At 42.5% G+C, this 65,714-nt stretch overlaps 3 protein-coding genes across 3 annotated transcripts; 2 read left to right on the top strand and 1 right to left on the bottom strand.

The window, feature by feature from the left end:
- The first annotated feature begins 4,022 nt into the window (after nucleotides 1-4,022).
- On the top strand, nucleotides 4,023-8,891 carry dpt (dermatopontin). The gene is made up of 4 exons (XM_073475698.1): nucleotides 4,023-4,297; nucleotides 7,425-7,550; nucleotides 8,488-8,595; nucleotides 8,825-8,891. The coding sequence occupies exons 1-4, from the start codon at nucleotides 4,023-4,025 to the stop codon at nucleotides 8,889-8,891; spliced, it is 576 nt and encodes a 191-aa protein (XP_073331799.1).
- A 19,367-nt stretch (nucleotides 8,892-28,258) lies between these two features.
- On the top strand, nucleotides 28,259-33,826 carry zbtb11 (zinc finger and BTB domain containing 11). Its single transcript, XM_073477158.1, has 10 exons — nucleotides 28,259-28,820; nucleotides 29,632-29,882; nucleotides 29,986-30,217; nucleotides 30,293-31,272; nucleotides 31,352-31,666; nucleotides 31,747-32,161; nucleotides 32,308-32,425; nucleotides 32,511-32,669; nucleotides 32,761-32,936; nucleotides 33,025-33,826. Exons 1-10 carry the CDS (start codon nucleotides 28,508-28,510, stop codon nucleotides 33,567-33,569), a joined length of 3,504 nt encoding a protein of 1,167 aa, XP_073333259.1. The 5' UTR covers nucleotides 28,259-28,507; the 3' UTR covers nucleotides 33,570-33,826.
- Nucleotides 33,827-34,501: 675 nt separating this feature from the next.
- tp63 (tumor protein p63) lies at nucleotides 34,502-54,816 on the bottom strand. Its single transcript, XM_073476313.1, has 12 exons — nucleotides 54,775-54,816; nucleotides 49,327-49,584; nucleotides 42,045-42,231; nucleotides 41,846-41,961; nucleotides 40,810-40,919; nucleotides 40,585-40,709; nucleotides 40,334-40,416; nucleotides 40,111-40,235; nucleotides 37,471-37,616; nucleotides 37,002-37,149; nucleotides 36,087-36,180; nucleotides 34,502-35,998 (listed from the first exon to the last, which is right to left on the bottom strand). Exons 1-12 carry the CDS (start codon nucleotides 54,814-54,816, stop codon nucleotides 35,702-35,704), a joined length of 1,731 nt encoding a protein of 576 aa, XP_073332414.1. The 3' UTR covers nucleotides 34,502-35,701.
- Nucleotides 54,817-65,714: the final 10,898 nt, after the last annotated feature.

The raw sequence follows: 65,714 nt of genomic DNA, 5'->3' as shown, positions 1-65,714 counted from the left end.
TTAAAACATCTAAAATTCATTATTATGCTCGTACACCCTTTTAACATCTTGTCCTTGGATGTAATGTGGTCAAACTACATATTTTATGAGGACATGAAATATGTAAGAATGACCAAAAACAACACTTACACAAACTACTCTAACACCACACTTCATTAAAAACATGAGCTCATTTTCTAACAAGAGGCCTAATTTGTTTGCCATTCAGCGTTAACAAGAGCTCCGTTTCACAGGAACTGGAGAGGCAGTGGAAAATAACATCTTGTGGTAAAGTGAAGAAAATGGATTCTGAAAAAGTGATTCTGCTCTGATCCAACTGTATGTGGTTTCTACTGAATGTGAGGGTCATACAGCACAGAAGTGATCTGTGTCTGTAATCACAAGCCATATGTTGTTGCTGGTAAGAGCAAAGTATGATGACCTCGATGACCCTTTTATGAAGGGAAATGACAGATGAAGTCCTGATGTGACAGAAGATTAAAAATTGTCTTGGACCTTTGACTTATTCCCTATTTTAGCGATCTGTCTCACAGCACTTTCAGATAGTTTCTGGAGTGGACTGGCTGCATGTCAGGCTTTCCAATTCCACACAGTACGTATGTAATTTACAATTATGACGGATTAACCTCTGGAAACTATATATAATTTTCAAAACAATGCATCCTTGATTTCAGAGGCGGACAAATGAAGGTTTATCATTTCTATCTGTGGCTGTTGGCATTGTTTTTGTTTGTTTTTTAACTGAGCTCCATAACTTGGTTGAAAACAACATCTCCAGTTTTTAATGTTTCCAGCTGAATTGTTTTAAAATGAAAACTTCGAAAATATGCACTTGATGGCGACGTACACGAAATGTTGCTAAAAGACTAAGGGGTGAATTCACAGGAGGATGGTATGTCTTTTGCGGCTGCTACGCCTGAATAAACACGACAAAAAGAACCAAGAGTGTCTCGTTGCTGGAGGTGGAGGTGGAGGTGGTCGGGACCGCGGCGTTTCAACATCCAGCTGTGTTTGTGGTGACCAAAACATGTAGCCATTTGAAGCTGAAACACTATGTTTTCCTCGCATTAACCAACTGGTTGTTGTGCTTAAACCTAACCAGAGTGTAAGAACAGCTTTATTTTATTATGTTTTCAATGATATGATTATTGAAGGGGACAGATTTCTGTTTTCCCCTGGAAGACAGGGTCTGGACTCCCCCGTCCCCCCCCCGTGATCTCAGAGAGTAAAGGTCAGAGAGAAAATTGTATTGTAGGCTACTGGACTTGTTTCAGTTTCTTGAAGACGTTTCACCTCTATCCAAGAGGCTTCTTCAGTTTCTTACTAACTGGATGGGAGTTTCAGGCTTGCAAACTCTGTGTTGGAGTGTCCTCACAGAGTCGTTAAGGACACGTGTGAGCTCTGAGTTTCAGAGTCGTTAGGGCCACTTGTGAGTCGTTGACCCAGTCGGCCTTCATGTGGGTTTCTAATGCTAGGTGAGCCCAGGTGTGAATGGTTGTTAAGCTGTCTGGGGAGGGAACTCAGCACTGCATTGTAGGTGGGTGATAAGTCATGTCGTCGGCCACCTCCTCTATTCAAAGACGGTTGTTCCAGTTTGACATAGATGGATTCCTTTACTCCTCTTTCAAACCATCTGTCTTCTCTGGCCAAGATGTTTACATTGTTGTCCTCAAAGGAATGAGTTTTCTCCTTTTTCTTTGTGGTAACTGAAGTGCATTTATAACGGATGTTCACTCTTCTTCAAGTTTCACCTGATTTAAATTCCTTAACATAGGCTCAAACAGAAAGACACGCCTTATGTGACTCATTCATTCAGTCTCCCTCTCTCTCTCTTTTCCTCGTCTCCTGTTTGCTCATATCAGCGGATAAGTGCTGTTTACTGTTTTGCCACGATCTCTATCAGCCTGACTTATCTTTGCTGTTTCTCCTCTCTGTCGCTGTCAGCTGTCATTTCAGCGTGTGTGCGTGTTACATTTTGTCGCACGGATGATTGCGATCAGACAAGAAACAGAGGCAAACTGTACAACTTTATGGGCATGTTTGCACAGAAATGTCATCAGCGGCTGTAACTAATGTGCATTTAATGGTGCTATCAGCAGCCGTGATCCATTCAGTGTGAACCTGCAGTGTAGAGCCTGTTTGTTCTAGTATAACCAGTATGATAAGGAAAACTGTGAGATTAAATGTAAGATTTGGCTGCCGGAGTGTGAACGTCTCCAAACCCTGACGTTAGCTTAAACAAATAGTAGCATCCGAGCCGGTCTGGACACAATGGAGAAACTCTACACAGTGGATGTGCTACATGTGAGCTAGCCCTTTATGTGGGTAACCTGTAGGTCCAAAATATTACACTGTAAAATCTGACAGTGACTTTATTTTTTAAAACTCGAGGAAGCCAATTACCTCAAAATAACCACGTAAAGCAAAACTTTTTAGCTCGTACAACCTAAATTTAACAGTCTACTTTACTCGGTAATTATTAGGTCGTTTGTTTACCGACTTTTTTAATGTTAAGTCAACTTGCAAAATGTACAGTCGTCTTTTTTGGGATTGCCCCATCCCCCTCTTAAAACTGAATGAGGCGGCTGTGTGGTGGCTCTGTAACGGAGGAGAGGCGGTTAACCAGACGTACGAGACCGACCAGTTAGTCCTCCTCGTTAAAGTCTTTTCTCTGGCAAAACTGAAAAGTCCTAAAATTTATTTGCATTGAAGTATTTTTGAATGCTTACGGCAAATATCTGTATGTCTGATTAATTTCCATTAAGCAGGTAAGCCTGTAATTAATTAGATAAGGTTTAGATAAGTATCACTTGTTCTGCAGTCCAATGCACGGTGTCTTAACATGCAGAGAGAGCTAGACAGGCCCGCTGTGTTGAGTTACTGTTGCTAAGCTATAAGTGGACAATCGCTGTTGAGAGGAAGGATTTAGAGAACTGTCACATTATTGTTGGTTTTGCTGAAGTTGGGAAAACTATTGAATATCACTCGCCTTATTATTTAAGCTGACAAGCTTTTCAGAACTAATTACAAACTTTATAAAAGTATTTTTGTTCTTGGCCGTAGCTTATCCACATTACTTATACATATTTTTTCATATCGCTTACTATCACCTGAATGAACAAATATTGCTCCGCCTACATTATTGATATTAAAGGAGACCTGTTATGCTTTTTTTCCTTTTCTTCAGTGTGTTATAAAGGTTCTTGAAACTTAAAAAGACCACATCAACAGAAACTCCTCTCTCCCACAGAAAACACTGCTCCTGAAACGTGTCATCAGTAGTGCCGTCTTCAATTCTGTGACTTTGTGACATCACACTATGTCACCATGTAACACATTTGCCTGATTTATGCCTGTATTCACAGTAGAAGTGAAGCTACCTGGAAGCTGAAAACAAAACTTAACGAGACCAAGGAGGGGTGCTGGTTCAGGCATGTGTGAACTGACCAATCAGAGGAGACTTGATATTTGGGAGGGGGCTCTTAAAGAGACAGGAGCTAAAACAGAGTTTTTCAGACTGAGGCAGCACTGGAAAATATGAGAAAACTGGTGTGTGTGTTTTTTTTAGCATTAAAGCATGTTGCATGTAATGTGTGTTTGGTGAAATTTTGATGCTCATGATAAAAATTCAACAGTTTCATGGTCCAAAGAGAAAACATTTATGTTGGAAAAGCCATATAAAAGATGATTGTGCTGCAGCGTTAACAACCTGAGCAATTAGATGGTTCCCACATGATCACACCCTCCAGATTCAAATAAAGCGTCACATAAATATCTGAATTGCATGTCATCTTGAAGTGCGGTCTTTTAAGGTAAACCCTCATCTACAGTGGGACTTTGTCAATGCTCTGTCTCGGAGTCCACCTTAAAATGTCAAGTGAGGTCCAGTTTTGGAGTTGTCCCGAGACCAACAAATTACACATCACTCCTGGATACAAAACATCTGGGCAACAAAAGGACTCGGAGGAGTTTAAACTGAGGCAGCTGTGAGGAAGAGCAGCAGACGGACCGATCTCTCCAACATGAATCCTGCTCCCGCGGTGCTGGTGTTGTGTCTGCTGGCGACAGTGGCAGCTCAGTCTCAAGACCATCATGACATGGGCTGGGTCAATGGCTACCGTCAAAGCTTCAACTTCCAGTGTCCCCACGGGGAGGTGATGGTGGCCGCCAGGAGCTACTACAGCGAGGAGGATGGCATGGACCGCTTGTGGTCGTTTGAGTGCCAGCCCACACCTGAGGGTCTGGGGGAGCCCAGCGACTGCTGGTGGGACGACATCAGCCGGGCTGGGTTGGAGTGGTGGGTTCTCTGTGGTCTGTTTTACTTGCTGACCACCTGCTTTTCTACTTTCTTTGAATGTACAGATGTGAACTGAAGTCACATCTGTTCAGGTTTTACAGTAAAAATATGAGTGTTGTTTGCATTCAGAGTATTCAGAGATTGTTAGAAGTTTAAATATCACATCAGTTGGACTAATTTGATTGTAAGGAAGTTTCATTTGAGGAGTGTACAGTAGGATGTGGCACAGAGATGCACAGATGCACTCTGATGAATTGTGGCTGTGGGTTTGTCTCATTGTTATAATCTTATTGCAAACAGCCTTGCACTAATCGTGTCAGTCCACATTGATTTAACCAGCAGTGATATGAATAAATGATGCACAATGATATACGACTCTAGTAATACAGAGATCCACTGAGTAAATCAGTCATTCGGGGACGTCTGACTCAGATTACACGTGTGCAGTAAATGTTGCTGTAAAGCATCTTTCAGCAGTTTTCTACAGCTTCATGTTTACTCCCACACCAGCTGTGAACATGTTTAGATTTGATCATTCTGTTTGTGGGTTCATCTCGGCCCAGAGCTGCATTTCAGAAGGGCATTTATTAGAGACACGTGAAGCCACGTATGAGGCACATCTTTGGTCCATTTGTTGCTTATTGTTCCAATCAACAGGAGGAAGTACAGATCAAAGATAGAAATGCCTTAATTGCTAAGTTATGTCCCTTCACTGTAGGTCAGACGCTGACCGACAACACGGGCTGTTAAAGGTCACTATTGGCAGACAACAAAGGCCCATACGAGGCCTGTGTGGAGGTTGCTGCTGAAAACTGTTGTATGAACAAAACCACCCATGTTGTTGGTGGAAGATCTCCAGGCCTCAAAAAGACAGCTGCAACCAGAGGATGTCTTTGGCACTGAGAGAGCTAACCCAAGTTACACCGCTTCTTCACAAGTTCAAACTCGACCTGGTTGTAGCACAGTAGGTGGAAATTTACACATCAACAGCACCACACCAACTATTCTTATGTAAAGTTAAAGTACTTAAAGTTCACACCCAGAAACTGCCACATAGCTAACTGTGCTAGCTATCTTAACAGGACAAAACTAAAACATCAGCTTGTTAACATATAAATCCAGTTAGACTGAGGAGAGGTCATATGGAAAATGGGCTACACATCGACTTGATAAGATGCTTTTTAAATGTACGTCAAGGAGTTTTTAACTTTAACAAAACGCGACTAATAGCAAGAAAATTGTCTATTTCTTTATCGTTATTCTTAACGCCTGCCACTAGGTCAGATTCAGACAATTAAACTATTTTTAATGGCGACAAAAGATACTTCTTTATTGCCGAATAATAAAGAATAATATGCTGTCGGCCTATTATTATGAGGACGTTTGGAGGGAATGGTAATAACTTTAGCTTTAGCTCAACAAAATTACCGTGCAACAGTTATCAAAGCTGCTGTGAGCGTTGTCGTCGTCTGTCCACAGGGGCCGCCAGAGTCAACATAAAATGAAAGTCACTTGAAGCTGCTTTAATAACGGTGTAAACTCTGGAGATTTGAATGACATTTCACAAAACAACACAACAGACCTCAATGGACAAAATGTAAGCTAGGTTAGCATGATTTAACATTTCCCACATATTCTAAAGTGCAAAAATAATACTCACTTTTAAAGATTTTTTTTCCATGTATGCATAAATAAAACGTGATTCACATTTACAAAAGTCATTTGTAATATGTGGGTGTAATGTTACAGTGACTTCAGTTCTACATAGCTGATAGTCTTTGATTGGAGATGCACCAGATTTACACATCTACACAAGTATTTATTAGCTAAGCCATTTTTTTTGTGCAAGCAGGCCGAGTAAATCATAAATCACTAGTTTGAAACTAGTTACCAAGAATGAAGTCAGGATCCCACACAAACTGAGTGACTGACTCAGTAAGTGGTGCAACATGTTCTGCAAACCTAACTCATTTGTCTTCGCAACAACATAAGAATTTTTACTCAGATTTTCCACTTGTCTATCTTTTTTTTTGTGTTAGTTTTTGTGTCCACTGTTTTCTCATTCAGAGGAACAGAGCCAGAGCCTGTATGAATCACCATCTCACTGCAGAACAGCCATATGCGTCTTCAACTGACTGGGAACACGACTACCTTCAGAGAATTTTAACAAGACACGTCCAACTGGCTGTGTCAGGAGCTCCTCAGAGATATCACATGTTTACAGCCTTTTTCTTTTGCAACAGGCATTTATCAATCACAAAAACTAAAAGAGAATATGCAACAATAATCCACAACAGATTGACTACATTAATCTGTTGTATCCATGGAAGGAGATGAAGAACTAAACGGTCCTTGCCTTTAATATCCATCTTATGACTGGTTTCCGTTACGTGCAGTCAGGTAATCTTTTTATATTACCACACGAACGCCACATAAAACGTGTTTGACTAACCAACTGCAAACAGTTTGGTGTAATTAAAGGCCTTGGATCAACCTTTTGTGGAGTCAGAATTGGAGCCTAACGTATCTGTGTCAACAGCAGCTTGAGTCAAACAACCCAACAGTCTGCCGGCTCAAATCTGCTTCAGATTACTTTTTCTAGGTAGGAGAGCAAAACACAATTTGTGCTCTTCAGATTTCTTTCGAGTTAAGCTCGACTGCACCCAGCCCAATGATTTAAAGACAAACAGTGTGAACGCTCTATCGCTGCCACGCCTGCCTCCCTTTAACATAGCTGCCTGTTTGAAATACAACGGCGAGGACATTACCCTGCAGGGAAACACCCCCACTGGCTGAATGGCTGATGGCTGTGCCCATGTTGCCATGACAAACTTCTACACATTGTGCTACTCCCGCTGCTTGGTCCTGGTATTCTTGGCTGTGTTGTGGTGACAGCAAAGCTCGTGGGTCATAAACAAACTACACCATCAACAAACCAGTGTTTACTTTAAACAATATAGTACAAACTTAGCATCAAACTATGTTTGAGATTTAAGAAGAATGACTTGGAAGTAGTCCTAACAGGAGAGTATGGGGTGTCATGAGAGCTCTTTCTTCACTGTCATAAATTAAAACTGACTCTTCCCCCCCCCCCCCAAAATAACTGAATGACTCTGTGTCTTTGCAGGACTTCTACATGCACTCGCAACGGCCTGGTCGCTGGCGTACAGAGCAAGTACTTTGAATCTGTTCTGGACCGGGAATGGCAGTTCTACTGCTGCTACTACAAACGCCGCTGTCCTTACTCCTGCATGTACGTTCTCACGGGGCTATAGGGTGTGAAAATGTTGACATTTTGGAAAATATGCAAGAAGGTCAATACCACTCATATCTTTCTGCTAAATATGAAGCTGAAGCCAACAGATGTTAGCTTAGCTTAGCACGAAGACTGGGAGCAGTGGGAAAACAGTTGGCCTAGCTTATCCAAAGTTATAAAAATCTGCCCACCAGCACCTCTAAAGCTCAGCATCAACACGTTTTATACCTCCTGGTTAGAACGTAAACAAAGTGTTAAAGTCACAACCTCACGGTTTCACACAGATTTTGTGCCAGGAGGTTTCTTAGCTGTGAGGTTAACAAGCAGATACTCCAGCACAAAAACACACATAAAACACTTAATTTGCTCTGTATTAAATGTACAACAACAAGGTTATTAGCGAGATTTAGAGGTGCTGGTAGGCAGATTGTTTTTAACCCAGAGCCAGGCTAGCTGTCTGCCCCTGTTCAGTTTCTTTGTTAAAGGTAAGCTAACGCAAGTGTCTCTTGGCTGTAGCTTTATATGCAACACATTCTCACGCAAAATACGGCAGCTTGGTCAGTGCCCTTAAGCTTCAAACTATGACGCTTTCCCTATACTCTAGCGTCAGTTTTGCACCTGACGGGCTCCACCATCAACTTAGCAAAAACCTGCCAACATATGCTACGTCCAATTTGACTTTCAAAGAAAGCTTGCTGACATGTCATGACTTTTTCAGTGTTGTCACAACGTTGTCAAATGGTTGTGTTTAGATTTACACACAAAAAAAATACTTGGTTAGGTTTAGGAGAAGATCAAACTTTGGGTTCAGTCTCACGTACCTGAAGAGACGTAACTTACATCGCTTACAAATGGCAAGTTGCATCATTAACATCCAGGTTTCTACCTTAATACACAACTTGCTTACACATTTGTATTTTGTTGCTTTCCACAGGAAGACCAATGACATCCCTGAACAGTACAGAGAAGAGGGAGAGCTGGTGGTCCCTAGTTATGGCTACTTCATCCGAGGTGCCCAGACCACTTTCACTGGAGTGCTAAGGTTTGTTCACAACATCTGTTTTTCCCCACTAATAACTTCTGATCCAACAAAAGTCCATCCAAGAGTTGATGTAATCCCCTCGTGGCTGAGTGGGAAGAAAACATTTTCATAGTAAGGCCTATGGGAACGTAATTTATTGGCAGAAACCAAATAAAGACGGAAGAAAACATGAATTTTGATTATTTATGAGTGTTGAACTGACAGGATTATGTCTTGTACTTTGTTTCAGGGATCGGCAGTGGAAGTACATCCTGTGCAGAATGACAGACTTTGATTGTGATTTTGAAAATCTATAGATTGTAAGCAGCATTTTCAACTAAAAATACATACTCTTACATGTAAACAGAAGCATAATGCTGATATAATACTTAAATGATATGATTCATGTTTTCACTCATGTATTTACTTTTGATGAATGCTTAACCACAGGCATGCCATATACTGTATGTCTGTATAATCACTGTTTTTTAGTCCAGCATGAAAAATGACTCATATAGAGGCAACTTTTAACATAAACATCAACACAGGGCCTACAGGGGGTTTGGGTACCACCACTTTCAACAGCGTTAAGTGTTTTCATTTAGATGCGGGAGGAACTGGAAGTCCTTTGGCAGCATGTTTAAGTGCTTTTACAAAACAAACTCAATTATTTGATCTTGTGGTCTCATCAAGCTCTGCTCCAAGATCTCTTGGCCAAACAAAAATGGCTCACACCATTTTCATGGTCATAAGTGAACAGCAGGGTGTGTCTGATTGGTTTTGTCTTGAATCGCGTGTGTTTGGAAGTAATAAAAAAGCTCTTTGAGAATCACTGGCAAAATGAGCTTTGCATGCAATAAAAAGTGCCCCACCTGCTTTCAATTGACTTGATATCCCTCCTTTATTAAAGTGTCTTGTTCAGTTTGGCAACAGCTCCGCAGTGTACTGTACTGGACTGAAACTCACGTAACTGTAAATGTATTGTGTGAAAATGAGATTGAAATAAAAAATGGGATTTAATGTATAGTTATGGTGTGTTCACTCATTCAACATGATACCAAAAATATCTGTTGTTTTGCATTTTTAAAAAAAAAGAAGATAAAAAACAGAGTATATGATGTTTTAAAACTCAATATAAATATATTGATTGAACTCCTATGGGCATTAAACCAACTGACTACAATGGGCTAAAATTGTTGAGGGAAAGGTTTGTGGGAGGAAGGATAATCTATCTATGTGAGAGTATAGAGAGAGGATGAAGTCAGCCACTCTGCTGGGCTTTATTAGGCTGAAGGTAAACTCAACACTGCTTTATGCTGCCATAAGATGCCTTTTTTTTTACTTTCCTTCAGTGTTTTATATCTGTTCTTGTGCATGTAAAAGATCTTGAAAGTTAAAAAGGTCCAAGTCTGCTCCAACAGAAGCTCCTCTCTCCCACAGAAAACACTGCTCCTGAAACGCCTCGTCAGTAGTCCCGCCTTTATTTCTGTGACTAGCGGCTAATAAGGCAGCTAACAATTGAATTGAGTTGAGCTTAAAGAGACGGGAGCTGCAGCACTGGACAGTATGAGAAACCTGATGAGGATTTTTTTTAGCACTACAGCATGTAAATCTATAAAGATTAATCACAGGTATAAACAGCTTGGCTCTCCAAAGGTGGCAAAATAAAAGCACTTATAAAGAAAAGACGTTGTGGTTTTATTGGGTAATTTTGTGCAGAACTATGTCTGAGCCAGGGCAGACTGTTCTACCTTTGGACAGAGCTAAGTCCTTTAGCCTTTATGCTACACTAAGCTAAGCATCTACCGGCCCAAACTTCAAATTCAATAGACAAATACGAGTGGTGTCTTCCAAAATATTGAACTATTTCTTTTTTAAAAAATGCAATTATTATGGTTAATCAAGGTAACTACAAATATCGAGGCATGTAAGTTGTTTTATGACTTGGGAAACAGTTGGTTGAAAAAACATACCAAGTTCTGCTAACTTGCTTTTTCCGGCTCTGTCGACCATATCAGTATAAACTTTCACACATCACTTTTTAAATCCATTGTAGACGAGAACTCCTTGAAATGCTATGCATGAAGTCTTACCCACGTCTGAGCTTGAAACTTAACAGATCTTTTTTCATTGACTCGCAGAAATGTTTTATCCTTTGTAGTCGGAGGTTGTGGAGCAAAATATTCTCCAACTTTCTCACTTCATCAACCAATTTAATGTTCCTGTGAATTTCAGAGTAAAAATGTATTTTCTTCCCCTCCAGTTCATCCATCAACAGAGCAAATCTGGAAAAAATAAAGTTTCTAGCAGCCACTTCGCCCTCATTCTCATTCCACTTGCTTTGGATGAGACCGGCAGCATTTCTTTACCAACTCTCCACGGTGCAGTTAAAATCTATTCGAACTTAATGGAGTGAGCTGGGCGAAGGTCAGCCGGCACACTGCACCGTCTTGAAAAGAGCTGGGGACCGGGCCAGTAGCTTTCAGCGCTGTTTGTTTATGGCAACTGCTGTCTCGGGGCACAGGGCCAAACGCGGCAGCGCGACACAGCTGTCCCCAGAGCCTGTGGACGGTGGCGAGCCACACGCCTGTGGAGGCTGCCTGCCCTCAGAGACCCGCCGTCCCTGTGGTGAAAGCCTCCTTCCTGAGCTGGAAAAGACGGGGGGATATATCAAACTGCTCCACCGTCTCCTGCCTCCAACACGTTTCATTACAGCTGGATGAAAAACTATCCTTTCAAAACAATATTCACACTGGCTGTAATTAGAGTTTATAAAAGTCTCCTTACTACAATCACTTTTGGATTCTGTAGCCAGCCACCATATAATTAAGAGCTAAGTATACATATTTATGGCAACAAAGCCCCAGACAAAAAAAAAAGGGGTTTAACTTCTGATGAAAAGCTGCTACCGCTTAGAAGAGAATGGAGGAGATTTATGAATGGATTATTAAGATTTCTATAGAGCGTAACTCATACCTGTTTTATGAAACAGACACGTGTGGCTGTGGATGTAGATTCACAGTGGGCACAGACGGGGTTACTTCAAGATATTACACGTAAAGAAAAGGCAATCACCTGTTGGGCGTCTCAGTAACAGCTCACACAAGAACCATTTTATATTAAATAAAAATTAAAATGCACACAAACGAAAATAAATGTGCAACATGTCATTTACAGTGCAAATAAATAAATGCTTCATATTTGATAGGTGTGTTATACGAAGTGGGAATTCAGACCAAGAACGTGCGTTAAGATAATTCGACGGGCCGGGTTAGCGGGGCGTGTTAAGGTTCTGTTGAGAAAATGAAATTTGATCCATTGATCCGTTTCACATATTGATGCCAGAACGCCATACTAACAGTAGGCCTAGTTTACAACTATGGCAAGATATGACAGGCAGCTATTTTAACTTGTATCGCCATAATCGCTAAGTAAACAATTTAAATACAGTGTTCATATTCCAAAGTTATCTACCAGGAATGTTTGTCTGCAACCTATTCGATTTGGCCAACGCAACACTTTGCCAGATGATGTTGTGTTTCGTTGCAGGAAAAGTTGAGCCCGAACAACAGCTGCGTCTTTTTGCTGCATCTGATGGACTGGCTTCATTCGAACTTATGAGAAGGCTACAGTGTTTTCACACATGGGCCAAGTTGGTCTGAATGTGGCCTTTCGTTAAGGGGTCAGCAGTCACGCTAGTTGTTCTGTGAGGCTCAGCAGTGCTTTGAGCAAAATGCTAAAATCATGTCAACACTCTAAGGGTTTGTTCACACAAATGCAAAATCAACAGTTGCGAATATTTACCTCCCGTCCACTTCCATCCTATGTGAGTAAAGGAGCAAGTTAAACATCCGCACCTGGACTGGAAGTAACTTCACCAATTTCAGGTGAAGAGCCAATTCTTCTGGAGGAGTAAACACCCAAAGTCACATCGGATTCTGCTCTGATCCCAAGTCTTTTCAGCGACACGAGGAGAACTCAGAGATTACTTTTAAACCCTTGGGATTAAAACTGGATATCATCTTCACTCCTACTTATCTGCTCCTACTGTGTTCACTGAGGGGGAAATGTACTTAATTTCATGAATGTACAGAGGCGAGGGGAGAGAAAGGGAGTCTCCGGTGAGTACTTAAGTCAATTAGGGGCTTAGTTTAATTAAAACACACAGACACACACAACCTCGGTCTGTGCCATTGCTCGCTAGCTTACAGCTAATGTACAGTAAAGTATCTGGTTGTTTGGGGCGAATGAACACTAACGATGCCATGATTAAAGTCAGCCGAGGAACCCAAGGCGAAAATTTATGTTGCCAGAGGAAGACTTCCTCTTACGTGCAGAGATAACTGGTTACAGTCCGAATAACAACTTGAGACTTGGGAAGAAAGTGGAGCTGAGAGACAACTCTTAAATTATCTGCAGTGAAGATACACTTTTAAAAAGCTCATAAAAAGCTAAATCGTCATCAGATAACAACTGTTGGGTTTGGGATTGCACTTTGGCAAATGTTGTCCATCTACCTGCATGCAACCAAAGCCTGCTTAAAGGTGATTGGTCAATACTACTCGCACTACAAACAGAAAAAAAACACTACACTGTAACAGCCACTGTGAGCAATGAGATAAAGAAAAGCACTTGTATCAATTATACTTGAAAATGAACAACAGGGCTGGAGCTGGTGAAGGTGCCTGGGGACCAACTCCAGATCTTCACCAGTGACTTGGTCAAGGAGAACCAAGGTGACTGGAGATTCAACCTAATCCCCTGTGTTGTTCACACACTGCCCACTGCTCCCTCGGGATGGGTTAAATGCCAAAAATACCAATATCACCTTGTTGTACATTGATTCTTGATCAAACACCATAATGCCTATTCAACCAGGCGCCGATCGTCTCTGAATAAAAAAGGAGCATGTGATGTTTTTCTTGCTCTCAGCCAATCCCCGATCATGTCTTTCCCTCCACTCAGAACCTTGAAACAAGCTGGTGCAGTAAATGCCGGAGTTCTGAGTTCATTAGCTGTGATCCAGTGAGGCTTCTGTGCTGCCAGAGCTAAGAACGAGACAAATAACAGCTTCTCACAATAAGAGGCTACAGCACTCGTGTCCAAAATCCTTTGGAAAATTAATTTTAGCTCTCCAGAACAAGTTTGTTTACTGCTCAAAGTGAAGAGCCCGGAAGCCCCCAAGTTCCCACTGGTACAAGACCGATACATGCGTTTCTGTCCCGACACTTTGTGTTACTGATTATCAAGGTATTGCTCTTTGGTTGAAATGTACCGGACTAAATAAGACACTTGCGTGACACCAAGCATGTATACCTTTCAGCTTGACCTGTCGGAGCAGGTTGAGCAAAGGTGTGATCAATGACACGAAGTTAAAAGCTGAAACCAGAGCCATCGTTTGTCTTATTAATTGCACCTGTGCGTTTCCTGATGACTGACAATCCAGTTGTATTGTCGTCATTGTCCCTTACAATGGAACGAAACACCACGTCCCATAAGTCCATATCCAAGCTAACAGCTCCAGACGTGTGTGTTATAACAGCGGGACAGAGAGGACTGACCAGAGCAGACTTTTGCAGACAGCAGTGGGGAAGAATGATTTTAGAAGAGTGTTATTATAGAAGATGATAGAAGTGCCCACGCTGCTGCATTTCCACTGGAGTTGTTGTCTTTTGTATGCTCACAAAGTAACCCTTATTTTAAAGTTTGGGTTGGTAAAATTGGAAAAACAAACAAACTCCAAGACACATGAACTCTGTGAAAAGCCAAAAAAACAAAACAAGACACGATGAAAATAACCAAATAGCCAGTTTGAAAATGCTACCTGACACAACAGTGACTGCTCACTGCTGAAGGTGAGTGCTTTGTGCTAACTGGGTTAGCGGCTAAACGACAGTCTATCACTGCGGCTGCTGCTCGCTCGTTCTTTGGCTCCGAGGCTTTGTACTTTATGCTACTGAGTTTCACATGTCAGAAAACCCAAATTTTATCACATAACATGGCTATTAGTACTCACCGCTGTCAAGCTAGCATGTTACTACTGGGGAAATTTGGCTCCATTTTCACTTCACTTCTTGTGCAACCAGCTCGCTAATAGCTTTAGCAAGATATCGAGATAATTGGATGGGCTTAATGGAGGCCATTGTTTCGTGCTGATTAGTAAATGTTAGTATGCTAACTTGCTAATCTAGGTTGGTGAACATTATACATCCTGCATGTTAGCATTGTCATTGTGAGCATGCTATTGTTAGCATTAAGCTCAAAGTACTGCAGTGCTTCAGGACATCATGGCTCTAGTTAAATAGTTACTTTTATGCTAAAACATCATGACTGAATCTATATTTACATCTGAAAATGAAGTATTTACCTCCTATTGAGCTAACCCTGAACTGAGATGGAAGGAAACGTAACTCATTTGAAGTTATTTCCAGCCCACGGCGACTCCTTCAAAGTCATTAAATCAGTACAGTGATCATTTTCCTGACTTCACAGCTGGTCAACATACTGTTTTAAGTCAAATAAAAAGCTCTGTTCTCAGCCGGTGAAGAAGTGAGGCTGTGTTTGGATGTGGGCAGGGAGAGCCCGAGTGAGCGAGCACCATGGTGTGTGACCCTGACCCAGCCCCGGGGCTGCACAGATAGCCTGTTTATTTTAGGGAGCCTCTGGCCGCTCTGGCTGCTCTCACTTGAGGACAAAAACAGCTGCCTCGATTCATGTCCGACAACAAGGGGCGCAGTGCAGGGTAGACCCGCCACAATTCAGTTCGGCCAACTCTTTACTACACAGTGGTGACACTTTTCAAAGACGATGGAAGTTATAATAATGTGGATTTATAGTGCACAGAGAACATGAAACTGGAGGAGGCTACGTACAGGGTCAATCCATGTCTGCCTCCACCGAGAACAACTGAGGTGAATGGTTTGTGTGTAGCAGTTATGGAATTAAAATTTGACATCTGAAAAAGGCAACATGTCTTTCCAAAAAATGTCCTTCTCTCACTTTTTCCATAAATTTAATACAAACTATTTCCAGAAATTCCACAGCTAGCGTATCTGCATGACTAGTTACCACTGTGGGTAAGTAAGAACATGTGTTTTTTAAAATTTTTTTGGTTAACCAACCCCTTAAAGGCTAGATTTTGGTTTCTCTTTTCTCTTTTCTTCTTCTTTAATTAGCTTTGTTCACATTACAGAGAGACAATTAAAGTTTTGCTGAAAAACACTGAGTTTCCCTCCATCGGTTGCTTTAAGGCCATCATGAGGGGCTCTGACAGGCATGTTATGCTCTTTTTCAGGTTTATAATTTTATTTTGGATTACTACTACAACAGGTTTACATGCTTTAATGCACAAAAAACATCAGTTTTCTCATACTGTCCAGTGTTTCAGCACTTTATTCCCCCTCTGTCTGAAACGCTCCGTTTTAAATCCTGTCTCTTTAAGGCCCTCCCCCCTAAATACCCAGTCTGCTCTGATTGGTCAGCTCACACACGCCTGAGCCAGCACAGCTAACAACAACAGAGCAGCTTCATTAAATGAATTCTTATGTGGCAAACTAGCTGCTTGGCTTTAAATATGCAAATGTATGACATGGTGATGAAGTGTGATGTCATCAAGTCGCGGAATTGGAGGCGGGATTACTGACGAGGCGTTTCAGGAGCAGTGTTTTCTGTGGGACAGAGGAGCTATTGGTGTGGACTTTGACCTTTTGACATGTTTATCTGTAGCATTAGTATTAGCATATGTAGCATGCAGTGTAACAGTAAGTAGAGAAAAGTCAAAAAGTTAGCAAACTAACTGTATTGTCAGTTACACACTTAGCTAACATTAGCAACCCTCTGCTACTTGTCATACCAGACCAAATCAGGCTGTAGCACCAAAACCCGTGTTGAGCAAGGTTGTCTTCTATTACCCATGAATTCAAGTTTCATGTTAACAGGATGGTCGTGTTATCATCTCTTTCGAAAAGCTGCATAGTCTCACTTTAATGGCTGCCGTCGGACGACCACCGACATGTGTTCTCATTATAAACTACGTCACTGCCTCAGAAAGCCTACCTGAGTCTGACCTGGCACATGTGGCAGCCTGTGCAGTACAGTTTGCACAACATACATACTTCTCTATGTTATGATAGGTTGTTGTCGAAGGGAGGGTTCAAGACAAAAGAGAGAACATGCGGAAACTTGTGGCTCGTTGGGCACGGCACAATAAAAAAGTTCAAGTTCACAAGTTTCAGGACAACGTGCGTTTGAGTTTTTATCTGAAGATACAATTAAATTAACAAACCAGTGGATAAAATGTGAAAAATATAAAATAGTATCTATTTCAAATGCTGCTAATGTGTTAACATATTTTAATATATCATAACACTTTTCAATACAATTTAAACTTGTTGAAACTTGCTCCTGTCTCCTCCTCCCTCATTCAGTTCCTCCCTCCTGACTCTTTATCCCTCCCTCCCCCTGTTCAACTGTTTTTTTCTTTAATGAACATTTCCTACAAAAACAACAGAAAAACATTGTCCATGGCTCTTTAAGTACTCTCATTAAGAAGTCTATGAGAAGAAATGGAGGGCACAAAGCCACGAGACTGCACACAGGTGTATTATATAGATTTGGTCTTGCTGCACTTGAGCGCTACAAAATATAAAGACATCTTTACACATAATGGAACGAATCTGCACAAAATATTGTTTTTGTAGCAAAATGTAACTTTCTTCAAACATAAAATGAATACACAATTTTAACAATTGTATTTCTCCTTAGTTGTTACTTGATGTTGCCAACTTTTGTTTACCTGGAAGGAGTTTTTGGCCTTCTGGCAGCCATCTTAGTTTTTGAGAAACTTGTATTGCACTTACAAAGTAGCCAGTTTGAGGCAGTATATTGAGGCTGGTGGACCACCATGGTACCTTGTACTTTAGTCAATGGCAAGAAACAAATACAGTTTTTATAATCCCGTTTGAATTATGCCATCAATCACACATGTGATGTTTGATCCTAGATCATTTTTCCACTTGAGAAAGTTGCAGTTTGTCATAAAACTATAAACAGTCGGAAGTGACATCTATTTTATCGCTCATTCAAACCCATAACTGAAACTTTGTAGAGTTGGTCCTGTATAGTAGCTCGCTCACAAAACTAACTCTCCTTTCGTATAACTGCAGCTGAAGCATGAAACATGCCCTGCCTCTGACACTGTGTCCAGTTCCCCTTGTACAAAATTACCACTATCTGTAAAAGGATTTAAATAGCGTGAGGTGTTTCCTGTTATAACGCTTCTCTACCCCTTCAGATGAGAGGATATAGTCACAAATGAGGACATGATTTTTTGAATGTTTCTCTGAGATCCTGGCTTTCATGATGCTGCCCGAGTCTCAGGCAGCACAATTAACATCTCCCCGGCTGATGTACTGTGAATAACATCAGACGGATTATTCCACCAAAGTGGGTTCCTTGAATAATCTGTTAGCAATCATTTTGTGGGAGTAAGCGAGAGCAAAAAGCTGATGGGAATCCTCTCCTTCCCGAGTGTTACAGCTCCCAGTCTGTGGCTCTTGGGAAAGATTCTTTGCATTGAGGACTCAGGAGGGAGCTCTGCACTCGTGTTTACACAGTCAACTCGTGTTCGTCCTGTGATCACAGAATGATGGTGTCAGATAATAGAAGCTGGTTGTGATTTAAAGTTAAGAACAACAGCTTACTCACCTTTTCCCCTCTGGGTCTGTGGAGCAAAAAAGTTTGGGATGTGATTTGGGACAGCGGCCAAAGCATTGTGGGAACGGGAGGTGTAAGGTGAGCTCAGTGACCTACTGGTTCCCAGCCTTCCCTTTGGCTTTCTCACTTTCTCCGCTCGCAGCGCACCTCCAGACAAAAGCATCATTATTGCTCTTGGGTTCTCTCTTGGTGAACTCTTGGTAGTGAAACGGCACAGAATAAATTGGACCCTTTAAGGCCTGCGATGGAACCATGAGCGAGCCAGCACCGAGTCTTTCCAGTCATTCAGACTCAGAGCGGGAAATGTTACGCCGCAATGTTTCCAATAGCGTTTTTTTCCCTCTCTCATTAGCCATGATGAGCTTGTGGCTGCATTTCCTGGAAGCCCTTAGAATAAAACAAATGGTGCCACAGAGAGCACGGCCTTTGTTTTTGAAGGTGTCAGACCTTATTCTGTGATTTTATTGGATCTCCCTGCAGGTGAAAGGTCGAGGCTGTGAGTGTAAAAGATGTACTGACGCTTGTCAGCATGTTAATCGGTCTGTTGGCCGGAGGCCCAGGCAGAGAAGAGCAGGACTCTGACAGTATTGTGTTACACAAAACAGGCTCTTCTCACACCATCGAGCATGTGTTCCTGTCTTAGCTGTGTGGAGCCCAACAGTGATTCAGAGTTTAGATACACTCCTGGGGTTTCCTAGGATATAGAAAATATATCACGAAGTACAGAACAGTCTTTACAGGACACGGAGGCAATTTTTCTCATGTTTTTCAATTTACTGTACACTCACACTATAGGTAAAGTCTAATAGTCAAGTGTGTAAATCAACATGAGAACCCAGCTTGTTTAATAGCTTCTTATTTTCTAATTACAGTTAATACTCTGAAAACAGTTGTATAAAGTCAGCTTACACTCTTACAGGCTGGATTCACTGGATGTGTGTGAAGCACTGCTGAGTTGCGTTACCTCTCGCTTTTCATTTTGCCGTCCATGTTAACAGGTCAGACCGTTCACACTGCTGCGTCTAGAGATTCAGAGTCTCACCTATTTCTACAGCGACACGTGTGCGGTTCTCAGCAAACGTCGACCCGAAAACGACCTGCAGACAGTCACAAGGACATTGTACCAGCATTTTACTGGAGTTGGTTGAATGCTAACATTAGCTGTTTTCTAATGATAGCTGATGGTTTATCAAATAGGTTGTTTTCATCTTTTCAGTCACTGATCAATCAGGAAGTGGTGAAATGATAACAATGTATCAGATTTTCTACCTTTAGCTACCTACCGCAACGTAGAACATAACATAATCCCAGTTTTCAAGCTTCCCACAGTGAGAATGATGTCAGAGGAAAATGGCCGCCGTGTGATTATGGTCAATTAGGCTATATTTTGGTTTTTACCATTAAACTATAATAGGTACTGTTAAAGGGTAACTCCACCAATTTTCAAAACCTGGCGCCTACATTACCCACAGTGCAATTTAGCTACTGACTGACATCACTGGAGGCGATTTAACAGATTACAAGCAGCTGTAAAAAACCTGTCAACACACTTTAATGTGTAAAATTGGCGGACTTGATCTTTAAACTTAGCCTTTAACATGTTATTGCACTGTATTATACGTATGTCGATTGCACAAATAGGGAATTCTGAAAGATATACTTTAGTATTTCAAACTAAACTAACAAACTCTCCTCTGACCTGAACAATCTTGAAGATTTGTTGTGCTCTCTCAGCGACCAAACAGCACAGGATGTTTTAAGGCTTGACCAGAACCAAGCTCACAGTTTGTATTACGGCCAATTCCTTGTAAATACCCGTAAAATGTCAGTTGCTCTTAGCCAGCCAGACAACAAAGCACTGAAGGATAAGCAATAGTGGTGACATAAGCAGAGCTGTGATTGAGAGCTCTTACATCATCATCCTCCATTCATGCTCTCTGTGCTGCAAAGCTCAGTTTCCTTGACAAACGGCGCTGATTGCCAGGGTCCTCCATGTTGGACTTTCCCCCCCTCCTTGTTAGTGAGCACTCCGATCACACCACAGGGGGAAGAATCTGAGAAGATCACTTCTGATACGACTCAACTTTTATTAGTTAAGCAACAAAACTGTGAGTTTTCGTCTTACAGGTGCGCCTGCATGTTCCCTGCCTGTCACTGGCATATTTACAGCTGGCACTGAGAATCTCCTCAGGCACTGTGTGTGTGTGTGTGTGTGATGGAAAAGTACTCCAGTGCCAGAAGAGCCATAGCAAGCTTTCTATTACTATGTCTGGCCTTGGACACACAGCAAGAGCAAGACAGTGAAAGATAAGGCTGTCTCCACTTGCTCTGCTCCCCAGCTGTGCTTGTCCTTGGACAGTCAGACACCTTTATCTTACTCAGGAGTCTGGGTCAGACACAAGATCTTTCTGACTGCCCTTAAGCTCCAGTTCAGGACCAATTAGTGTAACGGGACGGATAGCAGATTACTAATCCAGACCTCAAAGACCTCGAATCAAGATTTAAAATCAGAACCATAATCTACTTTAAATGGTTTCCTAATCTTGCCAGTACACGGTGCACATCATTCCTCAATGTGGAGGTCAGAAGTTCACATTTACAGTCCATAAGAATTTAGTTTAGTTAAAGCAAATGTTCAACATTTTGGGAAATATGCATCTTTAATCTTTGGTGGGGAGTTAAATGAGAAGACTGATACCCAGCCCATTCACTGGACCGAGGACAAACTTCTAGGTATCCAAACTCCCTTTAAAAAAGCTTTGCGAAGGTCTAGTTGTTTTGCAGTCGAGCCGGGTGCAGATGACGGTGACATCGGCATAAAAATGAACACTGCAGTACTGGAAAATAAATATTTAGCGCTGAGTAAATAGCGGGGTTATCAACAGTCTGGGGACTTGATTTAAAACGTCTGCAACAAAAGTCTGAACTGTACTAGAAACATATTATTTTCACCAGCTGTAAGCACCATCATCCAAACCAAATAAAAGCAGTTTATTTAACAGATTGTTGAGTGGAGACAAATGACAAATGTATAGATATATATTTCTAATCAAAGACGTATAAAAACCTACAAATACTTTTTATTCCAGGACAGTAAACATGATCCCAAATTCACTATGCCTTGGAGATCTTAAACAGTTTATATCAAGGTCAAAACTCTGGCTGTCGGATGAACGGGAGATAATTTAATGTCTTTATTCTTGGAAAACATTAGTGTGTACAGTCAATATAGGCCTGCTTCAACTGAGAGTGGAAAAAGATTCAACAGCAAATATACGACCAAACGCCACATGGCCAACCATGCGGGTAATAGGGGCACTGATCAGTACTATTTTTCTGCTCTTTGATGCCTCAGGCCGTGTTTACTCTCTCATTTCAAGGTTAGAGAGCGAGGGGAGCATTAGTGTGAACCATTTTGGCTGCCGTACGTTTAAGCATCACGTGAGCCGAACTGTACATGACAGAACGCATTAAAACGCGTCTTCTGTCGATGGCTGAATCTCTGATCAAATCACAAAACAAGCGATAACAATAGCGACGGTGGATATCTGACTTGTTCCAGGAGACCAGCAGGCTATAAGTGAGTATAAGGGAGCATTTTTGGGAGAATTTCCTCTCAGTCACTCACTATGAAGGCGATGGCGGCTGCGATGAGGGCATCAAAATGAGTAATGAAATGAGAGAGAGGGCCCATGGGCACGTATCGAACAAGTGGCAGCCATGAATACAAATGCACCCAGAATAAAACTGCTTTCCTGGGCTGGGTGGGAAGTCAAACATGGTGAAGAATCATGTATCTTGTCATGGGGAAGCACTCAGACAAAACACTGACAGAAGGCTTATTCCAGCTGTATCACAGATTTAATCCAAATTCACAGATTAAAGAGCAGTCAGGAGAAGTGGCTTTAGTCTGTGAGGTGAATTAATCTGTGGAGGCTACAAGGAAGGCTGATCCCCCTTACTTTTTCTATCCGAGTCCACATGGGTGTGTTGAACAAAGCTTTTCCTTTTGGCCTTTCATTCACTGGAATGAAGGTGACTGAAAACAGACCTTTGAGAAGGTGAAGATATTAAAAAATTTTGTTTTCAGTGTCACTGTCTAGACGCACAGGAATGGAGATCTTTCGAAACGATGAGACACTCACACAAGATCGCTTCCTGATTGTCAGGGGCTCCCCAGAAATTTTCTGGGCCAGAGGTGGCCCCTTAGAAATCTTGGGGTGCCCACCAAAATGTGAGGTGAAGGTAGGCCTTTATGATATTGTGGAGTATTTGAGATTGTACATGACAGAATGGATGTTATATTGACAACATTTAGAAAGACACAACAGGTCATCGAAATACAATGTCGGAAAAGAGAGACAAAAACTGCGAGTGATGATGTTTTGATAAGAAATAAACATTATCCAGGAGGATTCTGTGAAACGCAGCCACATTTCACTCCCTCATCATTTCATGGTACCAGCCCTGGTACCTGCAACATATGTAATAGTAAGTAAAGAGTAAGAGTACGTAAAAGTAGAAATCAGTCATAGTATACAACTTACTTCCTGTTTACACCAGCCTGCACATGCCCAGCGTACATAAATAGTCATGTGATGTGAGTTTTCAGGTGTGTTAGTGCGTTTTCAAAAACACCTGTGTACATGTGGACTAGGCCCAAGTCAACACGAAAGGAAATACACTCAGAAATGTCGAACTATTCCTTTAAAGGATAAGTTCATTATCTACTCAGCTGTATGGAGCCACTATATACATTTTTTTTTTTTTTCGGTTGTTCTTTCCGTTTTAAAACAAGTCCCCATCTACTTCAGTTGTTTAGGAAAATGATGCAACCCTGTTTTGCTGTGAAGCTCCAGAAATGTTTCGTGGACTGAAACTTTCCAGTAGATAATAAGTGACTTTTCATTTTTGGGTGAGCTTTAATAACAGCAGGACTCTGTGTGCTTTGGATTTCCCTCCACTTTGCATGAAACCCTCGACTCAGACGAGCACCTTTCAGTGCTGCGAGTGTCGTTTTTTTTTTTTTCTTTTACCTGTCTGAAACACACACCGGCCTTCCTGTTGAGGTGTTGGGTCATGAATGCCTTTTTCTTTCTCGTCTTTGTAGCAGGAAAAACCTGCGTGAAAACCAAACAATACCTTTAGAGAAGAGGAAATCAACAGTGGAACAAATACCTCACGAGGAGGAAGTGACAAGATGTGCAGAGCAGCTACAGAGCCGAGCGGTGACAGTAGAAAACTAAACAGAGGTGGCTTTGTTGGACTGAATGTGAAGGCATCACGGATTCGATTCAACATTCAAGCACCCTGTGATGTCCTGTTGGACTAACTGAGGGCTGGATGGAGCAAACAAATGTCCTCTGACACAGAAACACACTGACAGGATGCAAATAAACTCTTTCCCAGCGTTCATATAAACACTCAGCGACACGTGTTGAGGTGCCTGCCAGCAGCAGCTGAGAATAAACATATTAAATCTCTGCCTCATAGGAGGGGGGGGAACCAAATACATCAAATCAACTCTGTATGGGAAGTCAAACAAGACGGGAATGACAAAAGAGCTGAAATAAACGAACAGTCCAACGCTTGTTCTGTTTTCTGTCGTTCGGTGAAGAGGCTTAGAGTGTGGTTTCGTGGCAGCTGAGAGGGAAACGTGAGTTAGAGGCCACCGGTTTACTCAGTGACTCAGGGATTTGGGGTCCACAATGGCTGATTCTGAAGCAGCTGAAAGGAGAAGCAGACTTGGCAGCAGGTGACACTGAGGCAGAGGACAGAGTATTTGTGTGAATGCACTAAATATCCCAGAGCTCTGTGATTATTCAGTTTGATTTCCAGGTGTCAGTAGTGGAAGAAACAATTTGTTTTTCGGCTCTAACTTCAGTTCGTCCTTGGTCCACCCAGCGAGTGCTGGAATGCTTGGTGAGACGCGTTACTGACCGGTGTTTGATGTCAGGTTTGGTATGTGACACATGGATGAGCAACAAATGATGTGTCGCCCCTCGCCCTCGCCCCTCCCCTCCAGGTCGGAGTAATTCAGAAAAAACACAGCAGTGGTATTTCAAATATTATGTGTGACGTACACACAGTTATACAGGGGCTGTAGTGCCACACTAAGGCCGGTCGGTGCAACTCTGCGGCTGTGAGGACGGATGATTGCAGTGTTTCTTTCTGTCCATCTGTCACATCTGAGATAGATGGACAGAGGATGATTCACTTCCACAATTTTGCTCTCAGGGATAAAAAAGCAACTTTGAGATAGCCGTACGGTACTTTCTCAAAGCCCACTCCACTCATGGTACAACTGTGAGTTTCAGCTTCTCCAATTTTGACACATTTTTCATTATAATCTGAATGTGTTTGGGTTTTTCATCCGTCGGACAGACAAAACACGCAAATTGAAGAGGTCACCTTGGGCTCTGAGACCTTGTGCTGAGCTGTGGCACCCAGGCTAACAGACATGCTAGTGGCTCCATATGGAAATGTCAATGTACCCCTTTGATCCAAACTTAATTATTTCAACTATTGGATGGATTTGGTCCAGGCATTCATGGTTCTCAAATGACGACAATGGTTTTGGTGACCTCCTCACTTTTCCTTGTGTGCCGTTATCTAATTATAAAACCAGAAATCTCTGTCCGTCTGTCTGTCTGTAACCAGCACATCTTGAGAATCGTTCATCCGATCTACTTCACACTGGACAGGTTTGTTGCTGAGCACCCACTGAAGTGCAGTCTTGAATTTGGTGCAATTTGGATACGTGACATGTTCAACATTAACAAACTTTGAGCAGCCAGCACCGCTTTGTACAGCAGTGGGGGCCTGGCTTCATGACTCTGCAGACTAAAGCTGGGCTCACACTACAGTTTTTGAAATTGGGTTGTGTCACGCACGTAAGGAGAAGGACCACAGATCTTTTTTTCGTTGAATGACACTTTGGGATGGCGGCTATCCGATGAGTTGGAAATGAGACTCAAAAATTGCTTTCTTACAAAGTGGACCTTAAAAGTAATGGCACGTCACACAATATGTTTGAATGGAAACAATCATTAGCTGCAATCCTAGTACCATCTGTTGGAGCCTTATAGGGGCTTAATTCCTAAAACATGAGCAACGGGTTGATTTAATAACACTGAAGAGAGGATCCTGCGTTTGGTATTTGCCCTACAGAGATGTTGGTTAGGATTTTTTTTGAATGGACTGGTCTCATGCCCTTGTACTGGAAAATCCCCATCGCTCATAAGGATATGATTATCTTCATGTCCCTGTTCTCCAAGCGTGAGAACTCAGAGCATTGTTGAGACATTAATAAAGAAAAGTGTTTTGTATGTATGAAAACTGTAATCTAAATCTCTCATATCTCATTTCTTACAAATGTAAGAAAGCTGCTCTGTTGGAAAGACTTTTATCTGGGAGGTGATAAGTGACCCTCAGGATGCTTGTCCCATAACTGAAGCTAATGCGTAATGCGATGTGTACAGTAGACACAGATATATGACTTATCTCCACCACTGAGAGGGTTAGCTCATCGACACTTCTGTCAAGCTGATTATGTGACACAGGCCTGATCTCCTCAATGCCAAATATAAACACTGTTTTTAAAGGAGGATTATGTGGGAATTTTGGTTGAAAATGTTGAAACATTTACTAAAAAACAACAACAGCATGTGAAGAAATAGCAATTTGACAGTAGCACTCCTCCAGCGTCCAGTCGGAAACCACTAGCTGCATGGCTAACTGAGCTATAGCTAATGTAAACTCTTGTGATGTGCTGTGCCCTATTTGTTTTGAGTACAGGTGGCCAATTCTTACATACTGCACCTACGTACATAAGAGGATATGTGGTGTTAACAGAACCTAAAGGCCCGTAGGACCTTGTGAATTCTGAGGGGTGTTTTTCAAGTTACCTACTTTCATACTGACAAATAGTCAAGTCAGAAGTTTGATCACGTGAAAAAAGAATGAAGGTAATCAAGTAAATCAAACTTTATGTTGAAGAGTAAATTAAAAAAATAGGTCTTTAGACTGGATTTAGACCAACAGCGAGGGGAAAACCTGACAGCGCGAGGTAAACTGTTCCACAGCTGGGGGCCAACAATGGAAAATGTTCGATCATCCTTGGATTTGTACTTGGTGAGTGAACAGCAGAGTCTGAGTAAAGGATTTTGAGGGTCCAGGTGGTTGGATGAGGGCTGTGGGAGGTCGGAGAAGATAAACTACTCCCTCAAAAGTGAACTGAAGGTGAACCGTGTTTGACTCAAAGGACTTGAACAGGAGCTGGTGTTGGCCATCTCACTCTGCTCGGCTCCAAACTGACTCGCACATGCAATTACACTTAATATGTGTGGTGTTTATCTAAGCTTTGGTTTTATTTTGTTTTCCAAGGCCTTTACAGAGACGTCTTGAGTGAAGTGGCTTTATGTCAATAACTTTGCCCCCACTTTCTTATATGTAGGATGCTTAAAGGATAAGTTCACCCCAAAATTAAAATTCAGGGGGGGATAACATAAAATGGCCTCCGTAAAGCTTGTCGGGTTAGTTTATGTAAGCCCAGGGATGCCAAGTTTATTTGAAAAGACGTTGGTCAACCCACTTCAGATGAGGTGAGCGCTAACGCTTTTAGCTCAGCAGCTAATGTAGATAGCTCAGATTTCAGCTTTAAAAATTGTGTGAATTACTTCCTTTCAAATCAATTTCGGATCTCTGGCCTTCAGGAGACTTGGATTAAACCAGATGAGCTGTACGGAGTCATTTTGTGGTTATTTTTCAGTTGTTTTTTAAATATTTTAAAACAATTCTCCATCTTACTTCAGTTGTTTAGGAAAATGCTGCAACGTTGTTTTACTGTGAAGCTCCAGAAATGTTTTGTGGACTACGAAACTTCACACAACTTTCCATTGGGGAAGGTAATGACTGAATTTACATTTTTTGGGTGAACTCATCCTTTAAAGGAATAGTTTTTAATTTCCATATTTCCCTCCATGTTAACTTGGGCCTTGTCCACACGTACACAGGTATTTTTGAAAACTGGATTTTGTTGCGTATTTTAGCAGCATTTTGAAATAATCTCTTTCCGCACTAACACACACTGAAAACGCACATCACATGACCATTCATGTACACGGGGCGTGCGCTGGCTGGTGTAAACAGGAAGTAGATTGTATACACTGTGGTTGGTTGCGAAATTACAGAAAGTACTATGAATCCTTTAAGCCACTGAAAGACTAATCTGAACTGGAATCAGTCTGGTTTATTTGCACAGTCTCCAAACATGCACCTTGCATGTAAGTGTACAGTTTGTTACAGCACAAGGAAGGACACGAACAGTCATCACAGGTGCTGTGGGTTGGGGCTAAAATGACACATTTCTGGAGTAAATGGTTGTCAAAGTTAAAAGTAACAAAACTGTACTGAGTTAATTTAACAGAAAGATAACCACTGTAGTATAATTTAATACAAGTGCCTTCAAATGTACAGTATTTACCTTTAGATGCAGCAACATTTCTTTATCTAACTCTGGAAAATCTGCGAAACAGAAGAAAACTGCAGTTATATAAACTGTATAGCTCTTAAATGTTATTAAAAATGTGTCGTGTCCTTAGTTCATTATAATAAAACTGAAAAATATGACTGAAAGAAAATAAAAGTACACTTAAAAGTTAGTTAGGGATGTTGGAATATAGGTGCATACATAAATGTGCATGGAAATGCAATAAAAGTGAAATGAAATAACCAAAAATATTCACAAAACACTAAATAATAACTCAGATGTCACAGAATAAACAATCAAGTGAAACACTAAAATATCCCCATGTGATTTTGAGTCGTGTGAATGTACTTAAATGAGGAAATATATGAAAATAAATAAATAAATAAATAAAGTAGGAGGTGCTCCTGAAGCTGGCGCCTCTGTGTTGTTATAAGTTGGCCCACAGCGCCCTCTGCTGGCGGACTGTGCTCACGACGCTCTTCCGCCATCCCCCCCACGCAAGTTCCGGTTGTGCAGCAGCCATTTTGTCTGTTCGTCTACCCCGACGGTTGCGAACAGCAGTTCCACCTTAGGAAACAATTTGAAATGTTGTTGTGGCGTTTTTATTTCACCTCCTCGACCATCTGAGCGCCGTATAAAAATTTATAGCACATCTTCGCAAGCCGGGGAGGGCTCTCCTCTTCGAGATACGCCCAGAAGCGAGCGAGGAAAACGCGGGTCAGCCGAGACATGTCGTGCGAAGAAAGCTACTTGGCCATCATACGCTACCTGACCGATGAACGGGAGCCGTACGCGCCGGGGACTCCCGGCAACACCAAGCGGAAAATACGCAAAGCGGCGACCTGCTACGTGGTGCGGAGCGGGACTCTGTTCTACCAGCGCCGGCTGAAGGGCCAGGATGACTTCACGGAGCTGGAGGTGGTGCTGCAGGACGGCCGGAGGAAGGAACTTATCAACGACGCGCACATTATCACTGAAGGAGGGGAGCACCTCAACCAACAACTCACCTGGGAGACCATCTCTCAGAAGTACTGGTGGAGAGGTGAGTTACTGGAGCCATGTCAGCAGAGCTACGTGTGTGTGTGTGATTAAAAACAGCCCGCGTAAACACGAGCTGGAACTAATGTAAGTGCGCCATGTACAGGCGACCCGCTGTCTCCACCTGGTGGTGAGTTCAGGTGCGACAGCTGCTCCCCTGACCTTTGTTTTCTTTATGTGCAGCAGCAGACTTAATGCAAAGTTAGCATGAAGTCAAAATCACAGTTTAAACATGCATAATAATAATGATAATAATAATAATAATAATAATAATAATAATAATAATAATAATATATAGCACCTTTTTAAAAACGTATCTGTACAGTGAACGACACCATCTGTCCTTAGACCCTCGATTTTAGTGAGGAGAAACTTCACATATTGAGAAATTGAGAAAAAAAAAACCTTTTAACAGATGGAAGAAACCTCAGGAGGAGCCACAGAGGAGGGATCCCTCTCCCAGGACGGACATACGACAACAAAGTCACATTTGTGATACAAACTATATAATATAACACGTCGTGTTGCACCACAAACTTTGATCCTAACGCTGACTGAAAACGACACAAGGAGCTGGAGATGTGTTAATGTTTTGAGATTCACAAGCAGTGACTCTACTTGTTTAAAATCTGCCAATCATCTCTTGGGCCTGCCAATATAATAGTAAATTAAATGTCCTTTGGGGTTTGGACCCAGTCATCACCTTGGGCTCTGGGCAGTTATGATGGCTAAGTAATTGGTTAATGAAAATCATTGTCAGCTCTGCAGCCCTGATTCTGATTGGAGTGGTTTAAAATGATCGTGTCTCCTCACAGGTATCCTGAAGCAAGTCAAAGACTACATCAGAGAGTGCGCTTACTGCCAGAACAAGCGGAGCGCTGATGACGGCTCTGGTAATCGACTGTTCTCCCGGCCGGGGAGACGCAGGGCGGCCGCCAACGCGAACGACGAGGAGGATGAGGAAGAGGAGGAAGAAGAGGGAGATGACGGTTTACTCCTCACTGACTCGTCTTGTCCGTCGAGATCCAAGTGGGCCAGGACGATGGCCAAGCACGAGCTAGTCTTCGTATGTCTCACACATTTTGAGTCCTTACAGTTGTAAAGGTGTGATATTGCCGTTTTAATATTAAGTCTTTTGCTAATTTAGTCTCTGTTGGTGTTTTCTCCAGGTGGACAGCAAGGGTGAGGTGAATCAGTTCCTGCCTAAACACAGCCAGACCATGTTGGACAAACTCAACAACCAGCGCCTCAGTAACCAGTTCTGTGACATCACCCTGCTGATCGAAGGAGAGGAGTACCGTGCGCACAAAGCTGTACTGGCAGCATGCAGCGAATACTTCCATGAGCTCTTCTTTGAGAAGGGGGCCGTTTCCACACATGAAGCCGTGGTCGACCTCTCAGGTCAGACTTGTTTCTTTTTGTTCAGATTGTTTAACACAGCTGCTCAGTTTTTAACCTTCATCCTTCTCTCTCCAGGTTTTACCAAAGCCAGCTTCCTCCCGCTGCTGGATTTCGCCTACACCTCCATGCTTACGTTTAATTTCTGCATAATGGCGGATATCGCCAATTTAGCCCGGCATCTGCTGATGACGGAGGTGTTGCACATATGTGAGATGGTACATAAGAAGGTGGAGGAGCAGAGGCTGACGGTGTATCAGAAGGGAGACGTTCACACAGTGGTGTCGAGCCAGCCGGCTGCTCAGGAAGGCGTAAAGGACGACTCTGGTGCCTACATGGTCACCATACAGGGTGACGGCCAGGCGGTGGTTACACACAGTGGTGAGCCTGTAGCTTACGTTGCTCCACCTGAAGAGACCTACATCCAGCAGCCAATGACTGTGGTCACTGAAGCAGTAGAGGGAGACAAAGAGCATCAAGTGGAGGCTGGAACAAATGAAACAGTGACTCTAATCACTCACAGCGGACAGGCCGAGCCAGGAGAGACCGTCACTCTAATCTCCCACAGTGCAGAGGGAATAGAGGCGGAGACGATGACTGTGGTCACCCACAGCGGACAGGCCGGAGCCAGCGAGTCTCTCGCTGTGGTGTCTGCCTGCCTGGCAATGGAGCAGCCGCAGGTCGCTGAAGCAGGAGCCTTCGTTATAAACGTGGACTCAGACAAAGTGAGCCCCACAGAGGTCGTGAAAGTGGCATGTGAAGCAGTGACGTCGCCTCAGGAGAAAGCAGAATCAGCACCTCCACCTCAGAAACGCAAACGAGGGCGTCCAGCCAAGGTCAAGAAGGAGGTGGAGGTGGAGGAGTATGTGCCGCTGGAGGAGGAGGATCCATCTGCTGATGATGGAGACAAGCAGGAGCTCATGTCAGATGATCCCAACAAAAGACGACTCAGGCAGCGCTCGATTGCTGAGGGAGGTTATGCACGGTTACACATGGGGCTGGAGGATGAAGAGGAAGGGAAGAAAGGGTCGACTCCACCGCGAGCCGCCACCCCAAAGGTACTTCATAATATTTTTTAAAAAAGACATCATTTTTTTATCAAGTTTTTTTTTTTTAAGTGTGAACATGTATTTTTAGGTGGCTCCGAGGCCAGGAAAGAGAGGAAGACCACCAAAGCAGCCAGTGGAGACTCAAGCTGAAGGACAGTCTGTGGAGTCGGGAGCAGATCCAGAGGCCAGCGCAGTGGAGAGCGTGGCGACAGCAGAGATCAGCACAGACGACGCTGCGATGGCGGTGGCAGAGCCTGAAACTGGAGTCAAGGATGAAACCCCAGCAGAGGGCGCCGCCAGCGAAGAGCACACGTGCTCTGAGTGCGGCATGTCCTTCCAAAGACGCTACTCTCTCATCATGCACACGTTAAAACACGAGAAAGCTCGCGGATACAAGTGCAGCGTAAGTATAAGTGTTGATCAAGATGCCATGTTTAATTGTTATATTGTGAAATTGTTCTGACGGCATCTGTGTCCTTGCAGCTTTGCAGTAAAGAGTTCCAGTACGCCGCCTCGCTGCGAGCCCACCTGGCCCGACACAAGCAGCAGAGCAGCCAGCGAGCCGCCGCCACCAAACCCTCGGCAGAACAGAGCTCCGAGGGCAAGCAGGAGAGCAATCTGGACGAGAAGAATCTACCGCCGCACACCAAAAGAGAGTTTGTGTGCGACATCTGCGGGAAGACCCTGCCGAAGCTCTACTCCCTCCGCATCCACATGCTGAATCACACCGGCGTGCGGCCGCACTCCTGCAAGGTCTGCGGCAAGACTTTCGCCCACAAACACAGCCTGAAGATGCACCGAGCGCTGCACGACGTCACCAAACAGTTTCAGTGCGAGTACTGCAAGAAGTCGTTCGTGAGCAAACGGAGCATGGAGGAGCACACCAGCCTCCACACAGGTGGGCGTACACACAGTTTTTATTTGGTGTCTCACCATGCAGATAGTTTTGCTTTAATTTGTCAAGGTATTCAGATCGCAGCCTCCGTGACACCGTGACTTCAACCAGATGTTTGTGTCTGTTTTCCCCATGAAACCCTTAACCAGGTGAATCTAAGTACCTGTGCAACACGTGTGGAGCGACTTTCCATCGAGCCTCGGCTCTGAGCAAACACCTGAAGAAGCACCAGCCCAAACCTGACGTCCGTCCATTCGCCTGTGCTCAGTGAGTTTCATCTCTCTTTAAAGACACACAATTCAAGCCATTCACTGAGATGATGTTTACATGTGTTTCCTCGTGTCACCTGCAGCTGTGATAAGAGGTTCTATGAAGCTAAAGATCTGCAGCAGCACATGAACAAGCACATGGGCCTGAAGCCGTTCCAGTGCCAGGTGTGCGGGAAGTGCTACAGCTGGAAGAAGGACTGGTACTCCCACGTCAAGTCCCACAGTGTGGCCGAGCCGTTCAAGTAAGTAACAGAGAAGAGGTCCACATTGTGCTCTCGTAGTACCCCGGGTATCGTTCTACGTGTTGATGACGTCCTTTCATTCTGTCTTCAGGTGCAATGTGTGTGGGAAGGAGTTCTTTGAGAAAGCTCTGTTCAGAAGGCACGTGAAGAAAGCCACGCACGGGAAGAAGGGCCGAGTGAAGCAGAACCTGGAGAGGGAGTGTGAGCAGTGTGGAAGGAAGTTCACTCAGCTGCGAGAGTACAGACGCCACGTCAACAACCACCAGGGTGAGACTGCGAGCACGACAGGAGGAGGATGAACCCTGTGATTGTGGGAGCTCATTTATATCATTAGTTTTTTTTCTGTCTCTTCTAGGAGTGAAGCCATTTGAGTGCCTGACCTGCGGCGTTGCCTGGGCCGACGCCCGCTCCCTCAAGCGTCACGTCCGCACCCACACAGGAGAGCGACCGTACGTGTGCCCCATGTGCCAGGAGGCCCACATCGACGCTCGCACACTGCGTAAACACATGGCCAAGTACCACGGGGACAACCTGCCGGGAAAGATCATGCTGGAGAAGGACACCCTCCAGTTCCACAACCAGGGCACCCAGGTGGAGCACGCCGTCAGCATCCTGGCGTCCGAGCTGCCGCCGGAGCTCCGGCCGGCCCAGCCGCAGCAGCCCTCGGAGGAGATCGAGACGGTGCTGATCACGGAGGAGACGGTGGAGGCCGTGGAGGCGGTGCAGGCTGTGGAGGCGGCGGCCGATGGCTCGGTGGCGACGCTGTCGGATCAGGGCATCATGCAGGTGGTGAACTACGTCCTGGCCCAGCAGGCGCTCACAGGGGGCAAGCTGGAGGAGGCACCCGAGGTGATTCAGGCCATGGAGGTGGAGGTCGCTCACGTGGCCGAGGTCGAATAACTTTGTGCCAGACTGATAAAATTAAATCTCCTCGTCTGTATAAAATATAACAGAATGTAAAAAGACGACTATTTTTTTTTTCTTTTCTCGAGAATGTAAATAAGTGAACCAGGAGTGGAGTCCAGAAATGTGTGTGGATAAATTGTGTGTGCGCACGCAGTCACATTTCTATGTTGTATGTAAATATCTAGATATACAGTTACAGGTTCGATGAAATGTGGCACTCAGGAGAAATAAAGGTGTGAATTGAGACACGAGAGGCTTTGGCTGAATGTATTTCATCTCTTCACATCTCCACCAGCTTGTTGCTTTTGTTGCTGACAGAGAAGCTGTGAGACTTAACTGTAGCTCTTTACTCCCCCTAGTGTTGGCTTAAAGAATGAGCGATTAAAAAACGTCTACGTTTGGTCACGTCACTGTCATTGTTGGTCGTTCATTGCCAGCTGGTTTCAACATTTAGATGACTGCACTGTGGAATGAAATACTAAAATTTGTTATATTGAATTCTTAGATTCAACCCTCAGAATCTAAATGTAGAGGGTAACTTCAATTTGTCAATCGGTGGTGCAGTTGCATTGTGGGTAATGTAGGCCCCAGGTTTTGAAAAAAACAGTCCACTGGTTGAGCATTGCGCTCCTAAAACACTGTTGGACTCATTTTCAAGAGTTTAAAAACAAATTATCAAAATCAAAACATTCTTCTTTTTCAAGACATGGCACCTACATTACCCACAATGCATCTTAGCCACTGAGTGACATCACTGGAGGCAGTTTGCCCGATTAGAGACAGCTTCATCTGGAGCCACAAAAGACTCCCCACTACCTGTAAACACACTTGCGTGTAAAATTGGTGGCGTTACCCTTTAACACAATTGTGTGGCGGTTTAAGCTGTTTGAGTGTGTTTAAAATAATCTGACACAAAGGAGTATTAACATGCAATACAGCAAGTATGGATATTTATTCCAGATTTATAACAAAATACCCATGGTATATTGCAACATATTTACAGTACATTTTACAAAAATATGAAAATGCAGATGCTTTCTGCTTTATAACAGCTCCGGCTACAGGAATAAAGACAATTATGGGCTAGTGTGGGTACACACACACTGTATACACTCCTTAGTTATTAACTCATTAATACAAACATTGTTTGGTACCGGTAAAGCTACCAGATTCACATCAGTACGCTTTGTTCCATGATGAAAGTCTTTTTTTTTCTTTTTCTTTAGGGAGACTTTCAAAAAAGAACTATACAAATTTATATACATTTAAAACCATACGTGCTTGCCACTTATCAAATGAAATAAACCTCTACCAAAAACATGGTTCATGAATAAAAAAAAAAAAAATACGTGTGCTAAGCATCCAGCAAGAGAACAGGCTGCTCTTTAAAACGCATCGTCAACCACATTTGCACAGCAGTAAAACAAAAAGAGCAACAAACACAAAGGACATCAGTCATATTTTACTGTAAAACACTGGGTCAACAACATTAGGCCTATATATGGCTACATTAAATGAATGACCATCTGGCAGTTTGACACACATACTTCACAACCTGACAAAAAAAAGGTGATGCATTGGTCTCAAAACAGACATAAAAAGGCTAAATATAGAGCAAAAGTACAGCAGAAAGACAAATGGACCAGTGACATAATACTTCTGACAGGAAATGTTTGAAATGTTTACAATCAAGGCTGACTTCTGCCACAAATGAAAACCAGTGTACTTGACTAACTTGTACAACCATAGTGGTGAAAACTTAAAAAAATACACTTTTGCAGAAACAGCAGCCCTACTAAGCCCTCTAATGTAAGTGTAGTTTCCAGTCATGCTTTAAATGGGAATGAATCATGAACACTTTAAAACTCAAACCGTCTCGAAATCCTCAGCATTTCTTAAGTGCTCTCAAGAAACTCGAACATAATAAAATGCACCTTTGCTCAACACGGGTTATTGCTCCGCGGCGGTAACGACAACCAGAACAGTGAAAATAAGTGCAGTTCTATTTGATCATGGGTTTTGTTCTCAGCAGTATTTGAACTAATACCACGTTTTTTCAAACGAAATGTTCCAACAGCAGGCGTGAAATGACAAACGGGAACATTGAGAAGAGGACAGGGCTCGTCTTACTCTCCCTCCTCCTTGATGCGCTGCTGTTTGTTGCGGCGAGAATCCAGGTCAAAGGAGAAGTCGGACCACTCGTCGCGCGGCGGGAAGGAGATGGTCTGGCGCAGGGTGAAGCGTACGGCGTCGATGACGCGCTCGCCTCGGGCCTCGGAGGAGCCCATGCTGACGGTGGAGGCCCCGCTGGTGGTGCGCACTATGTGGGGAGGTGGGGAAAAATCCATGGCCTGTCGGTGCTCCATGATGCCCTTCCAGATGATGTGCTGGAACTCAGCGGGGATCTTGAGCCTGGACAAGTCCTAATGGTCATTACACAGGGGGAGCGTTAGTCGGCCACTCTTCTCTCTAACCCATCATATGACTCGTGTTGGATAGGCAAGGGCTCACCTCCATGTTATAGTTCTCAATCTGGTAGATGTTGGTTAGGCCCTGTGCTGTGAAGTAGTCCAAGCAGCCTGCGCAGCCCAGCCGAATAAGGAAGCTGTGGGAGGAACAGAGCAGAGGACTCAGACTGTGGATCGCCGTTTAACTCTTCATATCATATAATCACACGTTCTACTGAAGAATTCACCAGACCTGAAAAAAGGTCTTTATTTAGAGGTTGATATAAACTTAACTAATAAACTAATGTATTACCTTCTTCTGAATATTTTTTTTTATTCTATTGTCGTCCTCGTCTTTTAATTTTTCTCTCCAATTTCTTGACTTTTCTCCATATATTCTTTTCTCTTGTTTCCTTCCTTTTTTTTTTATCTCCAATTACTGGTCATGACTTTGTTTTCACTTGAGCTGTACCCATTGGCTTTTCAGTTCAGTCTCCCATGTATGCAGGTATATAAAGTGATGTTTGTTGTGCCGTCCTTGATAAAGATCTTCCTGATGAAGATCTGATTGATGGAAATGCTGCACAACAACAGTGAAAAAAAACACACTGTGGGAACAAAGGACTGGGTGTGGGTTCTATGTTTTGTCTCGATGCTTCCTGTGTGGTCCAACACCTACTGAGGAGGCTTTTTGTTTGTTTTTTTAAGGCGCTTACTCTATTCCTCCAAAATTTAAAGATAAATAGACTCTAACTTCCCGAGTCGTGGCTAAAGGAGATGAGGCCTTTGCACTCAGGGCTCACTGAATCTCACGCAAAGTATCTCTGTATTTAATTCAGTTTTTTGTTCTGCACTTTTACCGAGTTAGCCTGGTGAATCATAAGTTGTTTTTTTTAAATTGCTATAAGTAATCTTTCTACTTTAAAAAATTAGCTCAGGGAAATAAAAAGATGTGTCCCACTGTGGACTAATGAGGTACCTGGAGATGCTGCTGTCCATGGGGTATGGAGGAGGGGGAGTACAGTGGGAGGAGGGCACCAGCGGTAGCTGTGGCTGCAGTGCGTGTGTGGGGCTCAGTGAACTCATGTCAGCGTTCATTGGGATGTGAGTGCCCATCATAGGAGACACTGCAGAGACAAAAGGAGCTACTGTGAGCTTTCTCTTACTCATCTGGGATGTAAAGATTACGTAACGTCAACTGAAACACACGAGGGGAGGGAGGGGCTACTCTACATGACACATAATGCATCATAACAGGTCCTGAGGGAGAGTCTCACAGGGATCACATTTTTTGTTAGGAGGAGGCTGAGAGGTGTTCAGGTCCCCTCCTGCCTGCCCTGACATGCCGTCTTTATAAGTTTACAATGAGCCCAGGAGGGACGGGCTGACTAGTGGAGGGACGTGGCCTGAGAGCACGGACAGGAAGAGAAACAAAGGGGCACACTTACTGTCGGTCAGGCCTCCAGACATGCTGGATGGGGTGAGTGTGTTACGCTGCTGGGGGTTCATGAGCTGGCTGACAGAGGGCAGCTTGTTGACTTTTCCGTGAGTTGGGGAGCAGGAGCCGTAGGAGGGCTGAGATGGCATTGAGGTCCTGGGGTGGGAGAGAGGAGGCGACAGGCCGTTACCATCACATCTAAAGACAAAGGCCTGCTCACTATTGTTCTTTAATGGACACAACAATGACTGATGACAGCAGTTTACAATATTACAGTAATTAAATGTCATTTGTGTCCACAGAGAGTTTCCTCCTCTTATGACCACATGTCTCTATAATGAAATAGCAGAGCAGTAGAAGGACAGAGTTCAAGCAGAAAAAAAGCCATTTATTATGTTCTGACAGACAAAAGTGCAGTAGCCACACAAATAACAATCTGTTTCAAACAGAATGGTCACAGAGACATCCCAGAGTGCACATCTGCAGCTCCAAACAAACACGCTAACTGTCCCGCAGTGACTTTACAAAACATGACCAGCATTAGCAAAATGTTCTCTCAGTAATAAAGTCTCTTCCCCCCAAAACCCCTCAAGATAGATTGTGGAGTCCAGCTCTCATGATGATGCAAAGGCAAAACACATTCACTTGATTCAGCTCTGTAGGTCAAGTAAGTTAGAAAAAAAACAAAACAGAGGTTTAAGCTTTGGTTCCTGTCCAGTGTCAGCCATCACAAAGGGCTGAGTGGAACAAACAGACCAGCTACAGATAGCAGGGAGGATGTCATCACAATGTCCTTTAGTGGACTAAAATAAAGCATGCACATCAATCTACACATTATAATCTATGAAATTCAATAGAGCCAGAAGGGAAGAGTGGATAAACAATGTCTCTGTCCAGCATGACTGCAGCCTGCATGTCACACTGATGACTGAATAAAATGAAGACTTGATAATCCGTGATGTTGCAGCAGCAACAGATGTTAAAAACAAAGTTTGAGTGTAAAGTCCTCAGTGCAGAGTCCCAGGAAAAGGCAGAAAGGGAGGAACAGAATCATCAAAGTTGATAAAAAGGAGACAGAGAGGAGGTCCGTGTAACGTGGACGAGGAGGAGGAGGAGGAGGAGGAGGAGGAGAAGGAGGAGGAATGTGGGGCAGTTTCAGGAGGAGCTGCAGCGCCGCCTCTGCTCTCCTGCAGGTTCCATGAGCCGGCTACCAAGACGGGTTTTTATCAGACTGCAGGGAGGAACCAGAAAGAAGAGAGAGCAGAAATAAGGGCTCACTGACAGAGGAGGAGAGAGGAGGGACCCCAGAAAGGCCCAGATATTAAGAAAAGTTTAAGAAGTTCACTGTGTGTGTGTGTGTGTGTGACAGACAGCTCTGCACTACTGATGCTGTCCACAAGATGGCAGTCTACAAACACAGATGGCAGTGCTTCAGTATGGTGTGATTTATCAGTTACACAGTGGAGGAAAGAAAAAGGCCTGAAACATTTGCTGCTGACAGAACCTTTTATTTCAAAGGCTGAGAGGGAAACATTGTTGGAGTTGTAAATTACAGAGCAGAGAAACATGCTGTGAGGATGTGAATAATGTACACAGAAAACTGAGATAAACATGCACGATAACCAGATAGAGAAGAGTAAATATACCAAGTCACAAAGAGATGAACTCCCTTTCTATATTCAGATTGAAAACAGTATGACTTTGGAGTCTAAACTGTTCAACAAATCCACTAAAACCTCAAATGCACCTTGACTCTGCTAAATGTCTGTTTATTAAATGATTGTTAACAGCATCTGACAGCAGCAGGGAGCCGGCACCAAACAGAAATAAAGTAAAAAAGCAGCAAATGCAAGCATTATCTCACTGCGAGGCTGTCTGCCAGTCTCTTAATGGGAAACTAGAACACAAGCAGTAATTATCATCACAGGCCTGTCAAACTATCATTTACACCCATCTCCTCTTTTCCATAGCTTATAGTGAAATGGGCGTGGACGAGGAAAAGTGTGTGTGAACATGTGCGTCTGAGACACTTTTAATTATGCTCAAGCGGATAGATGAGGCCGAGGCACGGATTTTGTTGGGTGCTGTTGTGCAAAAAACTTGGCAGGGCACCCAAAGGCGTTACCACCAATCTTTGGGAGCTTCTCCTTAACAAAGCACAGCCAGGTACATTTGTCACGATTCATCAGCTTTGGCTAACGTCCCGTGAGAGAAAAAAATAAAAACAGCTCTACTTGATGCGAGGCTCACCCTCCAAGGTTGAGAAAATTCTAGTTAAACACTGAAGCTGCCGGGAGCCATTTTAGAGCAATTATTATCAGCTTTTACTCCGATGCTTCAGTGGCAGCAATAAAAAGAGTCAAGAGTCTCATGCATGGCCTTTATCAGTGCAATCTACTGATCCAGCAACAAGTCAGTCATGTTAAGTCAGTAAAATCACTGCAGTCGATTCAAAACCAAAACTATTTCTTTAAAAAAACAAAACTCTGTTCTGTGCAAGCAAACAATCTGTTCAGTGAGAGATAGAAAAAAACAGCAGGAGGAAACTTGAATCCAAGAGTGAACCTCGCAAATAATGTAGGTCTGTCTTTCATAATGAGCCTGAGAACAAATGGGGATTACTTCATTATGACTCTGAACAGGTACTCACTGTTTCTGAAGGAGATTCTGCTGCTGCTGCCTGTACGACTCTATAGTGTGCTGTGGCAGAAACTGCATGAGTTCCAGAGACTCTTTGATTTTAACCAAAATCTCATATATTTCACGGCCTTTGATCTGTAAGACACAGAAGAAGACGGTGGTCAGCAAGCAGCTCAGAGTTGCTCAGAACAACGTTTTAAATCAGCTCCCTCAAACAGCACGGTGACACTTACAGGCAAACAAAAAACCTCCTCATCTGTAGATCTTCTCTTCTTGATGGTGGACATCTGGATGCCATGGGAGACCTGGCGGAAGGCTGAAAAGAGGTGAGACAAGTGTTAGTAAAAGTAGCCATGAGCTAAAGAGTGAGCCTAAGCCAGAGCAGGAGGGGAAAGCAGAGGGTCCTTGACACTCGCAGCATGTCAGATAAGACCAAAGCTCGTCAGCCCGCCACCAGCCCAGCCCTACTTACGGCGCTTCGTACCCTCACTGCTCTTTGTGGCGTCCGTTACATGCTGCTTCCGGATGCTGTCCTCGTCCGCCTTCCGGTCTCTGCCTGGGCAGGCGCAGATCCTGGCCTCGAAGCAGCGACGGCCTAATACCTGACCACTGGGAGAAGACAGGGACACACACAGCGGGTCAGAAACACTCCAACGCTGGAGGAACTGGAGGAAGAGAGGCAATCACTGAGGGTGAGAGTGTCTCTTACTCTCTGGTCTCCAGAGTGACAATGATGAGGATTGGGCGTCTGTTCATTCCACCCACGCAGCTCGAGTTGCACATGAAGTTGTACAGAATCGTGGTAAATTCTGTCCCCACCTGAGAAAAGAGAGCGACACTGACGGTGAGTGACATCACAGGGCGACACCAAATACAAACAGAAACAAAAAACTGGTTTCTTCTTGAAGTGCGTGCGCAGCAGTACCCTGGTTGAAACTACATTGTAAAGTTCAACGTTGACTTTAAAAATTTACCAAGTGAAGTAGACTATTAAATTTAAGTTTTATGAGCTAAAAAGTTTTAACAGCTTAAAGTTATTAGTCTAATCTACTTGGTAATTTGAGGTAATCAATTTCCTTGATTTCTGGAAAGTCACTTTGTCAGATTTTATAATGCGCCTGGTATATGGATGGAATATGTTTGGATATAAGGACTCTTATATCTTTTGTCCTGCAGAGGCACACATGTCAAAGCTTTACTAGAAACCTGGTTAAAGCATTTATCTGGCCAAGAAACCAGGTTTCTCCTGCACAACTTTGTTTTGGACAGCTTTTTAAAGTCAACTACAGCTGAACAATCGAGCACAATTTAATGTTTGAATTAGACCTTATTTAAACATCACAGCTACTGGAGCATGTGGAAAGTGATTCATCACTCAGGTGTGTTTGCTTAATAAATCAATGCCGTTCCTTTTTCTGTCAGTGTGTCAGAGACCTTCCTGCAGCCCTTAAAGTTAATGACTAAAAGGATGAAACTGCCTCCTGAAGAAAAGTTAAAGGAAAACTAGAACTAAATGAGATCTTATGATCAGCTGATGCAACGTGACTTTTAATAATGTATCATAAGCTGCTACATGACCTGCAGAAGCCATGTGTGTTCTTCACTGAGATGAAGTAGTGTTCATACTGAGGGGCATTACGGGACAGCGGTCTGTCACTGCTCTATCTGTCAGTACAGGCTGAAGTGCTGAGGTGTCGCTGACGGGGCATTCAGCCAGCCTCGCTCCACGCTGACAGACGGCTCACCTGTGGAGGTTCGTAGGGAACTAATACGCTCTGCCTTCCAGTGATGGTGTCCTCGACGTACTGGGCGTGGTTGTTTCCCTCCACGCGGATCAGGTGGCTCGGAGGAGCTATCTGACCTGTAAACAACATAAGTTGTGTCATTAAATGTTGACAGCAAACTGATCTCTGAGGTTGTTTTTCAATTAGTCATAAGACTGACCGTCGTTGAACTCGCGGCTGAGCTCGTGGTTCGGGCAGCGTTTCACCACCTCGGTCACATGTTCGGCTTTCTTGTAAACAGGCATGGCTCTGACAACGGCGCCCTGCGGTGGGTTGGTCAGGACTTTGATCTGGATGGGACATGTCTTGGCAATCTGGCAGTAAAGTTTCTTTAAGTCTGTTGAGTACTGAAAAGAGAAAACACAAGACAAACAGATTACATTAAGATGTGTAGAGAAATCGATAAAGGTAACCGAGAGGTTCATAAACAAACTGTTTACAGGCTTCAAACATTTTGGCCTCAATGCTAAAAGCACAGATCGACCTCAGTAACACCTGTTGGCTGGACTCTGCACTTCTGGTTTAGCCTGAAGCAAAAAGAGTTAAACACAAGACTGTGATTATGACCTACTTAAATAAACACACACACAAGTTTTGGTACTCTGGGTGTGTATTGGGCAACCTCAAAGATGTCTCAGGGACAGCCTCTGGTACTTCCGAGGAGCGCCATAAAATGGACCCCTCCAGCAGCAATTAAACTGGGCCTGGCTTTCATCTTCAAGGGAGGAGTATTCTGCTAAAGCATCTGATGGCCACTCATCACACAGAATAAGGCTTCTGAAGATGCTGGCGGGCGAACGCTACACAAGGTGGAGTGCAGTTTTCCTTGTGGGGTTGGATGAAAATTACTCAGTTTTTAGACGCTCCATCAATGAGTGGTGTCAAAGTATGACGGCTGCTCATACAAACTGGCTCACGCTCAAGTTTTGTGGAGCCAGGAGTGATGAATAATGAACGTACCTTGATCCCTGGCACTGTTAGGATTGATAACCAGTAAGCCATTAGAAAGACTGAATTGTTACTAATAGGCATAAACCCAACTGTGTAAACAAACCATTCAAACCACTGCTGTGTGAGCACAGCTTTAAACCCTCTATGCGCAGGAGACATTGGGTGGAGGGGGAAATTTTCCCTGTCAGGTTCATTTCTGAGCGAAGAAAAGTGAACATTGTGAAAACCGCTCAGGGCTGTGTTGGAGAACAATGCAACATAAAATTCCACCTCTATTAAATCTCAGCGCTGTGCTGACTTTAAATATTACACAAGCTTGGCACGGATATCTTCTACTGTGCTCCCCAGGCACAACCTTTCCTTTCATCAGGACAAACCCTAAACAGTCAGTACCTCGTGTTCCCATACTCTCACAAACTACACACATTACAGCTGTGCATTTCACCCGCAGATGGGAGCCACTAATAAAGGCGAGTTAATAATAACCCAAATTCTCAGCTACGCTCCTTTTTCTCAAGTGACCTCATTATAAATTGTACATGCACAGGATGAACTGACACAGCAGTACATGGTGCTGCTAATACTCACTGCTCGAAGGTAAAGATGTTAAATGTTAGAAAAATAAAACCAGTGTCAAGTGTTCTGATTTGCCATAAATAAATCAATTCAGCGTGACAGTGACTCCTGAGTACAATTCAAGCTCTGGGACATGTACGTCAACACAATGACTGAACTGACGCTTCCTTAAAATCAAAGCAGCTTTCCAGAAACAACAAAAAAAAAAAAGCCTAAGATGAATGGGTAGAGTTGTCCCCTCGCTCCCAACCTGATACTCCCCGTACGCCTCTGTCAATCAGCTAAATGAGGTGGAGAAGCCAAGCAGAGAAACGGGGGAAAGAGCAAAAGAGAAAGACAGAGCAGCGGATTATGAGGCAAAGAGAAAGAGAGATATGCTTCTGTGAAAGGGTCAGTACGTAGTGTTTTGAATAATTACAGGCTGCTGGTTTTGTGTAGCTGAAGGCAAAAACAGCACGACGCAAAACAGCAAGATCTAATCAAAGCTGTTGGAGGGAGAAAACCAAAGTTTGTTTAGTTCATATCCTACTGTCTCAGACCTACACACACACATGCAAACACCCACAAACAGCAGAGAACCATCCCAGCCCCGAAGCTACAAATTTTAAGCACACAACTATGTGCGGCTGCTGTTTGCTCAGCGGTGAGAGCAGGAGCTGCTGCTGATGGCTGAAAAGCAGCGCCCGGCTAAAGCTAACAGTGTTCAGGGTGGAGGACAGCCAGTTGACTGATGGGATTCAGTGGCTCACACAGGGTGCGGTGCTCAGGTGTTAACATGTAATTATGAGCCTTTCATTGGTCACAATGTGAATTGCGCAGCCAAGGAACACACAGCGCACAATACGGAGCTGCTTAATCACAATCATTTGAAAGAAAAGTGTTTGCTAGAACCACACGTGACACATTTGCTCTCCAACTGGCACAAGGGGAAGAAAATAATGAATGAGCTGAAGCTGCTGAGCGTACAAACAAAACCTACTCTGACTGCTGCTGTACGACTCTGCTGGACAAATAAAATAAAACTCTCCTGCAGCATGTAATCTGTTGTAATAATGAATGATAAAGACGGCATGCAACATACAATTTGTCCTGATGCCTGTACAGTGGTGCATGTGTGCAATTACTTTCTAACACATGCACCACTTGAACACACAAACACACACTTCCCGTTGAGTGCAGGTTCAGGCAGGCCCACAGCTGTAGCGTTCTTTTCTCTGTGACAGGCGCTGCGGGCGCATGCAGAAGTCAAGTCCTGACAAACATCAGGCCTTAAACAAGCACTGTTTGGCGCCTCTGGTCTTGTCTTCTTCATACCTGACAAGTCATGTCATGCCTACAGCTTCTCCCAAACCCGTTTAATTCAACAATAATGCAGAGGAGTTTTTTTTTACTCTCCTGTTCACTGGAACTCAAGTTAAACACCTGCTTCTTGGAAAAAAAATGAAAATGGAGTGACATTTAAAGTTTCCCAGGATAATTACATTTCTTTAAACTTTATTCTTTAAAAAAAAAAGAATATTATGTTGAAGTCATCAGCATCAATCTTGACCACACAATCTCACTGTTGACATCTGTCCTGAGGCAAACCTGTACATGGACAAGTGGCATCATGTTTTTGTAGCCAGCGCTGAAAGAGTCCCATAAGAATCTGTCACTCTGGGGATTAACCAATCGATGCCTTGTCTTCACCAGCAAATGACTACAACTACAAATGAGATCACTGCATTTGAAACTGAAAACAAAAGCCAATAGGTACACACATATCTCCAGAGTTTTTTCCTTAATTCTTTTAAATGCTGAAACCTTTTTTTTTTTTTAATCCCTCTTCCTTCGAGGAAGAATAAAAGCTGTTTGTGTTATTCTGAAGTTCAGTCATCACACAACAGTAGGTTATGTGTTGAGAGAAACCGGATTCTCCTGATGACAGACTAATATTTTTTTTATTTATACACCAGCCTGATCCAGTTCTCTGTTGAGGTAAATCACTGCTGCAGGTATCTGAACGAGGCTGTTTGTTCGAGGTTAAAAAAGAATCTTGTAATCTAACCTGTAAGAGAATGGGCTTTTCCACACCGAAATCCCATAGCCCATATCATAAAAAAAAACCTTTTCAACTTTGCCTTTTTAAAAATTTCCCCTCCACCTTTTCCCATCTGTAGCTTTTAGGGCTTGTCTCCCTGTGATGGGCGAGTCGTGACAAGCTTCTTGACACAAACAAGTCTCAGCCCCATCTCGTGAGGCGTGGGACGGGCCCGCAGATGTTCCAGGGGCAAGCTGCGTCTTGCTTGCCTTTCGCTAGAACACTCTTCTCTTTGAGCATTCAAGGGCTCTCCTCCTCCTCCTCCCCTGGCGCAATGTGAGATGCAACCATCAAGCTTAACTCACTCAAAAAGACAGAGCCCACTCCAAGAGCACTGGGTTCAGGAAAGAGGCACACAGTATTTACACAAGTATTATCTGCAGGCCCTCAATCCATTACTGTAATCCCCCCCCGAGCTCTACAGCGTCCCTCCGATAGCGCCAAACCATGACATTCTTCTTCTTTGACTACTATGGTGGCACTTAATACACACGGCAAACACAACCAGTCTTCAACCTCACAATAGCAGCCAACAATGGCCGCCTCATTTGCGACACTTTTAGTGAAGCAAAGAAGATAAAACATCTCTAACCTGTTTTCACCTGGTGTTTTCTGTTTCTTACTAAACGATAAAAGGGGGGAGCACCATGGAGACGGCAGGAGTGCCAACAAGGAAACAGTGTGGGAGCAGTTCTGGGAAATGTTGACGTGTTGCACCTCTGTGTGTGTGTGTGTGTGTATGCGCGCATGTGTGTGTGTGTGTGTCACAGTCATCCTAGACAGGAAGAGGTTAAGGTGTGGGTTGGGGATTAGGTGTGTCTCCATAAGAACAGTCATCAAAAAGCACAGTACACAGTCCACTAAGTCCCGTGGAAGATCCCGCAGGCCTTCAAAAAGGGGGCATTAGCAGATCTATGCACAGAGCAAAGCTGTGGTGGTGACATCTTCAGTGGCTCGCTGCCAGCAGTCCGTCAGTCCAGCAGTTGAGCTATTGGGCTGAGATTATGGCAGCTTTTAGAAAGATCTCCTGAGATCAGGTGAGGGAGCCTCCTTCGGGATGGGAACCAACACTATAATCACCTTTCTTTAGAATTGACTGCTGCTCGAGAAGACGGGGAAAATGACCCTCTCTGTGAGCCATTATGGTAAATCAGCAGCAGCGCAACAAAACAAAACAATGCTCAGTCAGGAAGAGTTGTGACAAATACTCTAGACAGGATTAAGTGACTGCAGTTTGCAGTTGCGTAAGGCATCTGTAGTGAATGACATTTAATGTGGGCGTTGAGTGATAAAACAACTCTGACACCATATCGGTACACAAAATTGTGTAAAGTGTGAGATCACTAAGAGTCTGTGTGACAAATGTTCTTTTCTTCACACCCACATTCATTTCATAATCATAAAAGGGTAAGTAACTCCATCGAGATTGTTTAACAGTGGCATAAATATTGACCCAGGTCATATAACAGCCACTTAACACATTAACAAATGTTTTTATTCATATTAAATTTTTTTGTATAATTTTTTCATCTTCTGAAATATATTGAATTGTCCAAAGGAACAATATGTTTAATCACACAAGTCTGACCAGACTTCACATAGAAAAACATACATTAAGTAAAAGCTCTTCCTTTTTGTTAATTTTAAGGTAATTATCACTTAAGTAAATATAAACTTTGGGCGTCAGGGGACGTAACACACTTCACTCATTACAGTGATAATCACTAACAATCCACTACTTTTCCACGTTATGCCAGACCAATCAAACCCGTCTTGCATCATGTGTTATGACTGTGGGACACACAGTCTGTTGCACTGCATGTGTCTATGTTGGGGATGTGTCCTAAGCCAGTGTGGCTCAGGCTGCGGGGCGTGCCGCTCACAAACCACACCGTTAACCTCCTCACGGTTGCACAGCAGACAAACACTTTTGTTTTTGGACTGTGAAAATGAGAGGGATGACAGAGGCAGTGTGGGAATTGGGTAAATGTCACAGTCCCACACTCGGCGTGGCCTTAGGAATAAGGTGAGAGCGCCTAGCCTGTTTACTTGGAAGGCACAGGCAGTTAAATTCACTGCATTCAGCTCGGCAGGTTTTGCAACAGTCCCTTTGGACAAATGTGACAGGGATAACTTGTGTCAACTGTTTTGGTTTTTTTTGTTTGTTTTTGCAATCTTGCAACAACAATAGACCTTTTCAATGATCCTTCCATTTGAAATATCTCTCCAAATACTTTATTAGTATGTAATTCATAGCCCAAAAGGAAACCTCCTTACTGTGATATCTTGACCATCCCAAAAATGACATACAAGGACAAAACGGTGTCTAAGAGCGATACCTCTGTCACCTACGTTGTCCGCCAGGGTGCATTAATACACTGAACTGGTGTGTCTGCGACTGTGTCGACACACAGCAGTGCAGATTAGATGCATAAACAACTGAGCAGGTGGGGCTCTGATGCAACAGCTGTCCTTCAGCCCTGTCATGCATGCATAATGACAGAGCAGGAGGAGCTGGTTGTGTAGGTTTACAGAGCATCACATGGTGACATCTAGCTGTGCAGGACATCACCACACCTGGACCAACTGTTGAGCTTGTTTACCTCTGTCATCAACAAAATACCAATGAACTTTGTGTTGGGAATAAAGTAGACTAATCACAAGGAGCTGAATGAAGTGAATATAGATGAGTGGGTTCTAACACCAACACACATTATTCAAACTACATATCTGGGATTACACCTGAAGATAAGTAAGACTTTGGTGCATGTGAACGTCTCTTATAGTGACAGCCTCTGTAGTGAGATCAGGTCCTTCAGCTTTTTTCCCTCATCAGTGTAATGTCTCAGGCTCAGTGGGAAGTGCCTGGGGATTAGTCGTGATTTGAAGCTATACATCTCAAGCAAAATTCTTCCTTGCCAGATGTGGTTGTGCACCGCAGGACTTTCAAATAAAGTGCACCTAAATCTGCCTGGAGCACTGATCGTCAGATAAGGAGTTGGTGGTTAGAAGAACTACTCTGACAGATCGCTGCCTCATATAGTGACCTGCAGTGATGACAGCTGGTGAATAAATGTCTCTCTGTGGGTCCATGTTAATGTCAAGCATATGACACATTAAACTGTAATACTCACAACTTACCTGTCTTTGTCTGCTGATATTGCCCTTTTGGAGTATGGAGGTGTGGCACTGGATGAGACTCATGTTTTCATTTTTTAATCTTTGTTAAAGGAATAGTTCAACATTTCACGCTTATACACTTATTCGCCATCTTGTTAAGAGTCAGGTGAGAAGATCAATACCTCTCTCATGTGTGCATTAAATGTGGGGCTACGAAAAACAAAATAAGTTTAAAAATGACAATTCACAGAGTCTCTCCGCAGGTTGCCTGGAAACTGTTCCTCTACACGAAATAGTGAAACTTGTATTTTTACACATTTAATTTGTTTTGATTGAACACACAAGATATAAGATGTTAATTAACTTTTGAGATGTAAGTAGGTGGATTTTGTTCCCTTTGGACAGAGTCAGACTATGTGTTAGCCCCAGTTTCCAGACTTTACACTTAACTAAGATAACTGGCTACAGACTGTAGCCTTATATTTAATGGACAGACATGGGAATGGTTAATGATCTAAAAAAGCAATTAAGTGTGTATCCCAACATGTTGATCTCTTTAAAAGGTGATCACTCATTACCATCCAATACAGTGATACCTTTTTATAGATGCTTCTGTGACAAAGCCAAGATTATTTTTGTAAATACTGCCTGACCATGAGCTAGAATCACACTGTAAGCAGACTACACAAACTACTCTGATGAGAAAGTGTCTTACCGTCCAGGTGGCAGACTTCGCTGTGCTCGACTGCTGGAAAGACACATCAAAGGTGTGGGGCCCCGCATAATCTGTGTTGGATGGGATGGCTGGTGAGGGAGAAAGGGCATCAAAGGTGGAGCTGGGCTGGGCATAGGGTGATGGGGCTGTCACGTTGTTCTGTGCATGGTCGTTGTTGTAGGGGCTGGTGGAGGTTGAACCACCATTCTGAATGTTCTGGTCCATGCTGTTCAGGAGCCCCAGGTTTGTATACTGCGACTGGAGACAAAATGGAGGGGAGAGAGGAGGGAGGACAGAGGAAAGTCCTCAGTTAATATAAGAGAATTACAGCATGGTTCAATCAGGCAGAAAGGAAGTTAAGAATGAAGAAGAATCTAGACCATGAAAGTAGAAAAATTGTTATGTGAAACTTTGATCTTAAAGAACAACAAGGGTTGTTGTCACCTGTTAGATTAGATAGTAAACATGATACAACCTTATGAGAATTGGCTTTTCAGTAACCAATGTCATAGTTTTAAATTCCAGCAAGACATAGCTAGTAAATGACTACATAAAACCAGTAGTTTCAGGTCCAAAAAGATGTATGCTCAAGGGTTTTATTTAAAAATCACTGCCATGAGTCCTCAAAGTGTTTTAAACTAATTTACCATAGGAACAAACGAAACTAGTCACACATTACTGCTGATCAGCTGAGGACTGAACGTGGAGAAGGCTCACAACACTTGAAGAAAGCATGCTACAGGAAGTGGAGATCTCGTTACCATTCAAAAAAAAAAAAAAACGTCCACGGTAACATAAACCATCTTCCCTTGTGTTGTGTTTATGGTCTAGCTCTTTCCTGAACCAACCTGTTGACACTCCTGAGAACTTTGGACTGTACGGTTGAAATTCAAAATCTCATTTTATAATGTAATCACATAATTACCCGCCGAGCTTTTGGATCAGTGTTGTGCTCTAAATTGTACTAGCTCGCCTTCTCGTTCCCTTTTCGCCAGCCACAACTATTCAGACAGGGGGAATGGAATTAAAATATCAGCTTTAAAACAGGATGGAGAATACACCTGGGTCAGAGCCAGCCCCTTCCTGCTTGCTCCGCTTGCCATTCACCCCATTCCTTTCCATTTATAAACGGCACATTCCTGGACGAGGTGCCATGGCTCTGCTCTTCAGACAGCCATTAATCTCTCCAGGGCCTCTTGTTTATTTCAAGCACGGCTGACCACAGCTGTCCAGCTCACACCCAGTGCACTGCCAGGTGTTAGTGGTGTGCCAGATGACCAACAAAACACAGACTAGTAGGTAGACGACATTACTATTAATCACAGTAGTGACTTATGAAGCAATGTAGCTGCTTTTTTACGTACGGATCCACATACACACAAACACAGGCACAAACAGACTCACACAGTCAGACAGACACACCTGAGAGAGGTCATTTGAGTCAACCTCAGCATACTTGTGCAACAGCGCCACAGGGTAGCTTGCACTTTGGATCAGGGTCACTGTGTGTGCGGCACAAGGCTGCTTAACCCCCTGGAAACAATGACACCAGGGCTTACAAGAGCCTGTCGGGAGAACAATTATGTTGGCCATACAGGTGTTAGGAGGCAAGTGTTTGGTGAATTGAACACACACACACAGAAGGAAAGAAAACTCCACTCTGGTGGAGACCCTCCAGGCCTCCCCAAACACATGCTCCCTTACAAAAGGCTAATTACACACATGTATTATAAAGGTTTAAACTCAGTTGGCTGAAGAGCGGCCCAATCCAAACAACAAATGGTTCAAACTGGTGTGAGTAAAAATAACAAAAGCCTGTCAATTACTTGTATATACTTAGTTCATCTTACATCAACAGACACAAGAAAATTGCATGGGAACTGACAGGGTGACACAGTTTCCTGTTAGGACAGTGTTTTCCCGTATGTGAGTCAGCGATCGTGATATCAGAGGGATTTCGTTTGAACTGTGGTGCAATTCCCTGCAGTGGCAGCGAGGCGCTCAGCCATTCAGAGATGACACAGCCTCCGCAGTATCTGATGCTGGCATCTGCAAAGATGGATGTGACAGGCACCAATTATCGATGTCAAATTATTATGGTAAAGAAAGGCTTGATGCTGGCCAGAGACCAATCACAGATAAAAGCAGCGACATAAAGCCGAATGCCTGACATAGAATACTTCACATTAACTACAGGGCCCTGGATAAAGCTTCTCATGCCCTAAACGAATACAAGGATCAAAGATGAGGATAAGGGCCAGCAGGAGAGTCACACCTGAACTCATCATGTTTTAATGTTTAATTGACTGGAAGTGGGATATCTTTTAAAAAAAGGTTGTGTGAGGGCGTTTCGAGCCCTCTCTTCGTTTCCTTTCATCAGATCTTATTCCACTATAATACAGCAGCCATTTAATAACCACTTTAGCTGCTCTTAAAAATTCCTTCTGTTTATAGCCCAAGCTGTATTTAGGCCTTCGGGATGTCAGGCTGCTAAGCAGGAACACGGTAAATCAATGGCTTTGACATCCTCAACAGCCTCTAATAAAGTTTGTGAAAGCTGTTTGAGGCCTTCAGCTCATTTCTTTGTCTCTGATAAATGCTGGGGTAAGCAGTTCAGGCCAACAGGAAAGAGAGACTGCTGACCTTTAGAGTAATGGCCTGTTGACTACTATGTAAGAATCTGAAATATCCAGAACACATATCAAATACTTTTGAAATACACATGGCAACACCAATTCACATGTATAGCCAATGCCAACACAGTGGCATCTGGTAATGCATACTGACACATTGACATTACTGCTTGTGCTGTAGTTATCACTCTGCCAACAGACAAATGTACATCTTATTCTGAACATATCTCTTTAGTAGGTTCAACAAATATGATTATGTTCATATATCATCATTAGAGATGCAACACTTAGTCGATTAATTTGTTAGCTGACTGAAAGAAAATTAATCACCAACTATTTGGATCATGTATTTATCATTTCAGTCATTTTATCAAAAAGTGGCTGGTTCCAGCTACTTAAATGTGAGGATCTCTTAGGATGATAGTAAATAAAGAGTCTTTGGGTTTGGGGCCATTGGTTGGACCAACAAAGCAATCTGAAGATGTGACTTTAGGTTCTTGGAAATTACAAACATAACATTTCTCAAAATCTGCTAACATCCCATGGATTAAACGATTTATCTATTAGTTATGAAAATACTCTGCAGATTAATCGCTAAAGAAAATCAGTAAGTTATTGTTATAATTGCTATAATCATTAGAGCATGCAGTGAGAAGATTATCTGCTCTCCTGTCCAACCATGAATGTCTGCGAGGTCTGTCACTTCATTAATATATTTATCTGTGTGTCATTAGAAACAGTGTCATTATTGCAACCTATTGCAACAAATGATACCAACCATTCTGTCATTTCGTACTTTTACCATTATAAGGTTGCCCCACTGAAAATATAACCATCCTTACACTGTTGCATTAACTGTAAAAATGCATAATGTTCAAAGACTGCAACAAATGACATCTCATAATTGATAGCTTAATAAACACAAATTCTCCTGTTGCTGCTCTTGTTAGGTGGTCACAAAATGTAAGCAGTGATAAACCCAGAGCTTGGATGACCAATAGATGACAGCAACCAGAGCAGACCCGGCCTGAGGGGGGCATAGCTCCCATTCCAGGCTCTCTGGTGACCTGCTCCATGTACCTTGGGCCAGCATATCAGAGTGTCTGGGGGACTGTGATGAGTGACCACAGGGGAGGGAGGCATTAAAGGCTCAACAGGGTTGGGGGTTGAGGTGGGGCTGGGTGGGGGTCTATCTACACCTTATACCTGCTGGGGTGGGCAGAGCAGGTGATTTTATCTACATCAACACACCATTAAAGCAATTACGATCCTGGACTAAACAGCAGCGCCTGGCCCGCCGCATTCTAATGGCTGCAGCGGCTCCCAGGAGACTGGGGACGGGGGGAACCTGATACCTCACACACTGGAGGGATTGAGCTGGACACCACTTAAAGACCCCCTGCTCAACAACTTAAAAGACAGTGACCTGACACACCTGCTATCTGCAACCTGCAATCTGACAATCTATCACCGCTCACTTGCTCACCATTTGGATGCAGGATTTGGTTGGTAAATGCAGAGAAGGCCGACACAATAGCTCACTAAAACAGCCAACGACAAAGAAAAAAACCGGGAGCTTAAAGGAAAGCTAATGACAATTCTAAAACTAAAGCCAGTAGGTCTCACGGATTAGAGTTACTGATAAACAACAGTTAATCTTTTGTTTTTTAAAAAACAATTCTGTTCTGAAATACTGTAAGTCTGGCAGGGCCCATTTTTCTGCTTTGTACTGGGCCATTATGGCTCCACTGAACTGATGCAACACCATAAGTTTGCACTCAGAATTACATGTTGCCTGATTAAAAAAGTCTAAAGTAGCTTGGGTACAAACTATTTTTCACATTTAATTTGCTTTAACACATCCTTTTAGTGTTTACCATCAAGCTCTGCAAACACAGATCCATTCATCATGATTCATGATGCTTGATACTTCAAAGTGAAAGATGGGATTTCTTTCAATTTTTTTTCAAACTAAGAAATTTAAAACAGACTGACGCATTAGGAACATTTTTTTTGCCACTCATGGTTTGTTTTGTCCGTCAAAGAAAAGAAGAACATTTTATGTAAATGTCAGACATCTTGGAAAAATGACTTCAATAAAAAGGCAAATGAAAACTGCTGGTTCCCTGAGTCTTTATCTCAAATTTTTCATTAAATAAAGCACAAAAATAAACCACAATCATTTCTAATCTCTTACACAAACAACAAGATGCTGTTTTTATATTTGGTTGTCATTATTTTTTCATGTTTCTGAAAGGAACAGAACATCCTCACAGCAGAAAATCACAACCTCCCAAAACCTTTTGGAAGTCAGATTTTCACTCATTGAACGACGACAACAATCAGACTCAAAGTAAATCACATCGACTGACTAAATTCATACTCTGCCAGACAGCAGCCATTTTACAAGGAGACATACAGTATTCAAAGAGATTCTCCAGGTGTTTACATTCCCTCGCTCTATAGCACACGCACACAGATGTGCACGCAAACACACACATACTGTCATACGCTAAAACATCTTCCGTGCGTTAAGTCTATCTCTGGTATTTGTTAATTGATTAAAACAGGCGATTTATGTTTTCTTTTACCTAATTAGTATTGAATACCCGAGTTACACCAAAAGTTAACAAATGTTACACGTGAATCCAAGATTTTGGATCATTGAGAACACTGACATAAAACTGATGTCCCGTAGTACAAGGCCTTTTACTTCTAGGTGATATTTAACTAGTCCGATGGAGTTTTGGCGGACCATCTAAAGGAATGTGTGCAATGGCTGATGCCCCATCACCAGTTCCTCCACTGGTCTTACCTCGCTGTAAGATGTGGTGGTCCCCGTTTCCAGGTACAACATGTTGGCGCTGAGATTGAGCAGAGCTGCTGCTGTTTGCTCCACCGGCTCCAGGATTCCACAAATCTCTTTTCCTCACTCTGAAGGAGTGATGTGGACTACAGATGCAAAGTGGACGAGCTAAGCTTCTATAGGAATCTATTGGGAGGTCATATATACCAGGGGAAGGGAGGGGAGGGGTCTAAGAAGCTACCTGTGCAACACCACACCCAGAAGAAGCAACGTCTTCTTATCCTTCCTTTGAGGCTCTGCAGGCCTCCTTAAAGCTATTTGTTAAATCACGACTTACTATTTCGTCTTGGTAGCGTTGATTAATATCAGCCTCAACAATAATGATAAATGCCTTCATCATATGCATGTGTTTTACTTAGTAATTTTCCTTACTGTGACTTAAAGTGTAACATATGACAATCCAGATAAAGTGACTAAAATACAGATACAAATTAAAAACTTCAAATAATTTTCACCTAGGAACATTTTAATCTTAAAAGCATTTACATTATTTTTACCTGTGCAGTAGAAGTTATTTAAAGTAAGCCATCCAAAAGACATTTAATGCTCCGTTAACTTTATCCACATGGGGAAGATGGTGTTAAAAAAACAAACGGACAAATTATATCAATGTGGATGTTAATAAGTAAAGTTAACAAATACAAACATACAGAGAAAAATCCACTAAGCCTGCAGACCCCAGGGTGAGAAGGTGAGTCTGGAGTTGGGAGAGTATACAGTCGCTACTTAGCATAAGAATTACTCCCCTCTGTATCCCTTAAGCTATCCCAGTGCTTAAAACAATGTGACTCCTGTAGATTGCTTGTATCTATCAGAGATGACTGATGTAGATCTGTTTTGGAAACATACATTGAGGCTCAGATACTGTAATGGTGCTAGCACTGACCGGCTGGCTCTCGAGAAATGATATAATAATGATAAAATTGCCCCCGCGATTGGCTTCAAACATTTTTCTTTCCATATTTCAACTGGGGAATTGAAAATGCTGCATTTGAGCCCAGTTAATGTTCCACAGAAGAAAGCAGTAACACATTTATTTGATACTGTAGACGTGTGCTCTTAAGCCTAATAGACCCCACAGAGCTATTTGCTGAACAAGCAAAAAAACAGAATCTGTCAGTTTGTAAATTAATCCCTTGAAAGTCCAACTAGAGCAGAATTTTAATCATCTACTATGAGAAAAAGGCTGAGTGGAATAATACAGCACATGTAAACATGAGTGGATAGAGCTGCACCGGCTGATGACAAGGGAGGAGTCTGCTCTGTAGGGTGTAAATCACTTCTATTACTACACAGCCTGGGGGTTCAACCTCATGCCCTGTGGTCAGAATGTCTGAAAACTCTGACCTGCAGTCAGTGTCTCCAATCAGCAGCCACACCCTGCTGAGGCCCACAGGTCAGCCTGTCACAAAGGCACATCAACACTTTAAAGAGCCCAATTCAATGGCCTCCCGAGGGACCAAGGCGTCAGTGCAGACCGAGCCAAACCTTTTGAGCGTGATAATTAGTTTAGCTAAACAAACTTCTAATTATGCTAAAACAACATTGGCATCTGAAAAGAAGTTAGAGTACTCAGTGAGGGTGAGACCGTAGTAAAATTAAGAATAGTAGCTTTATCAAAGCAGGACATACTGACTTTTTTTTATTGCCTATATGATGCTACAGAGAGTCAGGCTGCAATAAACTGCAGTCAGCTTGAAAATCAACTCATACCTTAAATCTACCTTACATGCTTTTCTTACATAGTTAAACATAGAAGACAATGAGGAACCAATGATGAAACCAATCCTAACACGATGCTTGTTTGACCCACAAAAAAAAACATCATCTGGCTTCAAACAGCAGATTAACAATCTCTCAGCTAACATCCTGCCTGACCATCCTAAACTCAAATAGTGCAGTCACATCTCTATTAACCGTGAGGCCTGTCACGATAACAACTTCATCAACTTGTTGACTTTTTGAACAAATATTACCGACTTATAGTTAGAAGTATGACAAACATGTCTGCTGACATTGCTGTGTGTGTCAAATGTTTTGTACAATAAAAAACAATTAAAAAAAACCATTTTACAATTAAATTATCCTTCATATTCTGAAGTGTTAGATTCATATACTGCACTCTTACAGCTCATCTCATATTTTCCTAAAGCAGCTGAGATGTAATGAAATGGAAAAAGAAGAGAGGACAAGAATTATGGCTTACAGAGAAACACTAAAATTACGAGGCTATATTTTTGTTATATGAATAATAACAGCGGCTGTTGATTCTGTCATTCTTGTTTTACAGTCGTCTGTATTACAACGATAGCCTGACCATTGATTCTCCTGTAAGATCAGCTGACCAATCAATAAAAATTGATCAGAGGGGTGTTGCTGTCTGGTAAAAGAAACCTTCCACAGAGGATACACCTGCGGTTTCTCACTAAGCTTTTCAAGACGCCTCCTGTGTCCTTGTTCTTTGTCTGCTCTAGGAAGCACAAGTTAATACATTTCTTTCAGGTGTTACAAACACCTTTTAGAGTTATATTGAATGTTACATTTACACGCAAGTTTTTTTAAACAGAACCCGAGAGATCATTTCATTTGTTTATTTTGGTTGTGTGGTTTTATATACCTATTTATTTTTGTTCATTTAGATTATTTTAGCATTTCTTTTCACGTTCCAATTCAAAGGTCTGAATATTAAGAGTTAAAAAGTTAATTGCTCTTTGAAAGCGTGTACTTGCATAATTATGCCATTATATTATCATTATATTAGTGACATAAAATGGCATTAAAATGACAATAATATAGTTTATTGCAATTATTTCAGGGACAGTCTATCGTCCAACCACAGCAGTTATCGTGACAGGCCAATTAACTGCGTCACCTCAGATGCTACAGCGGTGAGAAACTAAGAATAGAGCCAGCTAACGATCTGCACATCCAGGGGCTCAGACAAAAGAGGCTTTACTAAAGTTTTTCCTTTTAAAGGGGCCTGTTCCTTAAGTCAGTTAGATTAGTTTAGTATCAAGTGTCAGGCTGCAGCGGCTGTGAAGGCACAGACACCTGACCTGAAATCACAGTAAGCTCCCATCCCCACTGACAGACGCAAAAGAGAGTGAGCATCACTTGGGTGGCAATTCCTAAAACTCTTACAATGAACTGCCACCAAATCCTGAACATGCTCCTGCTAAAAAAATAACCTGAAGCTGCTTTTGGTTTAACTGATTTACTTGCTGGACACACTGATTTCAAAAGCTACCAAAACATTTTAAAAGGGAAAAGAAGAGCTGAGCGATTTATCAGCCTTGATTTTAGAGTCAGTAGTCAGTATCAGGGTTATTTTGCTGACCAGTCAGCACAGTGAACTGTATTTGTTAAATAAACATGATCAGTAACAGTATCAGGACAAGTGCTCTACAATCATCCTCTGGATTTCTATTTCACTTTCAATTTGACAAAAAAGTCCAAAAGATGTTCATGTCACTTGTAATAAAAGGTGTTCTTTGAAAAATTCAAACGAGTGCACGGTCACGTTGGCTTTGCCTTTATACTATTCAGTTGACGGTCAGTGACAGATCATTATGGCAAACTAGCTTTGGCCTAGAGAATAACTGAAAATGCACAGATGTCAAGGCAAAGCTTTTTTGTTTTTCAAGAGGCTATGCATTGAGAAAGAAGAATAGACAACGGCAGTCAGGACAGAGCCATCTCCGGAAGATTTGGCGACCCATTTAGCATCTTATACGCCAATACAATCCGACAGACTCTTTCTAACTGAAAACAGCCTAGTTTAACTCATGCATGTAGGAGAGTATTAAATCAAAATCTGATACTGAGAAAAAATCTATAAAAGATAACAAGAGACATTTATGAGGTTACTGCTGAGGGATTTATTCATGCAATGACTCTCACTCAAAGGATGTGACCTACACGTTTAAGTTGAATACTGCATGACACAATACTGTTGTGTAAAATGCTTGGCCTAAGCTGTGAGAGCGATGTCATAAAATGTACAATTACAAGAGATAAGGATAATAGGGGTTAATGTAGCTGTAGTATCCACACATCCACAGTCAGACAAGGTTTCATACTGACTCACCAACAGTTATTCAAGCGGACCGCAGCAAGTATTTGTTCCTTGGTGCTATGCCTTAAAAAAATACTTCTGCATGTGCTGGAGGCAAATGGGTGGAGCATGAAAAAATAAAAGAAGAAAGCAGAGCTTATTATTGTTGGGTATTTAGTGTGCCAGCTTACTTTGGATTTAATGCAATAGGAGTCTGTCATTAATAATCCAACTTAAGCTTAAAGTTGTGCTTCTTGTTGCTCAACTTAAAAAAAAAAAGTAAACCTTGTGTTGTTATTTGGGATATAGCTACCTAAAATACCTGCATATTCAGACAACTAAAAGGCAGAATGGACTCACTGTTAACTTAAAAAAGTAAGTTAAGGTGGATGTAATGATTCATAACGACTGATGACTGATGATGAAAATGACAAAGAAGAAACATCTTATACCCACACGAAAACGGAAATGATTGCAACACATTGGCAGATTCTTCACAGATGACAGCATTAAGATAAGATTTTAATTCTAAGGAAAGAGTAGAGGAACTGATCAGCTGCTTAGTCGGATTGCAACTAATGATTGCCTTCATTATTGATTCATCTGCTGATTATTTTTATGATTAATTATTTAGTCTAATGTTGACAAATTGTGATAAATGACACCCCAGTTACCCAGAGCCCAACGTGTTATATTCAAGAAGCTGGAACCAGCAACGGTTTGACATTTTTGCTTGAAAAATGACTGAAACTATTAATTGATTATCAAAATAGATTGATTTTCTTTCAACTGTCTCATCGATAAATTGACTAATCATTTCAGCTCTACTACTTGGACAGCAAACACACACATAAGACACACAAGGTGTGGTGACAAAAGTATGAATCCAAACACAAACGTGTAATTAGATCCCAGAGAAGCCGTGTGCTGATCGAGTTACTTTGCTGTAGAGTTGTTTAAACTCTATCCTGTGTGTGTGTGTGGAAAAAGACCTCTGTCCGTCTTCTCAACACTGCGTCCTCCACGCACAGCTGATCAGAGCTTTATCTGGGTGTAAAATCAGCTGTTTGGGGTAGGATATAGCATTTCTCCTGCCACTATTTCTGCTGCATTCCTTCATGTTATTCTACCCTCCGCTTGCTCATCTCCTCCCCCCTTATTGCCACCCCCCACCTTTACACAGAGAAGGCACGTACTGATAGATGAGAGCTGGGACCTTTGCGAGAGAGGCAGGTGCTGCGTTAAATTGTTGCCCTGCAGCTACAGAAAAAAAATCCAGAAGAAAAAGGAATTTCAGATTAAACATAAACCCTACACAATACAAATAGTCCCCCAGGGCACTAAACACCGAGCTGCATTCTAATGACTCATGAAAGAGTCACACCTCCACATGGGGTGGGGGGGAGTGCCCACCACCTCCTCTCATCAAAACTGACACTTGACGTGGTAAGAACGATTGGGGCTTGGTGATTGGCAAGCCGCCATGGCAGCGAGCTCTGAGCCCCACGCGGATGCTGCCCGAGTTGCTGGCGTGCCAATCACAGCACCACGCCCCTCTTCGGTGTAGAGGAAAGTGGGTGGTGGGGGTGGGGCCATTAATCACCAGTTCAAGAGAGCACAGGCCCCCTTGGGGGATGCGCAGGGTAGCATTACTCAGCTCCTTCAACAAAATTTTTATTTGCTATTTTTTTCCACCCTGGCTGGACAACAGCATTCCTACACTGGGAGGGGAACATGCACATCATCTCTCAGCAGCAGAGCTGGCAAAGATACATGTCTCACTACTGCAGGTCAAACAGAAGGGAGTTCATACGGTGCATCTGTACACACATAACTAACACCAAAATGTTTTTATCAGTGCTTTACTTGACTGCATTATAAGGTGAAGGACTGTTCCGTGTTATCACAACAAGAAAGCTCAATATATTGCTTAATGCTTCAAATCATTTTGTTCGCCAAAACAACAACAGGCAAAACGAAAAAAAAAAACAAGGAACTGAACTTTCACTACCACAGCAGATCATCAGGTATGTGACTGCCTAAATGCACACTCTACCGTCAACAAACTCCGAGAGCTACCTGTCTCAGAGGGGCCACCCGGGTCAAGCACAATTCAGGCTAAATGAGATAAAATCATCACCTTACAGACAACATCTCAAGACAAAAACAGATAAACCTATCTTATTCACTGGGCTATGACCTGCTCTGAACCACATTTTCACAGTTGTCCTGGGGAAATTCCATCATTAGTATGAAAACTGAAAGTACGGTCTGTATTGTACAACCTATGGAATTCACCACTGGAAGTCCCATTAAATCAGAACGAAAGTCATCTTAACGCGTACAATTATCAACCACAACTACGTGCACAAAATACCCAACATAAAAATGACGTACAGTTCAAGCTAGTAAATGTCATGCAGAGACCTCATTGTGTTTGGAAGGAAATTGCAGCATACTGTGTGTCGCTTCATTGAATAATTTCTGTGTTTTAAAAGATATTGCAGTATGATTCTGGGGAATCAAGTCATTTTTGCTTTTTATCTGAACTGGAAATAATTAAAAAGGAAGATGATGCAATTTCCGTTGGACTCTGCATCACCACAGTGCCTCATTGATAATGATATGTTCTGACAAACAAAAGATTGCAGCTCCTGCTAATTAGATATTCCACTTGGCCATATTGTGATTTTGACAATATTTAAATGAATTCGTCAGCCCCTAATCTAAACTGTTTATTTGAACAGTAATGACTCACCACTAAATGAGCTGGAAATTAGTACTGGCAATACCAGAAAGATCATTGCTTAAACCTCATAATTCCATATACAATATAGACACAACACACTGAAAGATTAAAGTTTTAGGTTAACAGTAATGTTTACTGGCTGATTAGCACTAGGGCTACAGTAATATAATCGGTTTCAGGGTAATCCATAGTATGAAAACAGACACTTATCATACCATGTACATTTGCTTATCTGTGGTATTGAATAAACTAACATATTAGTGTTATTAAAAATATATATATATTTTAAATCTATATCAAGTTGTCTGTCTATGTCGTGAAATAATAAGAAAGCGTTTGTTCAGCCAGCCACGGTTTTCGTAGCGTGAAAACCTTGACCCTAGTAAGTACAATACATGCAAAACTGAATGTGGTCGTATAATCACGAGCTGGTCATGTGAATTTAGTTTCTGTGTGGTCGTGGTGGGTTTGGCAGCAGGAACTGCTTGTGAATTATAATAAAATGTAAAACTGTTTTTCTTAAACAGTAAAACCTACGTACTTACGGAAAGCGTCTCATCTGGCTCTTGCATGGTTATGCAGTCCATACTGATCTGAATGGTGTTTCCTGCGGACCCATCAGTTGGACTGTCTGTGAAGTTCAACTCAATGGGCTGGACTGAGTGAATGGCAGATCTGAAACACAAGAGACAGGAAATAATGAGAAATAGTGACAACACCAATTGAAAAGAAAATTATACCTTGTTGCATTTTAGTTCTGGTTTATCTGGTTCCTGTCCACACTGACTTTTAACAAACAAATCAAGAGGAGTAAACATGTTGTAATACAGACTGACAGGTCACTCATTGACTCAACAGTTCTGACAACACTTATCCAGCATCATTAGCACATCATCATGACCCACGGGAAATCAAACTCAAATTTTTCTGATGTGTATCTATGTTTTTTGGTTTCATAAAAAGCTTACAAAGATATACCTAATTACTGCAAATTGACTGCACGTTAGACAGGTAACGCCTAAAAGGTAGAAACAGAACACAAAGGAGGCGTCTTGATTGGGAATTGTTCTGGGATTATCACTGTGGGATTGCTGTCACAATTTTTAATGGACTTATTGAACTGACATGTACATGAAGCAGGAGACAGCACAGCAGTTTAAAAGCTATTAATCAGGTTGTTTGATCCGCACCATGTTCAACAGACAGTTCTCATATCAGCGCAAACTAACCAGGAAAATGCAACAGGGTCTGTTTTAACTAGGTTTGAAAGCAACCTTAATATTCACTTACTGGTCCAGCATATCAAACAGTTGGCTGAATACATCTTGGCTGAAGGAGTCAGTTGTCTGTGCTGACTGATTCTGGGACATGGTGCTGAGGAATGAGCCCTCTCTCCAGGACAAACGAGACGGAGGGTCCCTGAGTCTGCCGGGAGACAGAAGCAACCACAATCAAGTTCATTTTATTACTCATATTCCAAACAAGCAAAGCTTACTTTACTGTTGGCATTTTTGAAAAAGGCACAACTATTTTAATGGGTAGTTTTGGAAGTTGCAGTGTCAGCAAACATTCAACATAGATGCAGACATGCAGCGCTGAGATTTGGCCACCCAGCCAGCGGAGGAGGAGGAGTCCTGCTGGCAGCCATTCATGGAAGGGCACTTCCATTGTGAAGAAGTCAGCCTGCATAATACTGAATATTTGTACTACACATAATGGTGATTATGCACCATTCAGACAGAGGCACTTTGACCTGCTCCCCTGAAACATTACACCTGCTTCAGAGCTCAGCCTGCCATTGTTCCTGCTGAAGTGGCGCACGCTGCAGTCTGAGACGGGCGGAATTCCCCCCGCAGTCTATATGATAGCACTGCTGCAACTTCTGGTATGTGTACAGCTGGACGGGCTCGGTTAGGGGGGAGGACGGAGGGTGGAGGAGATGGGGGGGCCATAATCTGAAGCTGGCACTATTTTAGGTTTTGGAATTCCCCAACACTGTGTGATGAATGATATTAATACCTGACGTACAAACACAGGCATATCTAATGAAGCAAATAATTTCACTTGTGCAGGAGGTACACATGAGGGAGTCTTACATTTAGAATCGAGATTATTGGAGTTTGCAAAGCCCAAAAGACATTAAAAAAAAAAAAAAGGAGAGGCCTGCAGATCATTCAGTTTAGGCTGAATCAAAAATACATTTGTCAGTTGAGAAGCTTTTGCATTATCAGCACTATGTGGAGACTTTGACTGCTTGGGAGGAGCGATGATGTGCTACTACTGGTAATTATGGACTTAAGTTATATTCCAGCTTCAATTGGAAACTGACTTATTTCTATGTCCTGTGTACCACATCGATCAAACATGTCAAGCACATTGGTGATACTTATTTGTGATTAGTGGAAAGATTTTAAAACGTTCAACATTTTGACAGGCTAAATACACTCAAAACTGATCTACAATTAAAGACAAAACCTTGATATTGACAACGAACGCAGTAAAAACTGTTTCTGTTCATTAAAGTTAAGTCATGATAGTGGATGAGAGAATCAGATGGCTAACTTAGGTCTAGTTAATGATGGAAACGAGCAAGCTAGCAGCAACTTTAAAATTAGCTGCGTTGATTTGGTGGAAGCACAGAAGAGTAACAGCTCGGCAAAATAAATATCTGTGAGCTGCTTTTAAAATTTTCACCAGCATATATTGTCAGAAATCGTATTGAGCTCAAGACATATACGCCAATCAACTCTGGTTAGCCTATAAAGCAAGTGTTAGCCTAGTTTCATTATGCTAGCTTGCAAAACTATTAGGTATTTTAGCTTAGCTCCTTCCTGCTAGCCTGCTAACCATTATTTTGGATACATTCTTGCATTGACCAGACATTTCTCCTGCACAGCTGTGCCTGCTGGAGTTTATCTGACCAACAAATACTAGTAAAATCGAACAGTAAAAATATATTAAGTTTTTCCTTCCGTGTCGTGAGATTAACTTTATCCCGATACCTTCAAGGAGGCCCTCATTAACTGTCATGGCAACCAGAGTCTTGCGAGAGCATGGAGCAGATAAAGATGGCGGCTGTTTTTATTAGATGAAAACTCTCCAAAACAAAACTGGTTCATTCACTAAGCACAGATATTTGTCTTCTGTATTGGTAATATAATTTTAAAAATACTTGTAGTTTATTGAGCTTATTATTCAGAATCTAAGTAATTATTTTCAGCAGTTTTGTCTTTGACATATTTAGGCCAGCCAATAATGGAAAGTACACTCTCCATGCACACTCCACTTCATTATAGGTACACCTGTCCTGTGTAATGCCATTCAACCGCTCTGCCATGAATTCTACTTTTTACGAATCTTACGATTTTTCACTTTTTGTCGACACTGTCAGCGAGGTGATAATTCTACTTTGTGGTTTTATTGAAATGCATTACACAGAAAAAAGTCCCTAATATTCTTCCCCTCTCTTGTATGTAAATCTGGTGGGCAAAAAATTAGAAACACCTCTGAATATATTGCAGACCTGTTCATCACCACTGCAAACTACAACCTCAGCAATGAATAAGTAATTAAATAAATACCCCTATGGCAGTTTCAATTAACTGAACATTGTTGGCATTGTAAAGGCAGAATCACAAGTTTAAAAGTGTTGCAGTCACTAAAAAAACAACATAACAAGGTGGATGAGTGAAAAAAACAAAAGAGTAGATTGCAGGTGGAGCAGGGTGGTGTCGCCTTTGTCAAAGAAGAAGGGAGGATTAAGGTGTGGTTCTTCTACTGACCTCTGCCTCAGTCAATTTTGGCTTTAATTTCCCTTTGAAACAGGCTGTTTGGCAGAAGTCAGTTAATAGTCACCTCATTACCTTGTCTAAAAGACTTTTAAGCTCTGCTCCACTGCATTGTCTGTTTACCAGTTAGAAATGTGATTATAGCCACAACAGTTGCGAATCAGGTTCCAAATGTTTAACCGTGTAAGCCTATAAATACATTTCACAATCATTATAATAAGTCGGCACCTATTATCCTGCGCTCTAAGACATTTGTGGCCAGGCCAGTTTTTTTTAATGTTCGCGTTTTCTGTGACAG

The sequence above is a fragment of the Pagrus major genome, chromosome 11 (assembly GCF_040436345.1).
Source record: "Pagrus major chromosome 11, Pma_NU_1.0".
NCBI lineage: Eukaryota > Metazoa > Chordata > Actinopteri > Spariformes > Sparidae > Pagrus > Pagrus major.
Note: the sequence above shows the minus strand (reverse complement) of the source record. Positions and strands in the feature narration are given on the sequence as shown.

Coding starts and splice junctions, on each gene's coding strand:
- tp63 (XM_073476313.1), bottom strand. CDS start 54,816: ATGTTGTACCTGGAAACGGGGACCACCACATCTTACAGCGAG. Junction 49,585..54,774: donor CCACCACATCTTACAGCGAG/GTAAGACCAGTG, acceptor TTTTGTCTCCAG/TCGCAGTATACAAACCTGGG. Junction 41,962..42,044: donor CAGCCGCGAGTTCAACGACG/GTCAGTCTTATG, acceptor TGTTGTTTACAG/GTCAGATAGCTCCTCCGAGC.
- zbtb11 (XM_073477158.1), top strand. CDS start 28,508: ATGTCGTGCGAAGAAAGCTACTTGGCCATCATACGCTACCTGACCGAT. Junction 31,273..31,351: donor CGCGAGCCGCCACCCCAAAG/GTACTTCATAAT, acceptor ATGTATTTTTAG/GTGGCTCCGAGGCCAGGAAA. Junction 32,162..32,307: donor GCACACCAGCCTCCACACAG/GTGGGCGTACAC, acceptor ACCCTTAACCAG/GTGAATCTAAGTACCTGTGC.
- dpt (XM_073475698.1), top strand. CDS start 4,023: ATGAATCCTGCTCCCGCGGTGCTGGTGTTGTGTCTGCTGGCGACAGTG. Junction 7,551..8,487: donor CGCTGTCCTTACTCCTGCAT/GTACGTTCTCAC, acceptor TGCTTTCCACAG/GAAGACCAATGACATCCCTG. Junction 8,596..8,824: donor ACTTTCACTGGAGTGCTAAG/GTTTGTTCACAA, acceptor ACTTTGTTTCAG/GGATCGGCAGTGGAAGTACA.